Source organism: Diadema antillarum, unplaced genomic scaffold (assembly GCF_040938485.1).
Source record: "Diadema antillarum isolate AM-2024a unplaced genomic scaffold, OU_Dant_1.0 scf00000070, whole genome shotgun sequence".
Lineage (NCBI taxonomy): Eukaryota > Metazoa > Echinodermata > Echinoidea > Diadematoida > Diadematidae > Diadema > Diadema antillarum.
In genome coordinates this window covers 2,378,265-2,450,353 of record NW_027270959.1, presented here as the reverse complement: position 1 = coordinate 2,450,353, position 72,089 = coordinate 2,378,265, and the positions used below count along the sequence as shown (strand labels likewise).

At 37.0% G+C, this 72,089-nt stretch overlaps 3 protein-coding genes across 3 annotated transcripts in view; 2 read left to right on the top strand and 1 right to left on the bottom strand.

Moving 5' to 3' along the window:
• Positions 1-16,022: 16,022 nt before the first annotated feature.
• On the top strand, positions 16,023-35,320 carry LOC139716787 (sodium/glucose cotransporter 4-like). The gene is made up of 14 exons (XM_071628318.1): positions 16,023-16,143; positions 20,238-20,309; positions 22,511-22,615; positions 23,110-23,169; positions 23,822-23,926; positions 25,262-25,448; positions 26,082-26,296; positions 26,924-27,059; positions 30,726-30,833; positions 31,382-31,532; positions 32,635-32,803; positions 33,350-33,565; positions 34,276-34,402; positions 35,039-35,320. The coding sequence occupies exons 1-14, from the start codon at positions 16,054-16,056 to the stop codon at positions 35,260-35,262; spliced, it is 1,965 nt and encodes a 654-aa protein (XP_071484419.1). The 5' UTR covers positions 16,023-16,053; the 3' UTR covers positions 35,263-35,320.
• Positions 35,321-39,862: 4,542 nt separating this feature from the next.
• On the top strand, positions 39,863-56,724 carry LOC139716785 (sodium/glucose cotransporter 4-like). Its single transcript, XM_071628317.1, has 14 exons — positions 39,863-39,949; positions 42,548-42,619; positions 43,061-43,165; positions 43,973-44,032; positions 44,616-44,720; positions 46,723-46,909; positions 47,757-47,968; positions 48,479-48,614; positions 51,435-51,542; positions 52,108-52,258; positions 53,527-53,695; positions 54,447-54,662; positions 55,341-55,467; positions 56,513-56,724. The coding sequence occupies exons 1-14, from the start codon at positions 39,863-39,865 to the stop codon at positions 56,722-56,724; spliced, it is 1,947 nt and encodes a 648-aa protein (XP_071484418.1).
• Positions 56,725-65,567: 8,843 nt separating this feature from the next.
• LOC139716784 (uncharacterized) overlaps positions 65,568-72,089 on the bottom strand; it is a 7,436-nt gene continuing 914 nt past the window's right edge. Inside the window, exons 2-4 of the mRNA XM_071628316.1 lie at positions 69,959-70,115; positions 68,881-69,006; positions 65,568-68,165 (exon numbers count right to left, since the gene is read on the bottom strand). Coding sequence (XP_071484417.1) covers positions 67,333-68,165; positions 68,881-69,006; positions 69,959-70,115 — 1,116 coding nt within the window. The 3' untranslated portion in view covers positions 65,568-67,332. The remainder of the gene's footprint in view (positions 68,166-68,880; positions 69,007-69,958; positions 70,116-72,089) is intronic.

The window sequence follows — 72,089 nt, the reverse complement described above, 5'->3', positions numbered from 1 at the left end:
GAATTCCACAAACTCATAGGCTAATGGACGATTGTAGTCATGATGATAGCCTGATGAGACATGCGGTTTGTGTTTAAGAGCCAATGATCCATCGGCAATACTGTATCCCTGATTTATACAACTACATACCCATGTTACCCTATCTTTGATCTTGTTCTTAACGCATATTATAAGACATATATTTCTTGCAAACTTTGTAATCATCTGTTTGAAAGACCATGCAAGAGGAATATAGACGCCTTGGACAAAATGTGATTTCTGATTTTTGATAGCATTACTAATCCTCGCACAGAAGAAAAAAAAAGTCGTTTGGATACTATAAATATGGAAAAAGAGATGCTCTCATAATGTGCTTTCTGTATTTACTGCAGTGTCATGAACAGGCAAGAATAAAGGATTGCCATACAAAGGCGTCAGTTTGCTGTGAGATATTAGGATTATCAATTCTACCTTGTCGCTGGTTTTAAGTGCGAATTAAATGTTGACTTTGGAGCACAAGGCGCCATTTCAAAATTCGATTATCAGTCAAGACAAGTGGTTTTCAAGCTTTTCTATCTCAGCTTATCGGCATCGGAGTTATGAGCAGACTCGCATTTAGAGGCTCCGACTGGTTCAAGGATTACCAGACACTTTTGAACAAATCCCTTGAGAAAAAGAATGACATGTCACGGAATCCATGCTACGACGACAGCATATCTCTTCAACTTTGATAAAGTCACAGATATTTGTATTCCCTTTTCGGAGATCGAAATCGCAATAAAGCGTTTGTTTCGAAAATGACGCCAAATAGACTTCTACAGAAACATGTTGTAACCGCGAATTGTCCTTTATACAATCAATAATCAATCATTTCATCCGCAAAGTATATATTGATTGACGTGACAATAATGACAGTTGCAGCTGATAACTTCACTTCAAGTGTGCAATTTGAATCCGCGTCGACTTTCTACATCTTAAATATGACCCTATCTGTGGGGTTGAATATTGTAGTTCTAATCATCATTCGCTATCAGAGAGAACTGCAGGATGTTCTTCGCGAAATCCACCAACTTCTGGCCAGTCTAAACCTCCTTCTCAGCATCTGCTGGAACGTGTGGTCTCTATTCTTTTACCTGGACGATCCCTCTTTATGCGCACTAGTAAGCAAAATATTCCCCTTTGCGTACAGAGTCCTGGTGAACTCGACCATGGGTTGTCTATGCGCTGTCAGTTTTTGCATGTACATAACTATCAGTAGGCCCCTTCGCTGCCACTCGATAATGACCGTGTTCAGACTCCGAGTAGTCCTTGGTGTTTATGCTACGATTGTTTTCATCAGCTGCGCAATGTTTCTACCTCTCCCTTTTACACCATTCCAAGAAGTTTTCATCAAAGAATGCCTCCACCAAAGACTCTCCTCGCACGAGCAGACGCTTTATGTCATTAAAACGCTGGCTGTCGCTCTACCTGTAGCATTCACCATTGTTTCCACCACAATCAATAACCTTGTGTTGCTGTCAATCGCCCGTAGACACGCCCGTAGTGTTGCGGACCAAGCGACGATTACGATGGTCGATAGCAACCACCTGTTGATGAGGGATTCGCAACTAGTACAGAGGTTCCCCCAAAACTCCAGGAGATTTCGTGGATTAGTCACGGTTATCCTGCTGACCAGCTCTGTGTTGGTCGGGTGGACTCCTTACCTTATTTTCTTTGCCATTCAAGGTCACCCGTGGGACCATGTTGTCGACAAAGTGGCATCATCGTGTTCGTGGGTAAATCCCCTGGTGTACTTATTGACGAACGCTGAAGCTAGAAACCTTTGTCGCAGTTTGATCTATAGATTGTAAATTCTCATTCTTTGTGCCATTCATATCATAAGTGTGACATTATATTAATAGAATAGTATACAAATATTGACTGCTCATGAGGATGATGGTGTAATTTCCACCACCATCCGAATACAGAGCAGTTAATATTTGTTTTATATACCTCATCGTTTAAAACTTAACCAAGATTTAGGGCTAGGCAAATACGAAGTAAATTCTAACTGTTAGGCCTAAACGTTAGCCTTATTAAAAATCAGGCCACAGCCTGCGCTTGCTTGCATGGTTTTCGTGCATTTCGTAGACTACCCAGTACGCACGGTACATTGTACTCACTCACACGGCCACGGCCTTCGGCGAGCTCCTGCATATATTCTTGGCAGAAGATTACAGTATACATCCAGTTTCCCGTGGCTCGTGTTTTAATTCGATATTTCCAACATGCTGAGATTTGTCTCTGCTTCGGGATCCTAAGAAATTCTGATTGCAAAGTGTACGATCTTTGATCCAGCTCACTTCAAATCATGGAGGAGCGCTCGATCACCATGCCACGTTGAAACATGCCTGTTGTGCGCTAGGGGATAGTGCGATGATTTTGCATGTGTTCATACGATGCGCGTAGTGAACGTCCGTGGGTACCGGGTGGGGGGTTGCGGACACCGCGCGCGAAGTGTACAAAAGTCGCGGAGGGTTTACGAATTCTATCACGAGGGTTTTGCCTTTCTATCACGAGGGTTTTGCCTTTCTATCACTTACATGAAAACCATAAGGCAAGATAGACGGGACTACACCTTGTCACGTGATATGCTTTTGACCAATCAGTGATACGAATCTCACTTATGAGGTATATAATATGTTTTACTGGATATGTATCAAGAAACGTTATAATTGGATTTACGATACCGTGTGTTTTTCTTCCAGATCTATCGAAAATAGTTTTAAAGTCAGTCCTCTTTCATAAAAAAGACGATCCTATGAGTTTAGTAAAGTAATTATAACATTGTCCACTTTCCCTGCTTCCTTTTACAGTGTATATCTACAATCTTAGAAAACGACTTTTTTTTTCTTCTCAAAGAATATCATAAACATACTCATTTCAAATCAATATTGTTTGAGGAAGACTACTCTACTGATTCAACATAAATACAAAATTATGATTAGATTACGATTTCTATTGGTATTAATTCCCAGTTTGTACATATATTCTGTGATTTGAAAAAGAATTTGATACACTCCACCACGCTATGTTACTCTCCAAACTCAGTCATTATGGAATTTGGGGTCAATCATTTTTTGTTTGTATACATGTATATGGTTTTAAAGTTTCACAAGTGTAAGAAGAACACTGTGACCGTGCATCACAATACCAACAAAGTGTCGTGATTTAACGTGAAGGCCCAAAACAAGTGAAATGGGTCAACCTAGGCAATTTGAAGATGTTTAGTACTGTATGAACGAACAATCTGCAAAATTCCAAAGTTTGGGTTTGTAATACGAATGGAAAATCGTGTTTTTACCTGTTTTTCAAGAACAATTTTTGTTGAATAATGTCATCAGGTACTCGTATGTCTTAGAGGCATTTCTTTAACCCTTAACACACTCTTTACCTTCAACTTTATCTGATAATCCCTTTATTGTTGTTGCTATGGAGTTTTACATCCTGTTGTTTTGTTTGTTTGTTTGTTGTTGTTGTTTTGTCCCATTCATTGCACAGAGCACGGCTTGGTGTATTTTAAGCACTAATAGACTCTATATCTTTAGACCTCTTTTCAGGAGTGTGTGCTTTCTTTTCACTCTTTAGATAGGTTTATAGTAGAGTCAGTTTTGACAGATTCATATACAATTTTCAAACTCTTTAAATTCTTAACTTCTAAATCTTCTCTTTTAATAGAATCTGCACTAATGTGAAATTAATCATGTTCTATCAACACATTCTGTCCATGATTAAAGCCACCTTTCGAAGCAGTAGCATAATGTCTTCAAAAGTTATTAGAGTTGAAACTGAATAGTGTGCAAAGGATTTTCAAGAAATGAAAAGGTGCCTCTATAAAAGCATACCTGATCACACTACTATACGCAAAAAGGGTTGTAGAAAAACTGTTGAAAACACACTTTCCTATTCATTTCATGACCACAAACTTAGAAGTTCTGTTGAAAAAGAGAAGCTCTTTCAGAAAATATGCAAAACTTAAGATTGACTTGGTTAACCCATTTCACCTTTTTTGAGTCCTCACTTAGAAGCAAGGGGTGTGACTTTTTGTTCGTTTTGTGATGCACATATATTATAATGTGCACGCAAATATATTCAATAGTCATATTTTTGTCACGCTTGCTTACTAAAAAGAAAAATGAAATGGAGCGTGATCTGCTATAAACAACACGAAACGTCTCTGTATTCATGTTTGATTTCAAAGATATTGGTTTATTGCTGCTGCGGAAAGGCAGTACTTGTGTTTATGTTTGTTTGTTTGACTTGTTTGATTGTGTTTATTCCGGTAGTCATTTTCTAAAAGTGTATTTGGCCGAGACTGAACTATTATTAGTTCATGTTTACCACTTATTCGAATAACGAGTAGCACATATTTTACCCTTAATGAGTCATGTATTACATTTTCTTCCCCATGTTCTCGAAAGGGTGTATTCATAGTCTTAAGTGATCCGTGCACAGCCATCGGATATGAATATTGGTTAATTTTTTTGGGAGTATATTGACTGATTCCATCTAAAGGTTGTCCCGAAGCTTAAAAATCCTGTTTACCGTTTGGGAACAGTGATTTAAAAATGTTCAAGATATCGTTTTTGAAATATATGTGTAGCTCAGTTGCGTCACAAAACATCCTGTAATATGACATTTTTGCAAGAAAGCCTAAAATGATTGTAAGAAGATATGACTATTCTTCTCATTCAACAATATCCAATTAAACCACTTTATATATATATATATATATATATATATATATATATATATATGTGTGTGTGTGTGTGTGTGTGTGTGTGTGTGTGTGTGTGTTATATAACGACACATTTTTACATTTTTTACATTGGTCGCTTTTTTCCCGTGGCCTAACTCAAATTTTAGAACTATTTGTGACACTGCACCTCAAAACAAACAAAAAGTCGCCAAACATGAATTTTTAGTTAAGACCATATTCTGAAAGAGCAGACTTTAAGCTTTAAAATGATGTATAACTCAAATCAAATGGACTCTCCTAACCTATCTAAATATTGGAAAGAAAGCACAAACTCAGGAAAAGTGTGAACTGAGAAAAGAGGCTTTGAAGTACAGTGTCTATTCAAGCGCTTAATCTTTACCAAACCGTGCTGGCTGTGCGATGAATGGGACAAAAAACAGGAAGTAAACCACCAGAGTAACAACAATGAAGGGATTATTAGATTAAACTGAAATTAAGCATGCCTCATAAACACATTCTGTCCATAATTAATGCCAACTTTCAAAGCAGTAGTACTATCCTTTCAAAAGTTATTAGAGTTGAAAGTGAAGAGTGTGGACAAGGTTTTTCAGAAGTGAAAAAGGGATTCTAAAGACACACCTAATCACACTATTCTACCAAAAATGTTCGAGATAAACTGCTAAAAAACACACTTTCCTGCCCATTTTTATGATACCAAATTTTAGCATAATGTAAAATAAGACACGTTCTTTCAGAAAATATGAAAAAGTCAAGTTCGGCTAGGTTGACCCATTTCACTTATTTTCAGTCCTCACGCAAAATCAGTGTGTGCGACTTTATGTTCGTTTTGAGGTGCACTGTCACATTTTGAAGCACTAATGCTGTTTTTTTGTTTCGTCTGCAAATGGTAAATTATGTATTTAAATGTTTGCTGCAGCCAACTACTTCAACATACCCTATTGACTAAAAGGTCAGCTTTTTGAAGTAATGCATTTTATTTTTGAATTATATTTGTTGTGATTAATACTTTGTAATGCGCAGCAGAGTATATTATCGTAGCTGGCAATACAAATGTCCTTTATTATTATCATTATCATTATTGCAGCTATTAAACTAAAGGATTAGTACCTGATCGCGGGCCCATAATATTAGTGGGGAAACTGATTCGCTGGATATGTAAATCGCTTTACTCTGGTTTTGGTATGCAATGTTAGATTCCCTTTCAGAACTAATTTGTTTGGCCGTATGATTGTCATCAGATTGTCTGATTTCGTCGAATATAATTTCATTATTTTGCAAACGCGGTGAAGTGTTCGGTTTTCTATCGATGAGCAGCAATTTAATTTCAATTTCAATTTATTTTCATATTTCTAAATGAAAAAATCCCAAAAAATGTAACAACATTAATCAAAATACATGATATTCAACCAGGAGACATACAAAGGATATTGCAAATACATGTATATAAAACATGACTATGTGACCGTGCACCACAAAACGAACAAAAAGTCGCACACATTTATTTTGTGTGAGCACTGAATATAGGTGAAAAGGGTCAACCGAGCCGAGAATTACTTTTTCATATTTTTGGAAAGAGCAAGTCTTCTTCTACATTATGCTAAAATTTGGGATCATAAAACGGGCAGGAAAGTGCGCTTTTTAGCCGTTTTTCTGGAACATTATTTGGCAAAATAGTGTGATTAAGTGTGTCTTTAGAGTCCTGTTTTCATTTTTTTTTAAACCTTGTACACACTCTTCACTTTCAAGTCCTATAACTTTTGAAGGGATAACGCTACTGCTTTGAAAATTGGAAATTATTAAGGGCAGACTGTGTCAATAAGGCATGGATAAGCGCTTGAATAGACACTGCACTTTAGAGCCTCTTTTCTCAGTTCACACTTTTCCTGAGTGTGTGCATTCTTTTTCAATATTTAGATAGGTTAGGAGAGTCAAATTGGTTTGAGTTATATATCATTTTAAAGCTAAAAGTCTGCTCTTTCAGAATATGCTCTTAACTAAAATTTCATGTCTGGCAACTTTTTGTTTGTTTTGTGGTGCAGGGTCACATAATTTTTATAGTGGTCGATCTGTGCAGTTAGAATCTGAGAATGAATGCTAAAGAAAAATTTAAGATGAAATGTCCTTGCGGCATGATAATGATAGGACTTAATTTGAAAACGAATGCCAGTGCTGCAGATAATCCTCTGTCTATACATCCATTTACTTCATGTATTTTACTGCTGCTCATTATTACAAAAAAAATATTCAATAAAGAATAAAGAGTTGGTAGTTTTGTGGTCTGAATATTTACTTCGTTATAACCGTGTTCGTCCCGCTAACGCGATTGCACTGCACGAAAATGTATGTGATGTAATATAGTGTTTGCGAAGTCAAAAGCATGAAAAGTGGAAGCAAGAAGAGAACCAGTACATGTAAGCAGATGTCCCTGTCAAGATGTATTATGCAATATTTTCACCGTCATAGTTATCATTATTGATTTTACCATGGTAACAACTGCAATGTTCTATACAAACGAAAAACATTGTATCATTATCATTACGTTAAAGCTTCATTTGCCAAAATACAAGACGAGAGGTATGAGTATCAAAAAGGCTTTTCATCATGACCAGCTATCACTTTCATCTGTCTAGATTTAGACATGATTCCATTGAGTGCAAAAAAATACAGTGAGGAAATTATGTTTACTGGGCATCGCTATCCCTGTAATGATTATGTTTGGTTCATTCTGTAATAATCTGTAATAATAAACTGTTTGGGGTGACTCTTTATAGCACAATTTTCGTTACAACGAAGCAAAAATTCAAGGCTCACAATAGTAATTTCTATAATATAGAAATCATCATTTTAAGACCTAAACGTTTATGTTTTATGGGGTTTTATACTTTACCGTTCGGTTATAACCAAATTCGACTTTGTGACAACGGGAGTGCACTGTAAATTATGCATAACTATCGTGTAGATATCTGTGTGTTTGTATGTACATGAGTATAATCCTGACTACCAATTAGGACATCACTTCATATTCTTATAAAGCCACAATTGCTAACAATCTTAACATAGTGTGTGTGTTTGTTTACATTAAGCATGTGTTCAGTGTAAAATGAAAAACAAACGAGTGTTGCAATAAAAGAATTGAGCTAAGATAGATCTGTAGCTGTGGGGTATGATTATGTGATATTACACAATAGATACAATCAAGGATAAACATATCAACGTGATATTGAACATAAAATGCACCTACTGTTTTAAAGAGAAGGTTTTATTATGATAGTAATAATAACGATTAAAATAATACTTATTATTATTGGTATTATCATTATTTTTATTTTACATTACGTCTATAACGGACATTTTGAACAAAAAAAAAAATGTTGAAATCAGAAATGCATGACAAGAAGTCATCCAATAGAAAAAAATCGTAAAAAAATATTATGCGTACACAAAGATCTTCTTCAAAGGTCACCTCCGTATGATTCTTCAGACGTTTGCATATGAATAACAATAAATTGGTTACACCTTACACCGACTTTCAGAATTTAGAGTGATTGGGATGAGGAATAGGAATGTTTTCAAGCCTTATAACAAATTGCAATGAACAAGGATGATGACATGGTAGCCTCACGATAGGCATGCATGAGTGCATGGACCTAATACACATGGACATTCATCGTATCGTTACTTAATTCATGCACCCGTACATCTCAAAAGCGCCACAAAGACATTTTTAGCATGCTTCACTGCTTTGATCCCATGATCGTCACCGCCAACAAGCCGGGAGAAGAACAAGACGGAGATTCGAGAAATCTAAAACTGTATGCGCAAAAGAAAATAAGTCACAAAAATCAAGTAAAGTGAATGTGCAGTTGTGGTGTATGTTAGGAAATCTTACCTCAAACAATTTCGCTTGGGAGAAGTAGGCAGTTTTTAAAAGAAAGCTAACATTTTTGCAGAATGATTGTCATTTGTGATCTCAATATTTCACTTTTCTCCAGCATATTCCAGAGCAAAAGGGGACGGTAAGGGTAGAGAACAGATATATCTTGCCTTTAGGCAAGGTCTTAGACGTGTGTGAAAATGTGCGAATCAGCAATTACCCATCTTTTGACACAAAATTTGTAATGATCTCAGGTTTGCTGCTCCTCATCATCTGTATTTATTCAAAGACATTTCCGTCTGAAAAAGGCACATCAGCGAAACAAGATTGAAATGAGGGAAACGATTCTTTAGTGACTATACATGATTACACAATCGTTATTGTCAAGACACCTGAATGTACTTATTAAGACGCACATAATTATAGCCATGTTCAGACGTATTTCTAGTCGGAGTAAAAAGTTATGGCACGACAATTAAAATTCAAATTAATGCACATCTTACCACGACCCTAGTGGCCACACGACGGTCGTGGAAAGAAACTCCAACCAATTTATTAGCGAGGGTCGGTGTAACTTCCGGAAGTGGTAGCGCCGCATTCGTCGACCATGGGATTGTTTTTTTTTACCAGTGACATTATTTGTCTTCTCCATTCTTGTTGAGAGAAATTTCTGCACGAGCGCTAGCTTCTTCGTCGCAATCGACTAGGTTAGAATTGCACTACACGCGCACTTGAAGTCGCAAAATGTCAACATTGCGATTTGACCCAGGAAGTTTTACCTATAGGTCGTAAGGCATGTAAGTTCATAGATACTCCGAGGGCTTGTCCGCACGGACAATTTACTCCGATCGGCTAGTCGTGGTAGCGAGATACTCCTGAGAAAACTCAGGAGTATCTCGTTCGGAGGAAGAGGTCGTGGTAAGTTCCTCCGATCGGAGGAAGTTACCACGACCTTGTTCAGACGGGCACTACTCCGACCTATCCTCCGAAGTTACTCCGACCGAGCTTCCTCCGACCCTTCCTCCGAAGTTACTCCGACCAAAACTGCCTCCGTCTGAACACAGCTCATGTGTCGGTGACGATCATTACATCAAAGAAAGACTGCCGTGAATAGTCCATTTGTATTAGGTCCTTGATGAGTGGGACTCAAAAGCACAACAAAAGAAGAAAGCATGCATAAATTCGAAGCAGATGAACTTGCTAAGCATGCTCTATTGTAATAGAATTCCATTGCTACGTTTCTGAAATTTTTGAGCATCTATGTCATCATCTTTGTTCAGTGTAATTTGTTTTGGGTTTTGTTTTGGGTTTTTCAAAGTATTGGTTTCTCCGATCTGTAGGACCACAACAATTCCACAAGTCTATACATGTGTGTTTGAATGAGAACCAGTCACACCTTTATATCGTTGACCAATGCTGGATAACAGAGGACAAGGAACAGCCGCTCTTCAGAACCTTTCAGAACCTCGGAAAGGCAAATTGAAGACACAACATTCTTCCTTGAATAAAGAGATTGTAAATAGATTGACATCACGTTGGATGATCGAGTCTTGGCACAGAGTGTTTAACCTTCAATCAAGTATTCGGTGGTCGACCAATCTTAGACAGGTGTTTTGTTTGTTGTGTTTTTAATGCGGACAGGTGCCAAATGAGATGACAGAACGTTGAAAATAAACACACATAATGTCCAACTAAACGACACATGCAGACAGACAGACAGACAGACAGACACACACACACACACACACACACACACACACACACACACACACACACACACACACACGTACACACAAACCAAACACACATTAACATCCTTGCCTTGGGATGTTGCCATTGATGAAATTTCTCACTTTTTGAACATTATGAAATGTGACGTGAATGTGAAGCAAAAGAAACCCCGCCTATTTTGAGACTAACACAAAATGCTACATTATCAATGTTATTGACTACAGTAGAACTGAAAATGCTTGAATATTCATACCGTTAAATTTATCCCCTACTTTTGCTATTTGCACTCCTGCTGATTGGCGCCAGTATCATCAGTTGCCGATTAGCCATTGTTTGAGAAAGATGATAGACCGTCGTGGAAACTGTCACAGTTAAATACAACTTTAGGATGTATCTATAAGAGAACTCTATATCTATATTTATCAACCGTCCTTACGAACTTATTTCGCAGTTCATGTATACTGATATTTGAAAGGGCAAACATGGCGTAAGTAATGGGAACACTCGACGTACTGGGGTTACTTTTTTACCGCCCCCCCCCCCCCTCCCCCGCACTAATCATAGAGTATATTATTATGGCAGTCTCATACCTCGGTTCTCTTTACTCGTAGCAGTAATCCAGTGTACGCGACGAGCCGTAAGAGGGCATGACGCCAGAGAATTGCAGTACACCGACTATGAATACTGCAATATGCACTCGAGGGATAGAAAACAACAACAAAAAAACAAAAAAAAAAAAATATTTATCGCAATCAGAAAATCTGTGCCCTCTCTTGTTTTGTCGCAATGGGTAAAATATCGCACAAAGGAAAAGGCCTGCCTGGAAAGAAACGTTGGGAGCGCAGTGTCATTATAATCGCAATCGGAAAAATTTGCGCCCTCTTTTGATTCATTGCAGTTTGGGAAATATCTCACTAAGGAGAAAGGGACGGAACCACTGACCTCTATAGTGAATGTTCCATATAGAGATCAGTGAGCGAAAACAGACTAAGAGTACGCTACCACACGGGGCTCAATGTGTCGGTCTCGTTGGCCCTGTTTGCTTAGTGTCGAACTCATGGGCTGTATGACTCGTGGGTGTCGGTCTCGTGACGTGCTCCGAAAACAGTTTTCTCGAAGACTTTTTTTTCCCCCCAGAATTCGAGATTGCTAGAAAGAAAGATACAAAAGAAAAGATAACTGAGAAAAACGCAGGTGTAACGATCGTAATAACCTTCCCAAATGTTGGTGCATGGGCACTAATGAGCACGTTGAATTGAAGACAACGTTCAACAGCTGACGTCTACTGCTGGCGAATTCTGCGCCCTCAACGGGCACAGATGGAGATGGTAGATTGCGGGACCCCCTACTCCTCCCCGCTTCCAACCACTCCCCTTAATCTCTGTCCCTCCCCTTCTCCCGCCCCCTCTCTATATCTCCCTCTATCGTCCTTGTACATCACATATACTTACAGGGTACAATGATTTACGAATGTATTGTAAATATACGAATAAGACTATAAAAGAGTAAAGAGTAAAGAGTAAGACTATAAAAGAGTAAAGTAATAAAGAGTATTTCATATACGTGTGCATGTACTATAATATTGTACTTTGTTAATGAAATTACAGAGAAGTAATAGTACTTGAAAAGAAAACGACCAACAGAGAATAAATCGAATCAACTAAAATCGAATCAAATGAAAACAAGACGTCAACTGTTCAACTTTCCATAGACTCCCTCTCTCTCTCTCTCTCAAAAAAAAAAAAAAAAATAGGGGAGAGGAGATGGGGTACACGGCAGAAAATCAAGGGAACAGAGTCTCTTTTTGTCTGTGACCCGGTGCGTAAATGCATGAAGACCAAAATGTGGCTGTACTCTGTGCTTCAAACGAAAGAAGAAATTTGAATTTGTTATCTCGCAACATTGACCACGCCAAAACGATGAGTTCCCTCTTATAACCTGTAACAGTCAATATACTATATTCGTCTTTATGTACAATTTGTACATAATTATTATACATAATCGTAATATACGCATGCACTATATTTCATAACACAGCATATAGATCAAGTTAACATGTTGAATGTTTCAATCATTACTCATGTCTCATCTTTATCTCTGTCTCTCCCTATCCATCTATATCTATAGATTACTTCTAAAACTATTCATTTTCATTATCCTTAGATGTCTACACACACTTTGAGATATATCGTGGTTACAGCGCGGAGTCTTTCGTTATGGATTTTTTTTGAAAAGCACTCTAAAATACAAGAAACGATTAAGCCAACACCTAAATTTTAGAGACATTGTTTCCCATGAGCGACACTATAATTTATATGGACTACCATCTAAAGTGTAAAACCGAAAGGAACTTCCACATGCAATCCAGCATGCAGTATTTAGGAAGGATGAAACATCAAACATTAAAATTAAATCCAAAACATTCACACTTTTAACGTGAGACATACAGAAGATGGTGTCTGAATCTTAGGCTGGCGATTTCGCAACACGATATTTGTTGTTATACAAACGTCTTGAGATTGAACCCCTATGTCCACTAAGGCCCCGCCATGAATATATTATACCGACCCAGTAATATACAGTTAGCAAACATATACCTCCCCTACATCGTTTACCTAAAGACGAAAGTCCATTCTGGAAACTTTGGACCGCGTTTAAAAGCACACCTTCACCGCGTGACAAGATGAGTTCTTATCTGTCTTCTGCAATTACTATCTCCTTCATTTTTTTCTCTTTTTTTTTTCAAAGAGCGGTTGCCTGTGCATGGGAGTTATGAAATATTTGCTTTGGGCGGTTTCTTGTCAACACGGCAGTCTCTGGGTAGTCATTATGCATGCTCAATCGGGACAATACAGGTTTGTGAGGAGTTCAAAGACATGAGGGTGAGAAAAGTAGGGCTGATCAAAACATTGGGCGTGTTGAGACAATTGAAAACAAACGTCGTCCGTGTTTAAAAATGGCGCTCATTATTGAAGTCGATTATGATTAGAGCAAAAGTCTTACTTCTCAAAAGTACGATTAAAACAATATAGCTGATGAATGATCAACGCCTTCTCCTAAGCGGGCATTATGTAACAGGTATTATGAACAGTGCAAAGATATGATACAAAATATCATAGGCCTATATGTATTTCATTTTTCATAATTGCTTTAATCCGTTACGTACAACAACTTGCAACAAGATATATCGGCCAGCAAAATGTCCCTTCCAATATGGTAACATCATAGTTGTTTTGGACGTGTTTTGGTCCAGGAATACTTTATTGCATACTCTTTATTTTTCCTCAGGAAACCAACGCCTTCCTGTACTTTAGACATCGACTGACAATAGCAGAATTACATTGTATTCTGCCCAACCCACCCCCTCCCCCACCACCTCCACCAAAGCTTGCCAGAGTGATCATTGCACCCTGGCTTAATGTAGTTGTTGTGTTTTGCCGTGTTTTGTATTGGTTTGTTTGTTATATATACATGGGGGATGGCAGGGGGTAAGGTATTTATATCTTTAAAAAAAAAAATGGGTGTGCGCGCGCGTGGAAGTTTGTCTAAATGTATTTACTTGGTGATATTTCGACGTTCCAGCTGGCATTAACAGGCTGTTTTTTCGTGGGGGCGGTAACAGGGTTAGTTTATTTACTGCCGGGTAAAACTCAAAATACAATAGTTCTTGTTTACTACCCTACTCTCTAAATATAATATATGCGTGCACTTGAGAGTTAGATCGATTATTTTTTTTAGATTATCGATCAAAAGAATTTCCCAACTGGTATTTTTGAAACCATACCCTACCTCTTCTTTGAAACCAAATCGAAAAAAATACAAAAACAGCCAAAAGTCGATGTGATAACTCCTGTGTCATTAATATATTCTCTAGCATAAGCATAAAAAGGATCTTCGAATAATCACCAATCATCATAGTTACTACCCTGTCTTAAACTTGCTAGCTATCCATACGCAATGCAGATAACATTTTCAAATGCATATATAACTGTTTTTATGTCCTAAACGTACTCGTGAAGAACTATTACTCGAAGATATTGAAACATATCAAAGATTCAAAAACGACACAGAGCTGAGTTTGAGGACCGGGTCATCAAAGGGGTTGTAGAGGTCTTGTAAAGTCTCTGCATCACCACACGTATAATAACCAACTGAAAGAGAGTAGGGTTTGTTTTGAACAGGAATTAAAGGTCATGTTTACCTTTGGGAGCAGTGATTTAAAAAGTGTTCAAGATATCACTTTTGATACTTACATTGTTATGTATCGGTCAGTTGTATCAAAAAAACATTCTACCATATAAAATTTTTGCAATACAGCCTAAAGATAAGGAGACATCACTATTTTTTCTCATTAAGCCAAACTGTAGACGATTTAGTTTGGAACTATTGTTCACATATTGTATTTATTATTTAACAATACTTAACATGAGTTGTACTGGTTTAAATTTTTACATTGGCTGTTTTGAAGGAATAATGATGGGTTTTTGTTTCATCTGCAAACGGTAAATTATGCCTTTAATCACTGACGCATTCGACTTAAGGCACATTTCAAAGCCAATTGGCACTAAAGAGATGTTTGACTACATAAAAGCCAAATAATATATCCTATGAGACACAGAGGGACGGAGAGAAATTAAAGAGAGAAAGAGAGATAAGGTGCATAATAGTAATGCCTTGAAATGTTTTACTTGATATGCAATATTTTCACAGACATTTTCAGTGGCGGACCCAGGAAGGGCGCACCGGGCGCCCAAGGCCTCCCCTTAAATTTCGTTTTATTTTTTAGCAATAGGAACAAAAAGAAAAAAAAAAAAGAAAGGGGGCGCGTTCGCCCGCGCTTTAAATCTCAACTACCGTTTTCACCTAAATTGCGCTGAAGCCTGCTGTAATAGTTTTTATTTTTGTTAGCTTTTTACCAATCTTTTTTTGCGCCCCCCCCCCTGTAAGGAATTCCCGGATCCACCCCTAATTTTTGCATTTTAATACCGTTGGTTAAGGGGAAATTTATTTCCCTTTGTTTTTAAATTGGTAACTTTATTTGCAAAATAAAAACTACAACAAAACAAAATACTTTCTCGTTTCAGTTTCAGAGCGATAGATAGTAAAGAGAAAAGTTGAAAAAAAAATAGTGTGACAAGAGAAACATTTTCATTTGAGATTTTCGACCAAACTGTTTCCAAAACGCAAAACACACGATCTGTTGAAACATAGTCATCTTATATGTCTTATTGATATTTGTACTTCTCCTCAGCAAATCAAACGAACACCGCACAGTATTCCGCTTTAAAGTAAAAGGGGTGGATGCGCTGACCTCGTTATATTTGAAGATTTATCCAGCAAGTGTAATACTGCACATGCGCCAATCTGCTTCTATACTTTCAGGGAAGCTATTTGAATCGTCATTACATCTACTTCCACATGCACAGTGACAGGGTGAGAGATCAAAGCAGGTCGGTAGTGGATTGCTGTGCTTCCTTTCTTCATTTTGAGCTGCAGAGAGTTAAAATCTACAAAGTAATTAAAGCATAGTTCAAATATAGTGGCTATACTGACGAGTGTAGCAACTTTCATTGACAGGTTACTTAGGTTTATGAGTATCACTATAGAGTATTGATATATTTTGTTTTGTACTGTATGTTCGTACACAGGTTAAGTGTTACCCTGTCCTGGTTTTGCGAAGTTTCTGGCTCTTTGACGGATTATCAGCGGGATGGGTAATTCGACGTCGAACAATCTCGAGACGTGGGACATTGTCGTCATCGTCATCCACTTCCTTGCCGTGTTCTCGATCGGAATATGGGTAAGGAACAACCGATCATTCAGTTCTTTTCTAGAGCTTGTAGGGTGCCGATTACAGCCTTGCACACTCCAGACTGTAACTCATAAGGAAACAATTATATATTTCTTTTACAAAGATAAAGAAAAGGACAAATATATAAAAAACCAATCACTATCAAGTATAAGCATAACTCTAATTTTCAAAGCTATAACAGTTTTATAGACTTTACTGCAATTCGTCTTACACGCTGGTATGTGAGTTATGTTTTTTTTTTCTCTTTAGAAACCTCTTCTTAACACATACATTACTCATTGGGACTGGACGGAATGCTCAATTGCTTTGACACAGCCTCCTCCAGCTGCAGCTGAATTTGTGCACAGTATTTATTCTCATTTATCAATGTTTCTGACAATTATACAATGGATAGTTTCCTCTAACATGAGCTATTCAACAGATTTTGAAGGAAATGTGAAATCTTTCATCTCATAAGCACAACGATGATCTAGACTTCAAGGATATGCATTGATAAAGGCATAATTTACCATTTGCAGATGAAACAAAAACCCAGCATTAGTGCTTCAAAATAGTTCTAAAATATGAGTTACGGATAAAAACAACCAATGTAAAAATTTGAACCAGTATAATCGATGTTAAGTATTGTTAAATATATAACATGTGAACAATAGTTATAATAAAAATGTTTTCAGACTAAACCGTCTACAGTTATGGTTTAATGAGAAAAATAGTGATATCTCCTTATATTTTAGGCTTTACCGCAAAAATTTTGTATAGTAGGATGTTTTGTGATACAACTGACCTACACATATGCATCAAAAGTGATATCTTAAACATTTTTAAATCACTGCTCCCAAAGGTAAACACGCAAATGCATGTTAATCGTTTAAATGTTGCAATAGACATGTGGAGAAAGGGCACGTTAAACCAAGGCAAAGGTAGGATGTAGAACGTTACAAAATAATGAGCATAACACGCATGTAAAATAAACAGTACTCACGTATAACCAATAGTTTACTAGAACTGACGTAGAATCCTACCCGCAACGTACGAATGCTTGCAAGCTCTAACAGTGATTCCGTTTGCAATTAATGTATTGAAATGAAATATTCAGTAGAAACGATTAGAATTCTAAACAACTTCTCACACGTTTAAGGACTTTTGAAAAAAGAGCAATCTGTAATGACCTAGTAGTATGTCTTATGACTATTGGAATACTGCATAGGAAACAAAACTCACCTTGTGTATTATACAGAAGATTTGCTACATTTTCGCGTTTTAAACTATATGATAGAAGTTTAGAAGATATACATCATGCCCAGGTAATGTGATAAACTGCTTAAAATGTGTCATGAGTGAGCTACTGAATCCATTATTCAGACATAAAACGATTCATTTTAGCAAGATAAGCGTTCTGTACTTCTTTGATTGGTTCTTAAGTGGTTCTGTGATCTGAAAGAGAAAATTACAGAGACGATTTTGGAAATAAAGTGTTGTTCAAACATCGTAAAAATGTGCACGCCCCATTACGAGCGGGTAAACACGATTTATATCGGCAGAACAACTATTCGAGTCTAGTCCCGAATAGATATGAGCAGCGAGGCTTTCAACATTGAAATCATTTGGCAGTTTAATAGTAAAATGTGCCCTGACAATCGATTCAGTGGGAAGTGAACTGTAGACAAAATCAGTGTTCTAAACATAGGGTCAGTTGTTAAACTATTCATGTCAGTTTTTAAATTTCTATTTGTCAATCGCAATTATCCGTCAAATTTCTGTAAAGAAAGGTGAAACAGAATACAATTATTCTAAAATACAAAACGCACAAAAGTACACATTAAGCGAAACCTTCACCTTAATAAACAACCTTTTTTTTAAAAGAAAATAACGTACAATAAACATAATGGTCGCTTTACAGTTGTACTGGTGATTATAATCTTACAAAGTATACAGGAATATGATGAGACCCATGCTTGTTCAGTCGTAGGTTCCATGATAAAATCGGGTAAAAGAAAATTTATATGTAGCATGGATATCTATTGGCACACTATAACTCAAGGAAAAAAACACAAAGTAATTTTATTACATAAGACTCAGAATTATACTAAGCCCCCCCCCCCCAACTTAAATCTAGAAGCCCTTGGGATGTTGTTGTCGTTGATATTTATAGCTTTAACTGGAAGATAACTTTAGTAAGGTTCTAGCAGCTCAGTGTAAAGCCATTGACACAAAATGTTTTCTCTTACAATGGTATTTGTAGACCTTTAAACCTTTTTCACTGCGAAAATAAATTTGGGAATACACAATGGGGGATTCCTGAGACAAATAACCTTTAATGCTAAATTCCTCAGACATTTTGACTATAATGCAGCAATCTTTGTGAACACGTTGTAAATGATAAATCCCTTTTGTTTCTATATTATTATATCTATTATGTTTTGATGATATCATATTTGTTTCGATATTTTGTCATTATATTGGTGGCATTAAAAACAACTACCCCTATCACAAGATGCAGCTTCCTCTGTAATCTTTTTGTCAATCTCTATTTTTGAATTTCTATTTTCTCCATGTACGTTTCGATAAAATATTCTCCTGTCACTCAAAAATCAGGATAATCAAACGACCGAACTTTTGATTCATCTTGTGATTTGTTTCTTATAGATTTTTCAGGGCCGTGACGAGTTGTATATGTTGTATTCAGTATCTAGAAGAGCTTACATCGGAAAAAAGTAGAAACTGACAGAAGCAGTGTCAAATATACAAATATTTACTGAATCAATATTCACGAAATGATTTTTTTCTACTTTTCAACTCTTTGTGCGCCCTATGTTTGATTATCTCTCTAATGCACTTCGCCACATGTACTTTATCCAGTTTGCATTTTTGAATATAAGTGTGAGAAAAGTTTTCCACGACCTCAAACTTTTATGTCAACAAGATTGTGAGCTTTCGTTATTATGACGAGATATCCTAAACAGAGAATCTCGAGTTTTTGAACCTTGCTCATAGTTAAATTCGTGACGTCCCCGTCTGGTCACGAATTGTAGAATATAAATGCAACAAATAAAGATGTTGGAGAATACGTTCTCTATCCCTCACTCCCTCTCGTCTCCTTGTCTCTCTCTTTCTTTCTTTTCTCTCTACGTCAATATCAAGGCAGGCCACGTGACCTTTAACAACAGAAATGAATACACCTTGTCTACACTAAGTTTTTGTAGATTTTCTAGGCCAAAAAAAAGAAGAAAATAATACGTATGTACGACGCAAAAAAAAAAAAAATCGCCAACCGACATATATCGAAGTATGATTTGATTCCGATACCAAATGATCATGATTTTTTTTTTTGAGCTGATGGAAAATGATTTTTATTTCTAATTCTTCATTACTTGTTTGTTTGTTTGGTTTTTTTTTCAGCAACCATTACCCACATCCATAGAAGTTGACTATCACATCTACCCATAGTTACTTTCATTTATTAATTAATCTGTTAGGGAATCTGCTGAGAAGGCCTACACAGTTGCCCTTTCCTTAGATTCCTTCATATTTGTATCTTCGAATTTTTTTATCTGTTTATATGATTTTTGTGTGTCATCGCGCCACTGAAAGCAAAGAGCGCACGCGCGCACACACACACGCACACACACACACACACACACACATATATATATAAATATATTTATATATTTATATATACATATATATATATACATGTATATATTGACATATATCAAAGATGTTTGTTCAAGTTTGCAATTTCTTGCACTTGCTTGACAATCTTTATTTAAATCTTATTCTTCGTACATGACACATCAAGGAATACAAGAAATATTGAACAAGAACCAATAAGCCTTGAAATTCATAGCTGACAACATGAGGTTTAAAGGAAGGAACTGCAACCTTATCTGAATCAAATCAACAAAGATCTGATTGATGACCAAAATGCCCATTAAAGCAATACGGTTTTTGAAGATTGTTCTTCTTTTCCTGACCCCCTCCTATCCCAAAAGAAAATCAAGAATTGCTTAAAAATGGCAAGTTATCCTTGGTTTTGTCCTTATCCATCTGAAGATGATTGCGGATCTTTCCTTTTCTTCCAGGCCGCCTGGGGTGGAGGTAAAGACAGCACCAGTGGATACTTTCTCGCCGGTCGACAGATGCCATGGTATTTGGTAAGGTTGTTTTTTGGTTTATTTCATTTTCCATCTCAGAAAATGGCTTGATAGCCCATGTTCAGCTGGTCTTCCATGTGGTCTAGTTGGATGTATAAGAGGTCGCACCACTTTACCGGGTTAAACGCCCTGCCAATGAATAAAATAAAGGGACATCCATTTCATGTACTATCCGAGGGGCAGAGTGCTTTATCTCTTTGTGAGGGAGCGGCATGATTACGTTATACACAACATTGTTCAGTGGGACCCGGATATCGAACCGTAGTCCTAGGAAGGCGACCATGGCGACCATGGCGATTTGTGACGATTTAACAAATCGTGGTGCGATCGCCGTCCGTCTCCATTATTTGGCCTCCGAGGCGATTACATTACGGTTTCCCCACGCTCAACCTGCGCTGTAAGCGATAGCGCCAAGATGATAATACGACTCTGCCACGTTGTTGCCGCATTTCAAAGGCCGACAAGACGCGCTGCTTCTGCGATCGAACCGACTATGTTGCGATAGTCGCGATAAGCTTATCAAGACCTCGCTACAACAGTGATACGATCGGAGCAACAATGATACGTTTACGCCGGGCTCATGCGACGATCTCAAGCGATCGGGGTATAAAATAGGTTTCATGATTGAAATTCTTCAGGCAGATGTCAGTGTTAAATCAACATGGATGTGCAGCATATGGTTTTACCCTTATATCTTAGCATTCTAGACCACACCAGATAGAACCTGATGTGAAATTGCACTATTAGTTGAGTCATCCATTCAATTAAAAGGGTAAACTTAGTTTAATATTAAAGAATCGGCTTACGAGCAACCTACAAATCGTATCCTACAATGAGACAATTTTATGAAGATATATTTGAAAATATTACAACTTCATTTTTACTTTCATTGACTTGCAATGGTTTGTGACAAACAAACAATTTGATAAACAAAGTAGATACGTACTGAGTGTACGTAGAAAAATAATTTTATACGTTTTTCTCCATGTCCACCTTCCTGGTCGGTGCATCACTTTCTATCGTTCATGGTTGGTTCCTGTTTCGTAATATTGTAAAAAGTGGTAATTTTCATGGGCGATGGGAGCCGCTTTTGATGCGCTTGAGTTACGCTTTGCGCGATGCTATTATACCCCGTCAAAGCTATGAATGTGGCGCTTTTAATGCGCTCGTGAGGCGATGGTGGTACGCTCTAAAACCACGGCGATCGGTCGCGACCTCGCTACGGAAATGTTGGACATGTTCAAAACTCCCGTAGCGAGGTCGCCGATCATGGCGATGGTGGCGATCCTCCGCGCTTCTGAACCGCTCAAGATACGATGGAGAAGATTTAAAGCGATCAAGCCACGATCCGCCGCGCTTTGTCGATTTTTGATGATCGTAGCGGAATCGCCGTCTAGTGAGATGGGGGTATTAGGATCGTGAGGCAGACGCGCTACCGACAAAGCTATCTCATCGTCATAATTGATGACTCAAAATGAGAAATTAATCACACATAATAAAATGTCATAGATTTGTTATTTTTCCGATGGTGTAAATGTTATCGGAGCGGCTGTAGGCTGATTATTTAATAATTTCATGAGTGTGTATGGAGAGTATGAACGTACCGGTAAGAAATGGACAGTATTAATCGGTATGCACGATATAGAATAAAAACAGATTTAATATTTAATTCATCTGTAAATGCCGGTCAGAGACACTCATGAAATAATTAAACCTTCAGCCTACTTCTTCTTCACTGAAAAAAAAATCTATGAAAAAAAAAACTATTAAAAAAAGCTCATCATATGAAACACGTCACGTACACTAGCACGCACTTGTAATATGATAGTAATGATAGAATTGACTCCTGTAAATTTTCAAAATGGTTTACAATAGTGTCATCAATGAGATGTAATTGCCCCATAAAACATTCTTATCTCTGTTGGTCATAAAATCTTGTGCGTGCGTGTTAAATCCGTCTTGAGCTCCTGACCAATTTGACTAGGTGTTGTAGACACGCTTAATACTACAATGATATAGGCCTACATTTCTGTCATTGCTGTTCTGATTGATAATAAATTGTCATTATTTGATATGATATTATGTATACTGATGTGTAACACGTTAAACCACATTTTGAATCAAAACAAACCTCATGTATTGCCAGTAAATAGGCAGCAAAATTTTTGAAAATAGTACAGTGAGTATTTTTCACCTCAAAGGTTGGACTTTCACTCGTTGTAACAAACATCGGAAGCGCGACCTTCATCGGCGTATCTGGTACAGCGTCCATTTCCGGTTATGGGGTCGTAATCTACGAATTTCAGGTAAACAAAGAAAACAGATATTTGTACAGACTGACACGTTATGATTTTGGTGCCTGTTCAGAAAAGTGCTGGCGTTTTAACAAGAGCAAGTCTGATGAATTATCCTTAACAGCTAAATTTTTGAAGCTTTTTCTACTACGGATAGTCAAAGTGAACACTAGAAAAACGAAACACAACAGTAAATACAACAGGGCAAAAGTGTTATTCGCATGTGTCCCTTATGCATCCGAATTGTGTTTGTATACCAATAATTAAAAAAAAAAAGGAATAGCTAGGAGTTCATCAGAAGAATGGAATGTAGGTTCATGCTACAATCTGTTGTTGTTCAACGTATTGAAAATAAACACAACAAAATGGCAAAGCAGTTAGAGCTTAACGAATCTACAAAGAGCAAATGCATGTGGCATCTTCTGTATCAATAACATTGTTTAATCATCTTCATTTTGAACTACACAAAGTATTATTAATCGATATTTTCGTTTCTTCCTTTGCAGGCTTTAAATTGCCTACTCCTACTTGGCTTCATCTTTGTCCCTGTATACTTTGCATCCGAGGTATTTTCTACAAATCAATTTCCTTTATAAATGAATCAGTTAGATTTGAACGGTTGTAAAAGCGTCATTGCGGGTGGCCGAATCTTGCTAGATTCCATGATTATATACAGCACGGTTTATATGCAAATCGGGCTTAAAGAAAGACGCATTAACCCACGAACATACTTCTAAGTCATAACCGTTATTGAAAGTACATGTAGGTCGATATATTGAAAGCTTTCTATTGAAATTGAGGCTGCCCGAAGTCTTATGTTGCCTGCCTTACATTTCACTTCAAATTTACGTCATTTCTGCAACCTTAGATGATTTTACAGACGGAACATGTTCAGATTGTCCTATGCCTTTGTCAGATGGAAAAAGAGAAAAACTGGATGATCAAAGGAAGTTCTTTGAAAGTTAGGCGGTTAGGGGTTTCAACAATTTTAGTTCGTTGTTTGTTTTTCATGTGCAAATTGCCCAGATCAATATTTCCATAATGGCCAACAATAGAACAAGACCTATACAAATTGTTCTGTCTTGGTAACGTTTCCATAGATGTTTTAAATTTTAGTTAAAAGAACGGTAATCGCGTGCTGTAATTCCAGTTTTGATCAATTCGATTGGAATAATTTTAGTTTTAATTATCATTATATTTTTGTTTTTGTACAAACAGGTTTCAACTGTACCGGAATATCTGAAGCTCCGCTTTGGAGGAGATCGCCTCCAAATATTTATCTCCGTCATCAACCTAATAATGGCTATCGTCATTATGTTGTCGGTATGGCGAACTTTTACATGTTGATCAACATCTGAGCTGTTTGTTCTTTAGCTAAATTTACATCACTTGCCTTACTTTGCCGATTACCATTATAGATCCTATTCTCTCCATACGCTAGGCATTGACTGTTCTGTTCATAGCGCACTGTTTTGCGTTTTGCTTTCTGGGTTTGTCTATGGTGCGTTGTTGTTGATATTATGCGAACATTCGACATAGCACTTTGAACTGAGTTGGGGTATTTCATGTTAAGACAAGATCAGTCTCTTTGCAAAATGCTCTCATTATTTGTCGAGCGATAAATAAAACCAAAGTCCATACAAGCGCTTCGAGGTTTTTTTTTTCCTCTTCATATATCTCTCCCTCATCCGCGCTATCCTTTCTGCCTTCCCCTTTTCACTCCACTCCCATCTTTTCTCTCCCATCCAATCTCTTCTCCTATCTCACACTTCTATCTCTCACTTCTATCTCTTATTCCTATCCGTCACTCTTATCTCGCACATCTTTCGCTCACTCTCTCCCTCTCTCTCACTTCTATCTGTCTCTCATATCTCTCACATCTTGCGCTCACTCCATCTCTCACTTCTACCTCTAATTCCTGTCTCGTCACTCCCATCTCTAACTCCCACATCTAATTCCTATATCTTACTCACCTCATACTCCTGTCTCTCACTCCCATCTATCACTCATATCTCTCCCTCCTATCTTCCACTTCTATCTCTCACTCATATTTCTCTCTCCTATCTGTCTCTTCTATCTCTCCCTTGTATATCTCACTTCTATATTTCACTCCTATTTCTCACTTCTATCTCTCACTCCTATCTGTTCACTTTCATCTCTCACTCATATTTCTCTCTCCTATCTGTCTCTCCTATCTCTCCCTTGTATATCTCACTTCTATATCTCACTCCTATCTCTCACTTCTATCTCGCATTTATATTTCTTACTCCTATCTCTCACTTCTATATCTCACTCCCATTTCTCACTTCTATATCTCACTCCTATTTCTCACTTCTATCTCTCACTCTTATCTGTTCACTCTCATCTCTCATTCATATTTCCCTCTCCTATCTGTCTCTCCTATCTCTCCCTTGTATATCTCACTTCTATATCTCACTCCTATCTCTCACTTCTATCTCTCATTTATATTTCTTACTCCTATCTCTCACTTCTATATCACACTCCTATTTCTCACTTCTATCTCTCACTCCTATTTCTCATTCCTATCTCTCACTTTTCTTTCTCTATCTTCTCTCTCTCTGCCACTCCTCCCTCTCCTATTTTCCACTTCTATCTCCCATTCATATCTTTCACTTCCTTCTCTCTGTAACTTGGCAGGGTGAGATGTATGCCGGTTCAATAGTCATCCAGCAGTCGCTAGGATGGGATGTCTACACGGCCATCATCGTCCTTCTCCTAATGACGGCCGTCTACACCGTGGCCGGAGGACTAAAGGCCGTCATCTACACCGACGCCATCCAGGCAGTCGTCATGGTCATCGGTGCCTTCATCCTCATGGGAATAGGTAGGGGTACTGGCCAATTATCCCTGACTATGAATTGCAATGAAAAGAGAAAGTAACAGAAGAAATACGTCTACATCGACAACTCTTTGATTACTTCTTTACGTCAAGCTAATTATTTTCCAAACTAAGGATTTTCAACTCGACGAGTAAGAACTGAATTGTGTCTACATAATGATCTTAAATGATAAAAAAACAACAGTAACTGAAACCTGAAAGAAAATGTTTTAATTATGCTTTAAGAATACACGTACCTGTTGTAAATATCAATTCTTATGATTGCAACTGATTGACAAATTGCCCTACATCGACGTAAATGATTTTATTGTTATTTACGTCGATGTAGGGCAATTTTTCAATCAGTAGCAATGAAAACACCTCAACGGAAGAATTTCATGAAATTGGAAATCTTTTGATGTTCTCAAAAGTATTCGATAGTATTCTCAATTATCTTTTTTTTTTTTCTTCTCGCTTGATTTGACAGTAAGAAAAGAGCATATCATGCATCCTTATAATGCATAATTATTACGCTTGTGAATAAGAAACATTATTAAATTAACAACATCCGAGATACAATTTTGATCATCTTAACTATAGGATGGATAATGATGTCGTTATAATTGTTATTTACTTAAGCTTTCTCACGGATTGGATGGTCTATGGACACTCTAAGACTGGAATATATGACTGCCATCCCGAATACTACCCAGATCTACGGCAACTCCACGTGCGGAATCCCTACTGAGGAAACGTGGCATATATTTCGAGATGCCAAGACATCAGACCTTCCCTGGCCTGGGTCCATCTTCGGGACAATGGTACTCGGGTGTTATTTCTGGTGTACAAACCAGGTGATTTCTTTCTTTTAAGTTACCTTTATCATCATTTGTGTCACAGCATCCCCCTCCCCGAAGACTTACTTTTAAAAATTCCTCATTGGATTTACAGTGTGCAACAAGTTGTATACCTGATAAAATCAATAGTAAAAGATACAGAAGGGTTGCAGCTTATAGTATTTAATATAGCTTGATCTGCTTTCAACCCTTGAGGGGAGGAGTGACTTGCGTAAAGATAGGATAGCAAGGGAAAATAAAGGACAGGTTTGACTGCTTTAACTAAAAGATTGTACCTTTATTCACACAAAGTTATCTCACCGGGATTTCTGTCCAGAAAATCATAACATTATCATATTTTTTTTTTGTCTCTCAGTATGCAGGTTAGAAGCAAACAGATCACCATTAATAGCACATAAGTATTCAGAGATGGTTTCACATTTCTGAAACGTCACGGGTCCCATCGATATGAAGACTGGGTCGACTTTTCTAAATTATAACATTTTGAAGATAAATGTGTTCAGAAATCATTTCATCTGACATGGTCTTCGGTATATTAATTGACTCTTCATATATATGTAAATAAAAATCAATGTGTCTGCCCGTCTGTCTGTCTATCTGCCTATCTGTCTTATACTAATTCAGGTCATCGTACAGAGGACTCTGGCAGCGAGGAACGTGACCCATGGGAAAGGTGCCTGCATCATGACAGGATACTTCAAAATCCTTCCCATGTTCCTCATGGTTATCCCAGGAATGATCAGCCGGACACTCTTTCCAAGTAGGATTCTTATTCCAATGACAATTCGAAATGGATGATCTCAGGTTCAATGTTGTGAATAGCGCCGGTCAGATCAAACGCAAGCGAGACCTATCCTAACTATAAAACGGTTATAGAATCCAATACATATCAATTATCTTCAGACCAAAGCGAATTGGACGACAACGAAAGATATGACTGCGTTTTCTTCACGTCAAATAAATCGGCATTCAGCCGTATAAAACGAATTCGTCTTTACAAAATAAATGACAAAGAAAATACAATTTAAAATGCCAAAACTTCAAGAGCCAAAAAATACAACGATCTCAATTTTGCTCCTATAGGCACACATGTACAGTTAAGAATGTGCATCTATATCGCTCAAATTAATATTGACATGATTTACGATTGCCATGGGTCCAGCATACACAACATGTCTTCTCTTTGTGAGCCAAATATGAGTTGTACGATATATCGAAAGGTACAAGTCACTAAGATCCTCCCGAACTTAAGGGCTCGATCTCATAATGTATACATGTGTTTTCTTACTATCGTATTTTGCGATTTGTACAGAATCTCTCATTTTGTTTACTCTGTGATCCATATCACCCACAAAACAGCTATGATGAACCCATAAAGTGCTGTGCCGAAGAGGACAAAATTAGGTTATCACAGTGCTTTTACCCATCGCACTTATCGTTTGATGATGTGTACTTTGACGCTAAATTGGTTGCGTGCCAATGTGATTAATGGCTACAAGTTCTGCTGGGAATAATTATGGGAGTGTCAAAGAGTGACATGAACTCAATGACAACGGGTTGTATAACCGCCTGATGACATGCCGATCCGATACCAATTTCGTTCATCCCCTGTTCCTCCCCATCCAGTATAGCCACACGTTGTAAACGTAATGTGGGTCAAACTTGTATTAAAAGGTGATGTCTAACATTGTCTAATAAAGTAGAAAGGGGCTATGGAATGGAAGCTACAAAATGTAAATCAAACTTGTATTGAAATCTGGTTTGTAATGATAAAACATGAGGAAGGTTTGTAGAATGGTAGCTTAAGACATTAATCAGTTGAAAGCTATACTTTAATAGATCATTCCTTTCTTTCTTTAGACAAGCGTACGGGTAACATAAAGCTAAATTTGGTACTGGGTCATTGTCATTCTCTCCATTTCCTCCGCATAGAGAGGCAAAATGTACTATTGTATTTATACAACAATGTATACCCTGCACTTACTATTTCCTCAGATATGTCTTCGGCTTTTCTTTTATGCTTTTCATATATTATTTCTTTCCTGTCTTCAATATGAATATTCAATAAAGTTATGGAAAAATAAAGTAATGTCAAAATAAAATGCGTGACAATAATAAAAAAAAGAATCATAGAAAATACAATTTAAATCAATAATATCATGAAGCGGGAAAATAATTGTAGGAAGTATAATAGTAATAATAATAAACTTAACTATGATCCCTTTTGAAATTCATCCCTATACTATCTTATTCCTCACAACATGTTTCATTATGTGCATTGGAATGTCGAAGGATATATTCATTGTGCAACATTTTATTGGAATTGTTTTCATTGCACAACACTGCCACCTAAATAGATTTTCTGAACGTGCCTTTAGTACGCCATACTATTAAATCAAATCATCATTTTCAGAGCTTAAAAAGGAAAAAAAAAACGGCTACGGCGATCTACTGCTCATCTAATTCCAGAGACTTGGTTAAGCATCCAATGAAATTTCATTTCGTTTCATTTCATTAATTTTCCACATCCTGATAAAAAGCATTTACAAAAAGTACAGGAACGATACATACACAGTAGATCATTGGAACAATACAAGAAAAACAAAATGTTCAACTTTTAACAATTTCACAACAGACAAACACAACATAAAATCAGTTATTTCAGTTTGTGGGGGATTAACATAGACCGTTGGTCTTTCTATGGTCGATCCTAAATATTACAGCAAAAATAGTTACATTAATGCAATACACAAAAGAAAACTATATTACAAAAAGTACACAGTGCATATAAGAAGGCAAGAGTCATCAAAGTGTGGTGATTATACCCTGAATAAAACTTGGAATTTATAGTATATCTTCATGAGCAAGAAAGAATTTGTAACTTCTTTTAAATATTGAAAGTCTATTAGACAACTTTATTACATTCGGCAAATCATTCCACAGAGCAGGTCTCGTACATTTAAAAGTGTATCTTGAAATGCAGTATTTAAAATGTGGGATATACAATGTATTCATCTGTTTAGTATTGTAATTATTCTTATTTTGGATGAAGGAAGTATCAAGAAACCTTGGCAAAATGTCGTTCATAAAATAAACTTATGTGGACATGAAAACAGCGAGAAAAATTTGTTCATATCAAAAATCGTCAATAAGTTATCTTCTTTGAACAAAGGACCTGTGTGGCTAAAAAATGGTCTATTACTGATCATACGGATTGCACACTTTTGAAAAAAAAATAAAAATGCTGTTTAAGAGATGCATTGCACAAATTCCCCATATTATGTTACAGTAAGACAAATGAGGCATAATCAAAATGTGGTATAACTTTACAAGAATTTCAGAAGGTACGATTGCACGTTACTACTGATTGCACCTACTGCTCTAGAGGCTTTACAGCATACTTCATTGACATGATGTCTCCATGTTAAGTGATCATCGATGATAACTCCAAAAAATTTGGTAAAACGAACAACTGGAATTTTAAAATCAGCAATCTTAACATCAAAATCATCAGTACTTACTACTTACTTATGAATATAAACATAGATATAAATAAAAATGTAAAAATAAATATAAATATAAATGTAAATGTAAATATAAATATCATTATAAATATAAATAAAAATATGAATAGTTACTTTTTCACAGAGGGTGAATTGCTTACGACATTAGTAGAATTCGTTATGTTGTGTACTTCTTGGATGACATGGGAAAAAGAAAACATCAAGTACTTTTCTTCATTCAAGACTTTATGACAGATCACACTCAGCATTTCTTAGGTGTTACAGATATGCAAAGGATCTTTAGGTGGTGATATCTAAATTTATATTCAACTTTAAACGTGTTGAATGGAAACACAATCAGTAACCATAAAAGAAGAGCAACCTGGGAAGCTTCAAGCGTTTGAAATAATATGTTTAAAGCACATAGATTTGAGTAAAATTCCTTTCGCTCTCTTGAGTTTATGTGCCTGTTCTTTCTGTTCCTGTGTTAACATTTCTGTTGTGTGTCTCCCCCACTCCCACCCCCACATAAGGGACATATGACATTCCCATGTACTCTGTATCGCTAACATAATAAGGTGAGCGTTAGAGGGTGAAGACCCCGAAGGTGATTATAGCCAGATATGAAAACTGCGTTATTGGTCATGGTTTAAGCATTGCTTATCATACCTGGGCCCTGTTTCATAAAGCTGTTCGTAAAGTTACGAACAACTTACGAGTGACTGGTGATCAGTTCTGATGTTCTATACTTATCAGAATTTCCATAATTCAGCACAAGAACTGATCACCAGTCGCTCGTAAGTCACTCGTAACTTTACGAGCAGCTTTATGAACCCCCCCCCCCCCCCCGGGTGGTTTGCGGACCATTTCAAAAGTTTGTTTACGGCGGATTTTTTCTTCAAATCTTCTTTGGAATATTATAGATGAAATTGCTTGCGTGGATGAAGAGATATGCACCGCAGTGTGTGGGAATCCAGCTGGTTGCTCAGACATTGCCTATCCGAAGCTTGTGGTGGAACTCATGCCAACTGGTATGTCTTCCCTTTTCGAACTTACAAATGATTTGTTGTTCTGCTGTAACGTGAACTTGCTCAGAAATTGTCTATTTTTCTTCCCTTTCAATTTGCGTTTCTTTTGGAAATTTGCATCATTCACTTTCTAATCATGTTAATCTGTACGTGATTAAGTTAGATGATGTTCACACAACTACAACAATAATCATCCTCTTCAAGAACACTAGTAGGAAATTAAATGAGGCAATTTTTAGCTATTAAACCAAATTAATTTTTCTTTGCTGGTATATAATTCTGACGTGCTATTATTTCATAGTATCTTTAAAAAAAAATTATGTTTTTGCGTCGTTTGAAATTAACGTCAAGTAGGATTCAGTGACGCTTTACACACACGTCATATTACAATAACGCTCCTGAAGTATGTGTTGTATTGATTAACGATTAAAGATCATTACTGTTGGTCTTATATTTCAATGAGTAATTTGTCATACCATTCAAACATCCTGAAAGTGCTAATGAGCAAAACGAGGTCGTGTTCCATTACCTCCACCCACTGCTATCACCAGGTCTGCGAGGGCTGATGCTGGCCACCATGTTGGCTGCAATGATTAGTTCGTTGACCTCCATCTTCAACGCTGCTAGTTCAATGTTTGTCATTGATGTCTGGTACAAAATCAGGCCAACCTCTACCGAACTCGAATTGGTTATCGTGGGAAAGTAAGTTTCAGAGTGTTAGTTTCATAATTGTTGAAGTCGTCAATTGCAGATATCCGTAAAGTGTATAATAGTTTATATAACTTTCCATGCGGTAACGGAACCGTCCTTGAATAGCTTTCATTCGATGGATATTTTCCTGTCAACCTTTTTCTTTTCTTTTTTGTTATTACTATTTCTTTAAAAGAGAGCGAAAACATACCAGGTATAACCTTCAAAGTCTTAACAAGCACATGATAGATATAACGTTTGATTTTCTCGAGAGCTTCCTTTTTAGAGTGTTGAGGCTAAATTTTGTTATTCCTGGGACATGTTATACTCTCCAGAGGGACCCACATACTACAAGCTCTGTCTTTTTAGTGGGTCCCTCCATTTTTCGCATTTAAAACAACGGTATACATGTATTTCGCTTTGATCACTTATGTTTCTTTCTTGCAATACAATGTATGATTACTTTAGGTCCTCAATTGTTATACTCTTTTTATTTCACTATGTTCTACTTACCTTATTTTCTGTTACAAAATGAAGTGAAACATATGTTTTTTGTTGAAAAATGAAATAAACTTTGAACTTTGAACTTTGAACTCTACTTTAATATAATAATGTACTGTGTCATCAAAATCTGAAGGTTTGTCAAGCTTCAGATAGAGCTTGTAAAAGAAAGGCGCAGTATTACTTTTCCCAGCATCCTTTCACAGTTGTGAAAACTCAGTTCAAGACTCAATGTGCACTGCAAACCTAGCAAACATAATTATTGTGATCGCATAAAAACAGTGATCAGATGAATTATGATGTAGAGAACTCTCTAGAACATATCTACCATCGCGACAAAAAAAAAAAAAATCATACCAACATGATTTTAATTTCTTTTCATTGTCATTAGCATAGTCACCATTGTCTTTGTCGTAAGAGTTTCAAATTAATAAGGAATTCGATAATGTGAGCGGTGATTTAAATCAGTAAAAATTTTCGGTCCTTTGGGATTGGTCAAGTGTGAATTAATATCATCCACGAACAACTAAGCCGTAATTTCTTCTTTAGATTTTCCTTTTCTTTCAGTGTCTGACTGGTCTGCAAAATTAAATGGTGTATCGTTCTTTTACAGATTATGCACCCTGGTACTTGTGGTGGTTGGCGTGCTTTGGATTCCGGTGATCCAGGCCTACGGGTCAGGGGAATTGTTCGTCTACATGCAGGCGATTCTGTCGTACTTAACACCGGCTGTTTTCGCTGTTTTCGTCGGCGCCATTGCGTGGGAACGTATCAATGAAACGGTTTGTTAAACTGTTTGTGTATCGCTTCGACTGTTATTGTGCATGACAAAATTCTTCATCCTTTCTGAAAAACAAAGTAAATGGAGGCCTAATCACAGTTCATAACGACACTAACGATTCATCCTAAATCTCATGTATATCTGTTTTCTTCTGCATATCTTATGTGATAAAGAAAAGATCGAAAGAATTTCTACCTCGTTGAGTACTGCTAAGGTAATTTGCTTCAACACGCACTATACGTTTCTCATCTTACATGTATATCTTTGATGTTGATAAGATGTAGCCATCGAAGCAAGTCTTGGAATATATTTGATATACAAGTATTCTCTGAAACACTTTTCAGATAGTCCTGTGCCGATATCCACGTCTTCTACTGTATGTCGTTTGCAATTCCTAATTATAACATAGAACAAGTGTAGTCACAATCAAAATAGTTATGCCTGAAAGAAGAACGGGAAAAATTATTCCTTCAACACTATCAAGAAAAAGAATATTATAAAAAAGACCTTGATCCAACTCCATTAAATTTGACATCACGTTGACCAGGGGGCTTTCTGGGGGTTGGTGTGTGGCTTCTTCGTCGGCCTTACTCGCGCCGTTCTCGACTTCGTCTTCGGTGTTCCGTCCTGCGGCCAAGAGGACCGACGACCCAACATCATCAGGGACTTCCACTTCCTGCACTTCGCTGCCTTTCTCTTCGCCTTCTCCTTCATCCTCATCGTCATCTTCAGCCTTCTCTCCGAACCCATCGACAGCAAAAAGGTCAGCATGCACGGAGTGGAAGTACTGCCATTTTATGGGGAGACGTTATTATTATTCTTATTGTCATTATCATTATCGTCATTATTATGATTATGATTATTATGATTATGATGATGATTATTATTATCATCATTATCATTGTGATGATTATCATTATTATGATTGTGATTATTATTATTGTCATTATTATTTATTTCTTCATTTATTTATTTACTTATTTATGTATTTATTCATTCATTTTGCAATTCAACATAATACAAACATAAAATTGTATTACATGAAATAAAGATCGTGGTGATTCTAGGTGATTCTACTTTGAAGGGTAGATCCATGTATAAGACCCCATCAGCCCGGCTCACAGAATCCTTTGACAACAGTGCTGACACTATAAAGGAGGCTATATCCTTGGGACTCTTAAGTCATGTAGGAAAAGGAAGTTATTATAACCTTTTTTTCTTTTTGATCTTCTGAATTCATCTAAGAATCCAATATATCTTGAGTATCTCGAACATTTTGTCAGTTCTTTTCAATAAAATGTTCTTCACTCAGGAAATAATGTGAAGAAATATATTCTTTGTATATCACCGAAAAGGGGGGTGGGGGAGGGGGTACGTTTTTTCCATACAACTTGGGGTTCACTCTATTCCTAATTACATATAGGGATATCATTCTGATGACGAGTAAAACTATCGGCTCTGTTTTATTCCCAGCTGGTACGTCTTACATGGTGGACTCGTTTCTCGACCATACCTCGTGAGGCGATGTCCATTGAAGGCGCGGAAAAGGAGAAGAAAAACGACCTGATCAGAGAGGAGAAAAGACAGGAGGCTGCAAGAAGTATGTCCTAAAAATGGGGCGGAAAAAATGCCTTTCCACTTGTTTTTCTGTTTTGATTCTATACTTGGTAACTTGTTGTGTCGGCCTTCTAACCATACAACCGGAAGCTTAGATTTCAACACACACTGATCCAGAATCTTCGCCCATTTTAAGACTTTCACTTCTTAAAAGAAATTTGAAAGGACATTCCTATCTAGCGGAATGAGTTATGCTATTCTACAAAGTCCTACAATTCGGTTGTTGTTCTTTTTTTTTAATCATAATCAGTTTTTGTTGTTTAATACAATCTCTCCTCTCTTATCTCTCGTATGTGTGTATGTGTTTATATGTATTTCTGATCGTCATTCTTGGCTTAGTTTTCTCAGTTCTGCAATGAGTTATTGAAAAGTCTGCAAATCAGAAGCCCTGCTTTTTTATGGCAGACCTCGAAATCTCCATTTCTATTGATTTTGTCTTAAAAGTACCGTAAATGTGTTTTACTATATTTCCTTATACTGATGTTATACTAATTTTGTGTAATTATGTACATTCAAATGTTTTATTTCAATCGCATTTTCGTTGGAAATGAAACAAACTAAATGGACGATCATCTCCTTTTACCCTTTTTTTAAATGTCGCCCATAATGCACTTTTCAGAGGCGCAATCGCGGACTGGCCTGAAATGGAAAGCGTGGAACATCCTGTGTGGAATCAGCGGCTCCCCGATGGACACCGACGGCGACTTGGAGAAAGAACCGGAGAAATCCTCCGATGACGTCGGAGTGACGGCTGTGGAAAATCCCAAATGGTCACGTGTAGCTTTCGTCAATGGCGCGCTACTTGGATTAGTTTGCATCTTTATCTTGGCATACTACGGCTGAACGAATTAGCAGATGAATGATAAAGAAGTAATCAAATTAATAAGTAATTGATCGTATGCAATGCTTTCAAATAATGCGTTGGTGTTATTGTTTGGTCTACTGGATTATTCATATATCTTGATATATACTTTACGATCCACATTGCGTTAAGTAAGTTTTTTTTTTCTAAATTGATCAAACAATATGATTGTGCATTGCATGTTCTAGTTCCACTCTTTGTTGGCTGGAAATAAAATAAAAATTGAATTTAATTGAATTGAATAAAAAAAAAAAAGAATGAATGAATGGAAGAATGAATTACAAAACTGAATATAGGATGCTGGTATAAGCAAAGTGTTATATGGATTCATGCAAAGGAAACCCAGTTTTAAAATCATGATGTGATGGTGTAAAAAGGAGAATTGTTGCTGATAGCAGTCTTTTGTAAGTCGAAGAACTGTATGTGGAGGTTATCGCTGGCCATCGAATGGAATTCTACAAAGCAGGTCAGATCAGATTTAAAAAAAAGACGAAGTGAACTTCGGTAAAGGAGTGAATGAACTCGGGACATTCTGCAACGACATAAAAGGCTTATATCAGTCTATTCACTACAAAGCGAGCCATAAAAGATTGCGTAATGAATGGTACTCAAAGTCTCTAAGAATGTAGTGGTCATGTGTGTTTTGCAGGGATGATTGGGAGGAAGGTGGCTATGGATGTCCATTGGCTACTTTGACCGTCAGTCATTGCTTTGGTGATGATACAGACTTTAGAACACAATTACTTGTAAATAACAGATATTCGTGTCTGCATAAAAGAAGGCATACTTATGTTCGGTTTGCTTTCCTTTTGCTCTCTTCTCTTATGTATTTACAGTTGACGCATGTAGCGGGAAACATGATTTGTACAAACTTGTGTTTTTATTTTCCACGCATGTATGTTAATAGTATAATATTTACGTTTTTCTTTATTCTTTGTTGTTCTGTTTTACTCTTGAAGTAGATTGGTAGTTTTAGGTAGTTTTATTAGCCCCTTAGAAAAGTATATCATATCATGACGTTGAATTTGGTCAACATTTTACTCTTGAAACTGCTTGCTTTGCCTCTTTCATTGGCGTGCTGCCATTCTTTTTCTTATGATTTCAGTACGGCATCTTTAAAGTTATGTCATAGGGTACATGAAAATTTCATTTTTTTCCTTTTTTTATTTCAATCTTGATAACGTTTAAAATCTCTGCACCTGCATTTCTGGAAAAGGGACACAAACTAGAAAACCGGTTACCCTCTAAACGCTACTAAAACACTACGTTAACAATTATTACGATATTATATAAAATTCAGATAGCTCGGTTCCATTAATCCATTCTTGAAAATATATATCAATTAATCTTTGTACAAGGTGTTAAAAGATGTCAGTCTGAATAAAAGTTTTGCTTCTTCAGAGCCACTGGCATTGAGTGCTGATAATTTATGCTTCTCGATTTCTGTTTCTGTCTCACATTTGTTGTCAAGTGTTCGTGTCTGCATTTTGGGATATCAGTGCGTACCTAGTTTTAGTATAGTGATACTACTAGTGTCAGAATGCGTTCAGTTGTTGTATGTCAAGTAATTCACGTGTAGGTTAGAAGTTTATTAGTAAAGACAGTCCTTTCGCTTCAAATATGTTGATCCAGTTCTTGCAAATTCGTATCCCTCCAGCTGATCGTTAGATATAAATACAGGTTTGTTTGGGTTTTGTTTTTTATTATCTTGCATAGTGTTCCAGTCTTTGTAGTGATCTTAATACAGAATGCAAACTGCACTAGAGACACACATCTTCCAGGGAAGAACAATTATTGATTAGATTAAAAACTACATGTATATCACTGGATATCAAACCGGGGTTTCGCATGTAGTATTTTTGTCTGGTAATCATTTGCAAAAAAAAAAAAAAAAAAAAAAGGAGGGATTTTCAATACCATGTCCATGAAGAACGGTGTGCATAGTATAAGTGACCCTGCGTCACAAAACCACCAAAACGTCGGCAGACATTGACTTTAGGTTAAGGGCAGATTCCAAACGAGCAAACTCTTTAAGCTTAATTGTGTGTAATTCAAAACACAGTGTGTTTATAATCAATATTTTGATGTAATCGATTATAATGTGATATATAATCATGCATAATATAAAATATAACTTTTAACTTACCCCCATTATGGGAAGAATGTACACACTCTGGAAAAGTCTTTCCTGAGAAAGGAGACTTTGACCTCTAGGGTTTATTCAAGAGCTTAATCAGACTGGGCCGTTCTCTGCGCAATGAAAGGGACAAACAAAAATGAAGTAGAAATCTCTGACAACCACACTGAAAGAATTGTCGGATTAAACTGACAATTTTTACACTTACTAAGAATTCTTCGTTCTTGATTGATACTAATTTTGAAAGCAGTAGCATTGTCTATCTGTTAAACAATAATTATCATACACTGTTAAAAGTGCGGAGTGTGTAAAGGGTAAAGAAATCAGAAGAGGCCTCAGACATACCTAATCAAGCTATTCTTCCTAGAGAAATGTGCAAGAAAACCACAAAAACGCAATTTCCCATTTGGTAACTTGATGCCTAACTTTGGATTGCTTTTTCAGAAAATTTGAGAAACTGGAGATTGGTGGCTATTATAATGACTCACTCCACCTATTTTCCGTCCTCACGTAAAAGTCAGGGAGAACGACATTTTGTTGCCTTTGTGATGCGCTGTCACATATCTTGTACTCCTGTTTTGCATTAAACAAAACAATGGGATTGTCAAAACTGGACATCATCAGTCGATAGCAGTTGAACATGCAGAAGTACATGCATTCAGTCAATCATAATATGATAAAAGGTTTACAACCAGACGCACCATTAAGCCATCTCGTATTTGGCTCACATGCTCGTTTCCAAAACGACGTTCCATTTTTTTTCTCACTTGGTTTAGTTAGTATGCACTAAATGGAATAACAATATATGTGGAATATACATAATTTCATTTTCAAACAAAGAATGCACATGCGTAAACCCTGTGATGAGAGGGCCCGTCAAATAACTTTTTGTTAAGCATCCATCTCATTGTTTAACACTGAATCCATGAACAACCTTTCTACATCAGTATTACCAGATACTAATTGGCTTTGAATGAGCAATTCTGGCTACCAGGTGGATGCTCCGACAAGCAACATTTGAAAGGATTACATGAATTCTCATTACATCACAGGTACTTGTCGCACTATAAAATACCGCTGTAATTTTAGAACAAAAATACCTGTTATCACAAACAAATTAATGATCATTTTCTTCTTATGCGCAATATGGAACTTTATACGAAATGTCTTCTTCTCTTGACCAAGTTATCTAGACGTCTGCATGCAAAGATGCACTGTATCAACAGGATTTTCAACAAGCGTTGCTTCAAGTGAGTCTGCGTTTTTCAAAAATAATCTTATCAAAAGGGCAGATCAGGGCAAGAGACTTTATGTGTTTTGCTCCACTTTGTGGTCCCTTGTTTGATAAGTATGGTGAATTGGAGTTCATATCGGGAAATAACGGCATCTCATTGGTGAATTTTTGCTTCGTTGCGGCCTACGTTATCATTTGTGGTAAAATACCTCAGCTGCTCTGATATTAGACTAATTTTTTCATAGCGTCCAAAAGAAAAAAAACAACAACAAAACACGCCATGAACGATTCTTTGACGCTGGTTAAGAAAATGTGTGATATCAAACACATTAATGACCATCATACGAGCAAAACATGCGTGACAAGCGTGATACCATTATAAGAGGTGACAGAGAAATAGGAAGGATACTATGAACATTGGCACCATTAATACACACAAATTTTGAATAAATGGGGTTTCGTAATAATAATTACTGCATGTAATGGCATTGCACGCCGTGGTACGCGTGCTTTTTATTGATCTTGTCTTAACTCGGATTGGGTCAACGTCGTAAAGTGTTTTGGAATAAAGCAAAGATACCCAATAATGAGTAGCCGTTTTCAAGTGAGATGAACCTAGATAATCGCTTGGATAGAAACGGTCTCTTAATCTTTATGAGTGTAATCAGACGGCATTTAAACGCTTTACATAAAAGGTAACTTGAGTGCTTCGGTTTGATAGGGACCCTAGAACTTTGGATGTTGACCCATCTTCACCAGTCCCGCCTAGATGAGAGAGGAGCGTAAGAAAGAGAGAGAGAGAGAGACAGAGAGAGAGGAAGAATTTCTTATTATCTGCATCACATGGGCAGCGTTCTGCTTTCTGTCCTTCTTATCTTAGCCGACAATTAGAAGAGACCAAATTGTCAGGTTAAGAGTCAAGAACCAACGAGTATGACTTAAAACAATTTTAAGACGTCGAGGAAGGCGGCACACCACAGAATGTAGCGGACGCCAATTGGATCAAGCACTGTTAGATGCATCATACGGCTCAGTTGTGTTCTTAACAAAGAAAGCACTTCGTATATGTTTGGTCAGATAGACTATTTATTGAGTTTTGGATTTTACCTGGTTATCTGGAATTTGATTGTTTTAAGCAGTCCCAGCGGATACTAATCAAAGAAAAAGTGGTGACGATCAAGGAGGGGAAAATACGTGAATAGTGTGAAAAATGGGTAATACAAGCTCGAATTTGGAGGCTTGGGATGTTGTTGTCATAGTGATCCACTTCTTGGTCGTCTTTTCTCTCGGACTATGGGTGAGTGGTGGTGAAATTAAACCACATTATTTGGTACTTGTTTGTTAATATTTCATATTCGATTTGTTGGTGTGATTGTTTGCTTTTTTTAAGATTCTATACAAAGATATCGTTAAATTAATTCATTAAAAAATTCGCACAATGCCACTCTGAATCATGCACTGAACTTGACTGAACTCACAGTTTGATTCCATTAAAATGAGTTCATTTTCCTCGACGAAAGAACTATAGTAACCAGATTATCATGGTGAGACCGCCTGAATAGTATCAATTAGATACAAATATGAATGATCCTTCTTTCAATATTGATATTGATATTACAGATATTACTCTCTTTTCTATCACGTATGACTTTAATATTTTAAGTATGTTTATACGGTTTAGGTATCATGCTGGGTATCACAACATAGTTGCAACACCTCCTCTGTTTTTGGTAGTTTGGGATTCTAGCATTTTTTTTTTGTCCTTTGTCATCCGCTCACTACAAGCATTGTTTTCTTCCCTTCTTTGTTTTTTTTTCATGGCTTTTTTTCTTAGTATTTCCCGCAAATTAATATAAACTCAATGATATCTAAAATCTCTATTACACAAAACTGGTGTATGGCCCCTCAAATTTTTCTTTTAAAACGAGTATTTTTTTATGTATCTCCTATTCTCTATTATTCTGTTATACTCTTTCTCTGCGTATCTATGGGAGGGGGCGGGTTATAGATATTTAGAATGCTTCTACTTTCTGTAAGGTGAAACATTGCAGAGGAACAGGTAGAATCACAATTTTGTTTGTGTGTTTGCTTGTTTCTTTCTTTCTTTCGTTCTTACTTTGTTTTTAGCTCTAAATCCCTCAAGGCCGGATCAAATATAACTTCTTGTGACCGAATTTGAGCTAATCGATAGCGCTATCAAGTTTGTTTTGTTTTTGTTTTTGTTTTATTTTTTATTGTTCCATATTCCACATTTCAAAACAATACATAAAACATAAACATCACAATACAAAGGCATGGATGAGTTGTCAAGTACAGCTTATGAGACAATAAAACATGTTAAATATGAGGAATCTACATAGAACCATTGCTTGTAGGGTGTAGATTCCAAAATCTAATTCCTGAATCTAAAAACAGTCGTAGGCTCTTCCTATATTGTTAAGTATTATGCAGACATGATTATCGAGATAGAGAATATAGGATTTATATGGAAAAGCAGTGCGTATCAATTTTAATCAATGAACTAGAATGACAAGATTCATCTATATAATGGTCTGGTTCACTTTAACTGACTGACTGCATTCAAACGTCAGCACACTACCTTAAATCTTTCGTTTTCTTTTAGAGCTGTTACTCTTTACTCCTTACATTTCTTATTTTTAGTGGGTTTAAATGAAAGTGTCAGTTGTGTTACATCAGACGCATGTTTCCGTTTATCATTACGTGCCGAATTGTATGTCATGCGTATTTCTTTGAGCTATATAACGCACTCAAAAATGAGCTAAAGTTGTTAGAGATCATTCTGGAGAACGGAGGTAATAAATCTTGTTAATCTGTCTTCAAATGAGTCGAGCATTGTAAGTGACATCAACTGTAAATCTCTATTTTCTTTTTTTGACAATGAACCTTCAGTTCATGAATTGTGTGTCTTTGTATGTGTCTTTCTAGAGAATAAAAACTGTGTCAGCTTATTTTGATAAAAAGCTGGTGATAAGCAGCTGAATAATCTCTAGGCAAATAAGCTCGTTAATAACTAATAGAGAGTGCTTCATAACGATGGCATTGCGTGAATAATTATAAACGTGGAACAATTCCAACCAGTAAGTGCTACGAGACATTGTTCTAGTGGGTGTAAAACATTTGGACTTCCAATCTATTATGATAAGACATGTATAGCTCTCGTAATGAATTATAAAGATATAATTGTTTTCTTGTATGCGTTATATCATTACACTTTTGTATCTCGTCTGGGAGAAGAATAGTTACGGATAACGCGTTTAACGATTACAATCTCACAAGCACAGGGAAATTCCCCTCTGTGAAAAAAAGGTGTTTGTCCCACAAGAGAAAATGCAGTCACAAATTCTCAATGTCAATGAGTGACTTAATCATGACTTTTTAATGTAATATTAAGTTTCTAGTTTCACATATATTACACAGAAAGATGTGTGATCTCATCAAAATAATTAAAACCATGCTATATACACGTAGGTTTTATCTCTTAATATTTATTAATGGTGGCTACATATCCTGTATATTAAATGCAATCTGATCGATCATAACATGGGCTGTGTGAAAAGGCAGATGGTCCCATAAGAGGCATCGGGTAGTTTTCTTCTTGTTGTTTTATTTGTTTTTGATCTGTTTCCTTCGGAATCGTTTGTATTTCTTTGTACTACTTCTGTTAAGAGACAGAAAATTTTATGAGAGAGAGATAGAGGGAGAGCATGAAAGATCCATATTACGCCTTACAACTTCATAATTTTTAACAGTTTCGCTGCAACACAGAGTTGTTTCTTTCCTTTTATAATGTTCTGAAGTTAGAAATTTCCAGATGATAACGTTATTCAACCTGAGAGTTTGTCTAACCTACCGTTCAATGGATTACTATTCACAGGCGGCATGGGGAGGAGGAAAGGACTCGACGAGTGGCTACTTTCTGGCGGGAAGAGAAATGTCATGGTGGTTGGTGAGTTCTTCAAGCAACTGCTCTGTAGTTTTAATGGCATGAGCTATAATCAAGTAAACTTGACTAAAAATGTATAATTACTGCTTATACGAAGATTATTGCATCTAATGTTTACTCTACATCAAACATCGTGCAGCTTACAGCCTAGTTACCTGAGGTGGCACTCGATTAACGGAGTGATTCCATTTCTGAGTATCCTTCCAACTATGTATGAACGACAAATTAAACACGATGTACATTAAAAAGAAAACCGAAGTAAACGTCTTATTTTGACGACCACACGCGAAGTAGTATAATTAAGACACTTGGCTACACAAGTATCAATTCTAGAGGAAGAACTTTGAATATCGATGTCTCCAGATCCCGCTTGATGGTTTGAATGTCAATGTTTCTATATTCGTTAGTTTATTTCTTTTTTTTCTTTTTATCCCTCATCATCAGGTTGGACTGTCTCTAACTGTGACGAATATCGGCAGTTCGACGTTCATTGGCGTGGCGGGTACAGCATCGATCTCCGGTTATGCGGTCGTCTCCTATGAATATTACGTAAGAGACTCGTCCAAGGAATCCAATCTTAAAACGATGATTAACCCCATATATTTATTATCCTATTATTATTGGAACGTCAAGCGAAAGCAGATTTTATGTTAGAAAAATATCGTAAATATCAGAAAAAGTTCATCTTACTTTAGACTCGTCTGAACGTTACCATGGCGAAATCGCGTCGTATAAATGTCAAAAACAAAATGGTATCTTTAAAGGGGATGGGTAGTAACTGATCAGTGTAATGCGGGGGATGATTGTTCCAATCCTTGTGGGATTCATTTTAGAGTACATTATACATCTATTGTGTGAAAATAATTTGCTTCAGAATGGTCTCATATTCACGTAATGTGCAGTTAGTGTTTCCAGGTTAGCATGCCTGTACAGTGACGGGGAATAAACTGCACATTACTTGAATATGACACCGTTCTGAAGCAAATACTTTTCACTCAACAATAAAATATAATGTACTCTTAAATTAATCCGCAAGGATTGGAACAATCATCCCCCAGCATTCCCTCTGATTCCCACTGATTAGGTACTAGCCATCCCCTATAAAAGGATATAGTGCATAATTATTGTTAAAAAAGTTACAAATACTTTGGGGAAAAAAAATCAGGAAATCGATTTTTCACATTGTTGCTGATAGAAACAAACCGTGCAAAGTGTTTGCTTTAAAAAAAAAACGCTTTTGTTTTGATATGCATATTCCAGCGTAGGTTAGGCAATGACACTTTCTTCTTCCTTAGATATACAAGGAGACATAAAATTGACTATCGTTGTCTATGTCCCTTGTCGTTCTCCTTTCAGGCTCTGATGGCATTGTTAACACTGGGATTTTTATTTGCACCGGTATATTTTGCTGCTGAAGTAAGTAGCTAAACTCACCTGAACACGAATGAAACAAACAATATTATGAAGAGGCCTTTATTGGGCCTATCTTTTAATGTTCATTGGTATCTTTGACATGATAATGACAAGAGTAGTGATGAGGATAATACAAATTTGAAATTGATACATTGTATATGAAAAAAAAAAGAGATCAACTCATCATTTTAATAAATCACGAAAGTTGATCTACTGGCCATACAAGAAACTGACGTAAATCAATTGATTCAATTATTACGCCAACTAACACTATAATTATCATAATAACTTACTATACAGACTACTACTATTATCTGGCTCAACGTGTTTTTACTAACTTCTTTAGATTTATATATATATATATATATATATATATACATATATATATATATGTATATATATATATATGTATATATATATATATGTATATATATATATATATATATATATATATAATGTATCATTAAGTGACATGAATTCGAGGTGTATATATGTCAGAAACCCATACGATAAACTTATCAATATCAACTTAAAATCAATAAGTTATCAAAACCTGCCCATTTCATGTTGTATCCTTTATTGTTAGATATCAACTGTGCCTGAATACCTGAAGCTGCGATTTGGAGGAAATAGACTCCAAACGTTTATTTCTATCATCAACCTTATCGTGGCAATCATCATCATGCTATCGGTAAGTGCCAACTTTTCAAGTTTTCAAGTTTCAGGTTTATTTCTTTTTCGCCGTCTCAACATAATCAATAAGGTAATATACGCAAAATGTACATCAAAGCGAATTTTTAATAGGGATTGCAGGGATAGGCATTTTGGTGATGAATGGATTGGAAGACGGATAAGGGGGACTCACTAAAAAGCAAAGCTTGTAGATTGTGGGTCACAGCGGTTATAACGTACAATGTAGGCCTACACATACCCCCCCCCCCCCCCCCAATAAAAATAATAATAATAAATAAAATAAATAAATAAATAAATAAATAAAATAAAAATAAAAATAAAAATAAAAGAAATGCGTGGTCACCAAACCCAGACCCAGACTATTAACCAAATTAAAAATGAATATATACATAAATTTAATGCAGAGGGGTTGATAAAAGTGATAAAGTGTGTAAATCCAGCAGAGACGAGAGTATTGAAAAAAAACAAAAAAACAAAAAACTGGCATATAATAACGCAACAATACAACGAAAATCGGTACGGGTGTTGAGAGAAGAGGATGGGATGAAGAACGGGAGAGAGGAAAGACATCTGGCAGGTTCTTCCAAATGCACGGAACAGGAAGTGGCTAATGATATAAAATCATTAATACCAAATATACTAATCCATAATATTACTCATACATGTTTTATTTATATTATTGCAACGATTTCCACTTTAGGTTTCTTTGAATTTCTCTTCCTGTCTATTCTTCTTCATCGATGTAGCGTTGACTTCATTGCTTTGCCGTTCAACAGTAAATAACTTTTTTTTTGCTTTCAATTCACAGTGGCAGAAATTACATCAGCAAAGCTTACTGTTATTTGCATTATTCTATTTACGGACAAAAATGTGTGCCTCACTCACTTTAGCGAGCTTTAGATCCATGTTTCCTCCCTGGTTGGACAATAGAAACAGCAGGCTCGTGCGAGTGTATGACACATGCTTCTTGTGTTTGTTTCTTGCCATTGTTGTGTTGTTGTTATTTTTTGTTTTTGTTTGTTTTGTTTTCAGTTGATATAGACGCGTCGTATAGGATCAGCGTCACATATCTAAAGTTCGCTATTAGCTGTATGATATTAGATTTAAAATAATGGTCAGTATGATATTTTGCTGTCGTGTAGACTCGAAGAATGCCTTTTCTCCGAAAGAAAGAAAGCGTGCCTTCGATTGGACCTGCGTGTTTCATGCCAGCTGTTATTTCATGTGTAGGTGTCGTTGCGACATAATTTATGTCTAGTATGAGAAATATTATGATAATACAACAGTCAAACTCAGAGGTAATTGTTCTAACGAAAAAAAAAATACAGCTAGTATGTTCTTAGCTGAGATCATCAAATGTAATGGTTGTAATAAGTATAAGTGTGAACTAGATTGAGACCAAGAATAATAGCAGGTTTACTATCTTCAGCGATGTGTTAAAAACTGTCTTTATCTTATCGTTAACGATATAATCAGATCCATAGTAATTACAATCAAAGTAATTACGATATTAAGAATGTTTATGGCACAATGACTACTGTGGTCCTTGGAGACTTCATAACCACGATGACACACATGAAAGGGATGGTATAGTATTGGTTGAGGCGAGGATTCACCTTTAAACTTTCTGCAAGGTACTTAGAAACCATTAAATTAAATGCTTAGGAGCATACAATTCTAAAATCGTTTTGAAATGGCTGATATATCCAGAAACAAAATAAAACAAAGCGATCCTAATAATAAGTGGATCCCACCTTTTATTAGGATTACTTTGGTAATGTTTGGTTTGGATATCATGGCCATTTCAAAACCGATTTTCATCAAATAAACTTTGAATTCCTCTGAGAATTACATGCTCTTTTATGTTTAATCAACGTTTCTCATCATCTAAAAAAAAAAGTCATCATTAAAAAAGTTGAAAACCCGAAGCCCCATCTCAATCGAAACTGTAACACCCCAGGCCTTTGATATATCATGTTGCCTGCCATCTGTCACCATAGGGAGAGATGTACGCCGGGTCCATCGTGATTCAGCAAGCCCTGGGCTGGAACATCTACACCTCAGTCATCGTTCTCCTCGTCCTCACGGCAATCTACACCGTGGCCGGTGGCCTCAAGGCCGTCATCTTCACCGATGCTCTCCAGGCCGTCGTCGTCATGATCGGCGCCTTCGTGCTCATGGGACTCGGTGGGTTTGTAGTCCACGTTAACGTTTGTTTTTTTTTTTTGTAATTTTTTTTAGTAATAGTCTTTTAATGATAATCTATGGATAAAAATCTTTTTTTCTTGTATACGGTATTCTGGAATTGATAAGTCCTTTGCATGACATGTTTTGTAGTTAGTTGTGTGCCTATATTTTTCTGTGTGTGTGTGTGTGGGTGTGTGTGTGTGTGTGTGTCTGTATGCAGCTGTTGCTTCATTATTATTGATCATTCCTTGTCAATAATGATATACTCTGTCTTGTAAAAGATACCTAGATGTACTATATCGTGCATTTTGTAAACGGGAATGATTAGTCTTCGAACTTTTCACCCGTCTGTCTATTTTGATGGCAATAAACCTGATCTACGACATCGATCTATTCCATTCTATTCTATATGTCATGACAGTAATGTTGAACTTCATTTTCTGTCAATAATTTGATTATAATTGTAATGATATAGTATAATGATAATGATTAGTTCTTATAAACGCATGCGTGTCCTTTCATTTTGAAAACGGATTTGGAAAAGATATGAAATTAGATTATGTTATAACTTGTTATAACTTCATTCAAATCAACAAACCATGGTATCATTCTAGGGAGTGTAGTGATTTCAAGTTAGAGATAAATGAGGAGAACACTAAACTTAAACTCGACAAACGTAGTTGTGAAACTATTAAAATTAAAAAGGACGCTCTAAAAGATTATAGACGTGTCGAAACAATAACGCTATACAATGCCATTAATAGTCAACTTTATTTATCATTCTCTCGGTACTTTGATACCATAACAGAATCACATTAAGGTTTTCTTCGTTGTCTTTTCTTTATAGCCATAAGCGAAATTGGTGGTATTGGAAACCTGCGGCTAAATTACATGACGGCCATTCCGAATACTACCCAGATCTGGGGTAACACCACGTGTGGCATTCCCACTGAGGAGACCTGGCACATATTTCGTAACGCCCAGACCTCCGACATGCCGTGGCCTGGAGTGGTCTTCGGTGTCTTCATTCTGGGACTCTACTACTGGTGCACAAACCAGGTTCGATTTTTGGTCCTTTTTAATTGATTTTCATTGCGAATATACGTTGTCGGTGTTCATGGCAAATGAAATTCTTCTGCGTCAAGAGCTTCTCAGAGAAATACCTTTTCAAACAGATCATACAGATTTAACGCTTGATTTGTTGTCTTTATTTTTTCAGGCACAGAGTAGGGCCTATGCATAAAAACATTTAATTGCACACTTTAATTTGACAGTGGCTCTTTTGGGCTTGGTCTGAGACAAAAATGGGCTCTTCGTCCAAAGATAGTACTCAAATTGTATATACATATTCATTTCATTTAAACTAGTTTGATATACTGTGATTATCAACTTTAATGCATTTGTGTATGTTGTTATAATTAAGGCTGTTTGAAATCTAAAGTTATATATCTCTTATTGTTTCTGTGATTAAAACTATTATCAACATTGTTTCAAGCAAAGAACAGAGGTGTATCAATTATCTTCTTCTCGCTTTAACTCTTCTCGACGACACATTAATGTCTCACTCAGGTTATCGTCCAAAGGACACTTGCAGCTAAGAGCATAAATCACAGCAAGGGGGCGTGTGTCATGACGGGGTACTTCAAGGTGCTTCCCATGTTCCTCATGGTCTGGCCAGGAATGATCAGTCGCACTCTCTGGCCAGGTACAGGATCATATCGTTGACGAGGGTGATCGTGGTGCACGTCACGAGTTCGACACCCACGAGTCATGAATCACACCCCTACCATGAGTCATACACCAACGAGTCTTACAGCCCATAGGTTCGACACGAAGAGAACAAGAACCACGAGACCGACACATCAAGCCCCGTGTTGCAATATCAAACTCGTGGGGTCTTTTTACCCACGCCGATGAAAATCGGCAGGGGGTTATGTAAAGGGTTCCGTATGTTTGTTTGTTTGTTTGTTTGTTTGTTTGTTTGTTTGTTTTTTTTTGTTTTTTTGTTTGTTTGTTTGTTTGTTTGTTTGTGTACAAGATAACAAGAGAACGGGTAAACGGATTTGCACGAAATGTTCAGGGAATGTTTGGATAATGACAGGAAAGAATCGATTAGATTTTGGTGATAATCGGTTGACCCTTGCAAATTCTGTGTGACCTTGAAGTTTTGACCCCATGGTATAGTGACCATTCCGAAAATTTCCCGTTTCTCACTTTGCGATTTTCCGCTACCATACGAAGACATAAACTCCCCAACGATCCGACTTCGCTGCTCAAATGTTCGTAAGAATTCCGAAATTTACGTTTAGGCCTATTTGAGGGACTATGTCCTTCTAGATTTATGAAAGTTCGTTCTCCGTCATCACAAACTGGCCCGTATTTTGATGATTTTTCAAATTAACATTGATTGTTTTTTTCGTTGGAGGAGCATTTTGCTCGGTCGCAGTCACACTGCACGATATGCGTGCTCAATGTCAATGCGTGTGCAAGGCCGCTGAAAATGCATCGCGCTCTACACTGTTGGTGCAAAATTGCACCGGGGACGTTGCGGCGCTCGTTGGTGGCCGAATACTGGTGCAGTAGACATTTGCATTCAACCCTTGCATTGAATAATTCCCGTAGACACTAATCATAGGGGTAATTGCCTAGGGGGTACGTAAATTTTGTTTTTCTTTTTTGCTTTTGTGGATACCATCAAAGATCGTACACTCATACGACCTTTGATATTTGATGATTTTTCAAATTAACATTGATTGTTTTTTTCGTTGGAGGAGCATTTTGCTCGGTCGCAGTCACACTGCACGATATGCGTGCTCAATGTCAATGCGTGTGCAAGGCCGCTGAAAATGCATCGCGCTCTACACTGTTGGTGCAAAATTGCACCGGGGACGTTGCGGCGCTCGTTGGTGGCCGAACACTGGTGCAGTAGACATTTGCATTCAACCCTTCCATTGAATAATTCCCGTAGACACTAATCATAGGGGTAATTGCCTAGGGGGTACGTAAATTTTGTTTTTCTTTTTTGCTTTTGTGGATACCATCAAAGATCGTACACTCATACGACCTTTGATATCATCACACTCTCGGCTTGCTATAATCAAAATATCCCGCAAGAAAACGGCGTATTTCTCGATTTTTAGCGCTTTTTCCGCGACCCGTCGCGTAGACAATACTCTTAAAACTGGACTTAATTCGCGCGCGCTTGGAAAAGTTCCGATTCTGCACTTTTGACGGTGGAATTTGGGATTTTCGATGGATTTTTGGAGGAGACTTAAGGACTTTCCTGTACGTGAATGAGTGTTAATACCGTATGTGTAATTATGTGATTTGCGTGTGATGTGACTGTAGAACCAAAGATCGTACACTTCAGTGTACGATCTTTGGTAGAACTCACTGGCTGGTGATAAAGCACACTGGCAATTAAGTGGCCGAATTCTGGTAGATGACCGAATGCACATTATGTTTACCCCGACTTTGTACTTAGGCGTGGGTCTGCCGCCTTTGACGGCCCCTCTCTAGTTTACATAGTGTCGAACTCACGGGCTGTATGAGTCGTGGGCTGTATAACTCGTGGGCTGTAAGACTCGTGAACTGTATGACTCGTGGTTGCATGAGTCATGGGTGTCGATCTCATGGGATGACGCCGTAGTGATAGGGATGATGATGACGATGACATTCTAACAATTTTCATATCAATGATAGAATTTATAAGATTCATTACTGCTGTGAATATTAGGACCGACTTTCTTCTGAGCAATTCCTTTTCAAATCAATTCAATTCAATTCAGTTCAGTTCAATTCAGTTAAATTTTTTTTTTCCATCCAGCAAGGAATGAAACGAGATATTAGAACATTAAATAAATATACGTAAAACAATCACATTGTTTGACTAGTTTCAATCAAAGAAACAAGAGATACAAAACGAAAAGTGAATCGCAAAATTGTCAACATTCCTCAGTCTGTACATAGAAGTTTCAGAACGTAATCATTCACGTACTGTTCCTTTTCTATGGCATTGTCATTTAATATGAAATGCTTGCTCAACAGCAAGTCTAACGGAATATGTCATGTTGTAGTTTGTATTGCACCGAATGATTTGGAATTCTAAAAAGAGGTATTTCGTTATGATAGAAGAAGAAGAAGAAGAAGAAACGTCTTCATAGCAGTAACAACATTTACTTCGTGATGGCATTTGTCCCCCCCCCCCTTAATTTCATTTCAAATCAAAAAATATTTGCAACCAAAATAACATTGCGTCTGCAGAATCTATTTTCAATTATCACCATTGTTCCTCATCAAAACAATAACAGCATCTTTTCACTATCAAAGTAGCAAGCAGATATTGGCAACTTTCACTGCAATTTAATTCTTTAACTTAATGTAAAATTTTGAACGCGATGCGGTTTTTTTTTCTCGCTGATGATGTGCATGACATTGATGAGTGTTACTGATGTGTGTGGAAGCCTAATTCTGCTAATTTCTGCCACTCGAAACCGAATGTCTTGTCAACAAATTAATCACCCAGATGAGATAGCATGCGTGGTGCCTGAAATATGCGACCGAGCCTGTGGGAACCCAGCGGGCTGTTCGGACATCGCCTACCCGAAGCTTGTGGTCGAATTGATGCCTACCGGTAGGTTGGACTCGCCTGACAAACGCAGTATTATTCGACTATAGTTATAATCGTCATTAGTTGCCATGGTAGTGTTGAAGCGTAAAAGGTATGCGTGTATTTGTAGTGTCAGATAGAAGTACGTGATGATGGGAATCAAATTAATGTAAGTGTGCGTATTAAAGGTGCTGTATGTAATGTCGTTGATATGACATAATTTAAATGACATGAATATTTTGTGATGTTTATACTTTCTTTACAATGGGATTTTCATTTGCGAGTTTAAAGGTTCCATGAAGGAGAAGCTGAAATGCAGTCGTACAAGATCGGAATCCATGCAGTTGAGAACCATGGAGTTGAGGCTTTTTGTTGTTGTTGTTGTTGTTGTTATATTTCAAATGATGATAACAGACACAGAGATAATTGCTTCGATTTTTGTTAAGGGAGAAAGATGGGTGTGACTATTCATTCTGCACAAGTTTGCATGTTTTTCAATCAATTATAAGCTTGGCGTAATCTTTCTCATTCCACTTTTTTTTTCATTTAAATCTCGATCGTCTACAATCAAACCAACAAACAACAACAGGCGTAAAGGGTCTGATGTTGGCCGCCATGTTGGCCGCCATGATCAGTTCACTGACCTCCATCTTCAATGCATCCAGTTCTATGTTCGTCATCGACATCTGGTACAAGCTGAGGCCGATGTCTACCGAACTCGAGCTTGTTATTGTTGGAAAGTAAGTAATGTAATTTCAGTGCGTTACAGAGAGGCAGATACAGACCTGCTGCACTGTAAAAACACCGGTGTTAGATTTAACACCATGGGTGTTAAATCTAACACCGATCAAGCTTCAATAGAGGACCACACCCACAGGTGTAGAAAATGTATTGTGACGGTGTTAAAAAGTGTTCATCTGACACTTCGTGGTGACACTGTGGCTGGTGATATTTTTGACACTGCGCTAGATTTAACTCAATAATGACACCGCATGGTGTTGATTTGATATTGGTGGTATTAATTTCAATGGTATAACACCCGTCCAGCTTCAATAGGAGACCACACCAACTGGTGTAGTGTGGTGTACATGTGTTTACGCATTTTTTTCAAAAATCAAGTTCTTTATCGGAAAATTCTTTATCTTCTTGTTGAAGTTCAAAATTAACAAGTTGTGCAGTAACTAAGAAACTATTCAAAAAACAATTTTATATTTTGAAATGACACCCGAAGGTGTTAATCTAACACCATGAATGAGCACCGGAAATTTAACACCAGCTCGGTGTTTCATATTTAACACCGGACTTTTTGCAGTGTGGCTATAGTAAAGTTCTAATTGATATAATTTCAGAGTGGAATGTCTTCTGGTTGGTTATGCACTGAGTACAGTAAGTGAATGAGATATTTCAAACTTTTTTTCATTGTCATGTATTCTCCCCTTAACTTTTTCTTTGCCAAAGGCCCAGGGGCCAATGTGCACACATTTCACACATAAATACATTATGTACAAGAAGTAAATATGGCACGCAGAGAGTTAAATGTTTCATTCTTCGCTATCCGCTTTGTATGTGTGTGTGTGTGTGTGTGTGTGTGTGAGGGAGAGAGAGAGAGTTTGAGAGAGAGTTTGATGATGTGTATGGTAATGATTATCACGGATATGTGAATTATTCATTTCCTTTCATTTCCTTTCGTTCTATTTCAAAAGAAATACAAATATAGCTTCCTTTTTTTTTTTGGGGGGGGGGGGGGGGGGGTCGGGGGGAGGGAGGGGCAACAGTAATCCATTGAAATTGCTTCGTTAACCCGATGAGGACTAGATGATTTTGTCTCCAAAAGGCTCATAAGCCTATCCAAGTATTCTCCGTGTGAGTGGACTTCAACGGGTTAAAAGCAACATTATTAAAGAAAATCAGTACTCATTGGCTCTGTCATTAATTGACAATTTGTTGTAGATTAGAATTATTAAATAGTTCAAGAAACACAAAGCTTGAATTCTCCGTCTTGACACAGATTTTGTACACTGGTGCTGGTTGTGGTCGGTGTGCTGTGGATTCCGGTCATCCAGGCGTACGGGTCCGGGGAACTCTTTGTGTACGTTCAGTCCATTCTCTCCTATCTCTCACCGGCTGTCTTCGCCGTATTCACGATGGGCATCTTCTGGGAGAGAACTAACGAATTTGTAAGAATCTTTTTTTCTTTCATTTTTGTTCACAATCAAACGAAAAGTAATGGTATCAACAGTAAAGTCGATATTTTTGGCAATCTTTTTTTATTATTATTTGTGAACGTTACTATTTTGCAAGCAATTGGAATTTAGAGTACGAAAATTATTATGATCTTTATGATTGGCAAAGTGGAAAAGTGGGAAAGAATGTGCGATTATACTGTATGAAAGAGTCAATTCTGGCATCCTGTTGAGATGCTTCAGTAACACATGGGATAAAGTAAGAATATGGATAGATTGCGCACTTGTTGAATGTTGGACACTGTTGCATTCTGTTTCCTCGGTAATTAATAAGAAAGGCATTTCAAAGGCTTACAGCCAGATAATTTCTAGTTCAGCTTTCACGTAAGGATACGTCTCTAATACCAAGGAGTTCAATTTCATCTGATGATGCTGTATATAGTTAGCACAGCCGTCACAGTCAGAATAACAGGTAGTATGACAGCGATCTAGTTTTTTTTTTTCATTGTCATCAATGGTTCATTGAATCAGTCTTCAATCAACATGTTGTCGTAGCACACATTGTTTGATCCCTCTATTAGCACAATCATGATAGCATACATGCGAAAGACATCATCATTGAGTGGATATGATTATAAGTAGACCTGTAATATTAATCAAAAAGATACCCCTGTCAACATGTTAATCAATGGACTTGTTTAAAAAGGATTTCAGCGTCTTATTACGTAATCTCTACTCTCCTTAGGGCGCTTTCTGGGGTCTGGTCATAGGATTCCTTGTTGGTCTCACCCGTTCCATCTTGGATTTCGTCTATGGGGTGCCCTCTTGTGGCCAGGAAGACAACAGGCCAAACATTGTCCGGAATTTCCACTTTTTGCATTTCGCAGCGTTCCTCTACGGATTTTCACTCATTTTAGTCGGCGTAATAAGCATGATACGTGAGCCCATCCCGCCAGAGAAGGTGGGTGATGCACGTTAGAATCACTCTTTTCTTTACTGTTTAATTCTTTCCATTTTCACTCTCTTTGTCATTATTATTCACCCTCCACGTATACCAGTCGTTAACTGTATTTTGCTTTTTTTTTGTTTATGGATATGGAAATAATCTAAATGAATGATGAAATGAAGTAATTGCCTGTCTGTATTTATTGCTGGAGTCGTTATCCCGCACGGCAAAGAAAAATTATAGCTTTGTCTTTGATAAAGGATAGGAATGAAAAATATATTACTTCGCTGTCATTGTAAAGAATTTCCATATAAAAATAAAGATTTAATTGATTTTGATTCGCGTCACTACACAGAGTGTAGTGAACTATTTCTGAGGCTTCTTCATAGGGCATTTGAATAGCGTTCAGTTCTTCTGCCTATACTTCACTCACAAGCTGTAAGAAATTACCAACTCTCCATGTATTAAAATCAAAGTTGTCTGATAATCGTGTTTACAATATTGCTGACGATCCGTGTCAACCATCCTCACCACGACAGCACTTTTTTTGAGAGAGAGAGAGAGAGAAAGAGAGAGAGAAAGAGCTTCATAGCTCTATCATGAAGCAGCCGAATTACACGTTGTTCAGAGTTTACCATAATTTCGTTTCACACCTTATTTCTGAGCGACATTTTGCGTCTTCGTATTTTGCAGCTGATCCGTCTTACATGGTGGACAAGACACTCCAAGCTACAACGCGTGCCCATGTCAGAAGAGGTGGAGGAGAAAAAGAAAAAGAACGAAATCTTGAGGGAGGAGCGCGCCAAGCAAAATGCCATCAGTAAGGACTGCGATATTTCTTACCAGTAACAAAGTTTTGACAATAAAGATTACTAGTATGCAATTCATTTACTGCTAGCAGGTATCGTATCTAATGGGACATGTACAAAAACTTCGAAATCCCATATCATGTACCAATAAATATTCTAAAGGTTCAATCTAAGCACGGTTTTAGGCATTTCTCTTTTGTTTCCGTTTTTTGCTTTCGGGGTCAGAGGTCTTGTGTTTTTTATGATCTTTTTGTATAAATCACTTAGTTTACTGTCTAGAAAACGTTGATGTTAACATTTGGATCAAAACAAACTATAGGGACGAAAGAGAAAATATACAATACAACAGCAATACCATTATCATTGTTCCATTAGTATTAAGAGATCGAGGGAAACCTTTATCAACTGATGTCTGCATTATACTGTTGCAGGCAATTTGACTTATGGAAATGAATATCAATCTTCATTCCGGGCGACAATAATATTATCACAGATATTTCTTAACTACAGGTTAAATTACAGGTGAACTGTTGGATTGGCTGTCCAGTTGATGCGTAGTTTGGCTGTTTGTTTGTTTGTTTGTTTGTTTGTTTGCTTCTTTGTTTTTTCCTCCTGCTGATTGTATCTATAAATGTTTTATGCACCATATTCACGACAATGGTTGGAGTTAGAGATACCCCTCCCCCTCGAGTAGGTCTGTTTTTTGAACGGTACGGGACAAATCAAGAATCCCCTTCAACTATCTGTTTGCTCATAACTGCGCAATCAAAGTGTCATAGAGTCAGGTAAGACGGTAGAGGGCGTACAGAAACTCTGGGAAAAAAAAGAAAAAAACCCGCAGATGATGATAAAGTAAATTAATAAATTCGATGTTTCTGACAACCAGTTATTTCCTTCTTCTCCTCCTCCTTCTTTTTTTTCTTCTTCATCATCATCATCATCTTCTTCGTCTTCTTCTTCTTCTTCTTTTTCTTTCTTTCTTTCTTTCTTTCTTTCTTTCTTTCTTTCTTTCTTTCTCTCTTTCTTTCCTTCTTTCTTTGTTATCATCTTCAACAGAGGCCCAGGCTCGAACTGGCTGGAAGTGGAAGGCATGGAACATCATGTGTGGTATCAGTGGCTCACCAATGGACCCAGATGAACAGGAGGAGGAGGAGAAGCGCTCCCGTAAGATGCCGGCTGATGAGGATCCCAGGGTGTCCACCTTCGCCGCTGTGAATGGTATCCTCCTGGCAGGAGTATGCGTATTCCTCTTCGGCTACTTTGCCTAGTGAGAGCTGAAACATCGTAACTATGACGTCATGGTTTGCCCTGATCGAAAGAGGGTCTATCCCCTTTAAAAACAAGAAGCTGCAACAATAAACAAAAACCACACAATATGAATAATCGGACGAAACCAAGAGAGTACGACTCGCTATGACTAATGAAGAGTTATATAGTTTATAGTCCAAAAAGGCATACTCCCTCCTGAAATCAACCTGCTGGATGAGTGATGTTATTAGGAGATCAGTCGAAACAGACCGGAATTGACATAGGAAGTATGGGGATGTCTTGAAGATGAAAACCAAAGATTACTCAGTAGTGGTGTTCATTGGGATAAAACGGAAGAAAAACAGTAAATAGAACGTTTTAGTCACAATTCAGAATTAGTTTGTGGCTGATTCCCTACCTACCGTCCATGAAAAGGAAATGGCCACAAAAAGAAACTTTAATTTTTAGTTTGTTTGACGAATTCTGTGCACCCATGTCCTAAGTGAGATCGAAAATGCCTTAACAACATTTTATCATGTCATATAATTACCTTGGGCAAGACGGGACATTATTTTTTTGTTGTACCTCGTACATTTTTCACCAATTTGGTCACAAATTCTTGTTATTTTGTAACAATGAGCCGCTTCTACTTTCATGTTTTAATCTCGTCGTTCACGTGGATTGTTTTTTTTTTTTCGTCTTTCTTTCATGATTTTACATGATATTTCCACATACCTGGTTGAGTGTATTTTATAGCCTTGTTCACATATCGATTGTTCAGGAATATCTCATCAATCCCTTAAAAGATCTGATATAATTAACATAATCACTTTGAAGTAACGTTTCTGGCGTAGCCTCCTTGCATAGAAGATCAGGCTTTTTATTCTTACAATAAAAGGAACATTCTAAGGACATTATGAAGCCAACTAATACCTCAGATGTACATTATTGTTATCATGATGGACTACTTCAAGGACAGTGTTATTTGTGTTTGGGGCTATAAATTAACGAATCGGTATTATAAGTGACTGGTAAAAATAGTGTCATGTGCGTGTTTTCTCATGTCTATCACATAACCGTTTGCGCGATTACTGCACACGGAGTTGAAAAAGGACCGTGTGGTCAATTCTGAGCTCGGTGTGCAATGCACTAACGCCCTCTTTCGTTAGATGTGACTTGCAACAGAGCATGCAAGAAGCAGACTATTTTGCAGCTTGGTGTATCCCACAAAGGCTCTAAAAGCAAACAAACAGTCAAACACATCATGTGCTTACTACTCGTAGTTTGTTTCATCGTATCCAATTGAAGACCTGAATATAAGAACGACCCAAGTCCAATTTTTGGCCAAATTCAGTTTGACATGGAAAATTGTAGCTTATGCATGGACTCATCTTGTGTATAAATGATAAATCCTAATTACCCCCGGAAGTGCCTGAAATGAATAGTTTAATTTTCTATTAATGTAAGAATGAAGGACTTGGGTCTTTCTTACATTCATATAATAGCGCCCTCTCTCATCCTTCTCTCATCTCTATAGCACAATATCAAGTATACCGCGATGAATCAAGGAACGACCCAAGTCCATATGAATCAAAGAACGACCCAAGTCCACCACACAAAATGGCCTCTCCACAATTAATGTAAATGTTAATTGTCATTATGATATATGTTCTAATTTGTATATACAATGCTGCCTTCCCATCACAGTTAAATAGAATATTATTGGACAAATAGAAAAGATGTTAAGGTTTTTTTTTAGTTTACTCGAAATGGTCTTCCCTGGACTTGGGTCGTTCTTATATTCATATACTCAATTCAGTTCTATACATCTTCAGTGCGTTTGCTATCAAAGCATGAAACTGATGTGTAAACAAACGGTAAACAGTCATGACAAGTTAACCAAATAAAGTGTCCATCACTTTCTCAAAGATATTCAGCATAATATAGGAGCGAAATGGAAATACTATGATTTCAAAATCTTATTAAAGCAATGCAGATATCAATGTCTATTATCACCTCCCGTAAAACACCTTCTTATAAGTTTCTCACCAACCAAGTAAGTTCAACTTTTTCTTTCTATTTTGACTAAATGCGACTTCTTAATTTCTCCTTTTAGTTGTTTTCATAGTTCTCGTAGATGAGTAGGAAGCACTTTTCTTTGAAACTGTATTGATGAAACAAATCAATGTCTAATGAAAAGAGACATCTGCAGTATTTCAACTGAACGATAGTCGCCGGCTGTTTTTTGCTCATCAAACGATTGCTTTTCAATAGCTAGGCGTATTCGTCAGGTAAATGTGCATTGTGCAAGAAAACGGGTCGTGACTGCTGGGACATAATAAGAAGTCTGCACACAGATTATATTTTATAAATCTCTTAGAAAAGAGTAAGTGGAAGCTATTGAGAAATGCCGTTAAGGTGATGTATTCAGCATCCTTACGTTTTACTAGGTCGAATTGCTACAAATATACGTGATTAACGCGAAATAAACTACCTTGAATGTTACTTTTTATTATTTCATTGGCACAAAACAAAATGTGTATTTTATCAGAGTCTAACAGATAATGTTCAATTAATCTTGTTATGTGCATATTATATATATATGTACATATTGTTAACAATGCATATACATTTCCTATATATGACTGGACACAGATTAGGTATACTTTTGGAGTCTCTTTCACCTGTTCTACCACAACCGCATTTGCAACTTTTGTGACATTTTTAGAACTACAACTTACAATATGAAAAATGTTACGTCATTTGAAATTGATAAATTTGTACATAATGTGAAATTGATTAATTTAGGATTTGTAACTCAATCTAAACTCATGTGAAAGTTGTGATTGATTTAAAATCGGTGTCGTCACTCATTCTATTCGGATCATTGGTTCGCTTTTGTGTTTGTAGTATTGATGACCATCATAATTTCAAGGTTAAATCATAATGAGATTGTTGAACAAGATATGTATCTGTATATAGAAAAGTTCTGTATAATGCATGTAATGTGTGAATGGAATAAATCTTATGACTCATAGACTACACTGACAAGACTGAGATATGGCTTTAAGCCATACCGTTTGATCTCTTTGGAAATACCTCCTTTATTTTCTTAGATGTGGAGCATGCAGTCTGTTTACCATTTAGAAATTACCATACTCAAATTCTGGTGACATTGTTTATTCCATAGAAATCCTATAGTGACTGAAAGAATAATAAGTAAAACACTGGCTGTTTGACGACTTATCTAACAACGAAGAGTGAAGAGAGAACGAAAAGAAGAAGCAGTAAACGAAATAATAGGCAGAGAGGCAGAAGGGAAGGAAGAAAGAAAAATTAAACATAAAGGATGGGGCGCTGTAACATACTATTAGTGGATAAGACTCCCGACTCCCAATCTGGGAACCCAAGTTCGATTCCCGCCCCAGTGCTTACGTCCGTGGACAAGATGTTTTTTGAACTCACCATTTCCCACTCTACCCAGGTGTATAAATGGTTACCTGGCAATGCTAGGGTAATAGTAATGGCACGGACCTCTGGTAGAGAAGTGGCAACACTGAAGAGGCTACCCTTGATAACTGAGACGTTATGAATGATAACGATAATAATGATAATAATGATAATAGTAATAACAATAATGATAAGTATTATTATCATTGTTATTATTATTATTATTATTATTATTATTATTATTAGTATTAGTATTATGTTATTAATATTACGGACTTCTACTTGTGTTCTGAAAACTTAGCAGTTCAGAAAATTTTATAAGCAACACGTGTCTCTATATACAAAAATGTCCCGCAATGAAACGAGGGATAACGGTACAAGGCTCTCTGACTGCATCAAAATAGAAAAGGCAATAGAGAGAGAGAGAGAGAGCGAGAGAGAGAGAGAGAGAGGGGAGAGAGAGAATGGGAGGGAGAGAGGGGCATATTATCAATGAAATGAGCTGCAACAATTACAATCAAATTGGCATTAACATTACAAAATTAAATTTTTGTTTAGTTTTGTTTGGTTGTACAAACATTGGCTTTTGTTGTGTTTCCCACGTGGCTGAACGGTTTTCTAATTTTTTTGCAAATGCTGCGGAGCAAAGGCGGATTACGCAAAAATTAACAAACGTGTTATAAGCACACAAATTAGTACCTATTGCTAGTTTGTGTGAGCGCACGCAAATACATTTCTTTTTTACTTTAAAGGCCCAAAAACCACAATTCCAGGCGATGTGAGGTACAATCCATACTATGATTAAACAAAAAGTGAAACAAAAACTACCCACCTCGGTTTTCACATTATGTCATGAATCACAGAGAAAAAAAAAATCTACCGTAAGATAGAATACGGATGCCTGTAGTAGTAACCATGATTAGTATAATTCCCCATGAAATTAAAAAAAGACTGCATTCATGGTGTCAAAGGGAAAACACACAATCGCAGCAAGAAAACCACGTGTGGATAAAATACATGAGCAGAATGATGTTATCCTTAATCTTCTATTTTTGACGATTTTATGTCACTCTTAGATATCCCAAATATGCTTGAATATTTCGAAACGCCGCCGAAATATTAAACAATTAAGCCTTTTTCTCTAACGCCAATGCAATGATACCATAAGATTAACTTCAAACGGAAATTGGGGTAGTTGTAAAACATGTTATGTTAACTTATGTCTAACAAAACAGAATGAACCAAAGAAGGACAAAATGATTGGAATGCTCAGCGAAGGCGAATCGTATAACAATTAACCAGTTTTTTTTTCTGAAACTAATGCCATTATATACGATGGAATTAGCTTCGAACGAAAATTGAGATAGGTGTCAAAACGTTTATGATAACTTTAATATCTAATAAAACCGGAAAAATGAAAAAAAAAACTCTGCGAGAATGCCTTCCTAACGGGTGTTCAATAAACAACGCCCACACCTGTTTCCCACGTTAACACCATTTATAGCTAATCATTCGTTTGCAGTGATTACTTCCCTATTTCTCATATTATATCAAAGGAATAACAAAAGGAAGGGTCATAAAGAAATAAGGAGTAGGAAATACTGACTTGGCTTTGGCACTGGTTCAAATTGATAGCATCCTGTTATATTGTAAAAGATCTATATAATAACTTTTATCACAATTTTTTTCCTTTTTTCTTCTTTGCGGGCGGTGTACTGGCTCTCTTCATCTCCTTGCTGGCTGTTTATGTAGGATTTTTTCGTCAATCTTTTTCAATGGAGGAATGTACATATTCCAGTGTAGTGGTCTCAGTCTATTGATTACTCATTGCCATTTATTCAAAAAAAAAATGAATGAGTGATCGTTCGAAGAAATCAAATGGCTGCATTGCCAAGCATTCTCTATTTTGCATAACATGTGCATACCACTTAGTTTGTATCTTGACCTCTCATTCAAATTGTAATGAGCAGGAAAAAAAAAAACCATTTCTACCTACTACTACAGCAGCTTTAAAGGGATGGTACAGTATTGGTGGAGATGAAAATTGGGCTTTTAACTTTTTGCGAAATACCAAGAAAACACTTTTGATATAATACAGAGCACAACATTTGAAGAGGAATTCAAACTTTATTTGATGAAAATCGTTTTTGGAATGACTGAAGCATCCAAAAAATAAGTAAAGCAAAGCGTTCGCAATAAAGTGTGGGTCCCACACTTTTAGAATTGCTCTTTTCTGGATATCTCAGCCATTTCAAAACCAATTTTCATCAAATAAACGTTGAATTCCTCATACAATTACATGCTCTTTCATATTTCATAAGAGGTTTCTCATTATCTCACCAAAAAGTGTTAGAAACCTGCATTTAGGTCTCAACCAAAACTATAGATCCCTTTAAGAATTTTCTTTCATGTTAGTATGTTTCTGTTCTCGAAGTTCCACGATTCACTTAATATCTCTATAAATTACATCATTTGTCGCTCAAGTATCAAAATTATTCCGATTGTATATGTTTCTTTTTATTATCGAATATAATATTTATTAAAGTTTTTACTTGTAGTAGACAATCGTAATAATCGTGCTCTTCGCGGTCATAATGATCTTGATCTTTTGTTGTCGTTTCTTATCGACAGATAACCGACGGTGATTAGCATTTATCTAAAAATCTAACAATGGCGAACTCACTCGTACGTGTTTATGATCAACAAATTATTACTCGGCTCGCACTTTGATCGCTTCGGTAAGAGATTCAGACCTGAGAAGATCAAGAGGTTATATACAGGACTTCTTGTCTCTTCACAATGAATACATTTATCTCTCTTTGACTGATAACAGCTCGAGGGAGCAAAGTTCTCGATGAGACCTCCTACCTGGAGGTATCGGATGATCATATTTTTGTACTGAGGGGAGTTTTGTCAAGTTAGACCAATGACAATCGGCACCAGGCTTATCTTATCTCTCAAGGTTGTGCACAATGTGACTGTGAATTCATATAATTAATATATCTCTTACACGTCAGACTTGCCACGTCAGGCGAAGAAGAAATCTTTGTGGAAAAAGAGCAACCCATAAAAAAGTGTCCACAATGGCACGTCTATTGACCCTCATTTCACATCACTCAATGCTCTTGGTGCTCATTGCTCAATAACAATGATATTATATATATATATATATATATATATATATATATATATATATATATATATATATATATATATATAATATATATATACACACACGTATATATATTATATATATATATACTTCATATACAGAGATATATATTCTTTCTATATATTCAATCAATTGTACATGATATCAAATATATGGTTTATACATTGTCATCATTAACATATCAGGAGCTGCTCTTGCAGCGCAGAAGAAATCATATTCAAGTATGCCGACATAAGCTTAATAAATGATACTTTTCGTATATGCGTAATATATTCCATAGTGTTCAATTCGATCCCCCTGTAGTGTCTGCCGTGGAAATATGTCTCTTTCATGTCTATAACTCACTCAACAACCAGTCTCAGCTTGCATGTCCAACTGTCGTTTAACTTGTGTAAATACCCAACTGAAATCTCGTTATCTTCAAATCGTGACATCGAATTCAGATACAATGTATATGGCAATACGAAATCAAGCAGGTCACACTACTCCAGCTCTAGGGGTGGAACATTTTCCTTTATCTTCTTCCAGAAGTGGTATCTCAACTAATCTTGTAATCTTATGTGTATTGCCCAATTTCCGTGCATAATGTAAATGATTTTCCAATACGATAACATTTAATTATCAACGTATTCTATTCATATCTTCAACAGATAAATGCAGCGATAAGTTTTTTTATTTTAGTTGGTTATCGAACGGATTTTTCCCCTTTTTTATTCTCTCGAATCATTGAAGCCTGAAGCTAATGAACCAAAACAAAAAAGAGAGAAAGAAATGAAATAAATAAGCTGCGTTGTTTCGTACAAAATCGAGATTGGCCCGACATCAACAATGTCGAAATGCTTGGAGCGAAAATTCCCCAAACGCTGCTGTAAGAAAAAAAAAAACGCGATATTTTTTCCTCGATATTTATGAAGCCCGTAAACTTTCTTGTCACATGAAAACCGCGCCGAATGGCACGTACGTTAAAGCCTCCGAGGCCACGGACATACACGACGATTGGTTGTTTGTTGGTTTTGTTTTTGTTTTGCTTTTGTTGTTGTCGTTGTTGTGTTTTTTTTTTTATTTGCGGTATCTTGGAGAAGATAATACTTGTGGGCGTTGCACCGTTTGTGGTTGACCCTTGATCATTTTTTTTTTTTGATGTTGTCGGTTATGAGGTACTTGTTCTCATGACATTATCATACCAAGACTTTGCATCAACGCATGGATTGGATGTCTTTGTTTACTGCTATTTTATAGGCATTACAGAAAACACGAGAGTTGATTTTGAAAGTAAAACTTGTGATAAAAAGTCAAGATAACACTTGTTGATCATGTGTTCAGAGATCATGACGCCGCTATTTCCTTAATGATTGTGCGGTTATCAGCCGTTTGACTTCACATACTTCTCTCACACGCATTGAGTAGTTTCAGACTTTAAACTTCAAACAGACAACATCCTGCAATATTATAAAGTACAGAAGTACGAGCCCATTAGGCCTTCCCCATATTTGAGGAATAGTGAACACACATACATACACACACTCGGACATACACACGTATTAATACAATCACGAAATCATTACAAAAGAGCATCGTATTCGATTGGATCAGTTGTCATGTTCATGAATGGTTGCTAGGAATCCGTCGTACCATAGTCATTCCAAGTGATCAAACATTGGCAAGATATTGAATAATAAAGAGAATGCAAATTACTACTTCCTGAAAGACGCAAAAGTAATTCTATGTTGCTCTAGTTTCCGTAAACTGACTGAATTAAACCTTATTTTATACAGTAGCTCACATTAACAGAAAAGAAATGATTGTATGATTAGATATTGTCGTGCACACTTTCGGTGTTAAATAAGCTTACAGGTCTGAGGGATAGTATGGAGTTGATTTTTCTCTTTAAACTTGGAAAAGGGATACTGCTGTGAAGCAGAACTTCGTTCGCATTTCGTACATAAGAATTTAGAATCCTACACGAACGACTCGCAATACACAAATTATATGTACATTGCTTAAAAACTCAATTGCCGAAAGGGGAAAAGAGGTATTTAATCTATGTCGTAAGGATATGATCATACAACGTCAACGGCAGCATGAAAGCAGCGCTTGTACGCAACTTGAACGCTAAAAGGCATTCGGAAAGGTAATAGTTTATCCCGGTTCCATGTCACTCCAATACCAGGCAACTGAAAGAAAATAACAGACCAATGCTTCTTAATCCATTGAAAATGTAAAGGGAAACAAATCCTCCTTTTGAGGCATGCACACAATTCTAATATTCTCCCATTTTTGGTATTCTGCTGTCGGGATCGACAAGTCATCGAGAATCCATTATCATTGTCATTAGAATGTGTCAAGTGACAAAGACTGAAACTACTTTTCATATCACATTATGCAATCGACACCCACTTTCACTATATACCCACCTTCGCTACATCTGTCTATTACTTTTGATATTACTTTTCCTTTCCGACTTTTCATGTTGGTTTCTTACGTCAGTTACTTCGATATCAAATTCGTTTCATAGATTCTCTAGAGTGTCAATCTTGTTCTTGCAGACTATCTAGTTATCAGTCCATTTGAGGAGTGGCCACAAGCTTTTGCATCAAGACTATATCAGTACACATGTACATTATGAAAAATACAAAATATACGACGGGAAGTATGAAGCGCAATTGTATCTACTCATGTATCGTATTCTGTAAGGTTACATTCAAAATTACCGCGCATTTGGAAATGTCACATGAAATGGATAGAAAATCAAATTAAATGACGAAAACAATTTCCTGTATAAAGTGACGCGTGAATATATAAGGTGATGTCAAATGGGTGGACGGCATTTTCATTCATTTTCATTTTTCATGTGGAAGACATAGACCCACTAAATAAGTCAGTGAATCATTGATTTGTTGGAGCTTGATTTGGAAATTACCTGTATACTGTCAAGCAAGGATTCAAATCTCGTATAATATTCGTAGAGCAAATCCAACCATATTATGGGTCATGCGTACATATTAGTATCAACTGTAAGTTTAAATATCACAGCAATTGTGTTGAAGCATCTATCCTCCATACTGATTTGTTTAATTTTTCTTTTCTCAACCGAAAGGTTTACATTTTCGTTTTGTGTGGCCAATATGCTTAGGAAAGCATTCGAAATAGTACTGGAAAATGTATTAGATCAGGCACTTCTTTGGCGATATATTCACACGTAAATTACACATTAAAATAAAACAAGTAGTACTTCTTACATATCCTTAATCTCACACGAATGTGTAATATCATGATGTCCCCTTAAAGCATTAATTAACAAACATCTGGCAACAAACAAATTATTAAAATCAATATTCAAGTCTCAATATTTACATTTCATACATCATAATTTAAACACTCATATACAAGCCATAAAAAATGAAGTAGCAGTCGCAAATATCACAATTGTCGCAACAACTGTTATGATAAAAAAGAATACAAATATGTACCCTTGTCACCAATGATTTAAAAGTGGTTGAAACATTTTAGAAGTAAAGTTATAGCAGTTCTGTTGTGTCCATTTGTGTTACCGTTGGTGGTAATCATTGTTGTAGTTGTAGCAACAGTTGAAGCATCGTAGATGGTGATTTTTTTTTCTCCATCCTGAAAGTGGCAGCGGTGAGTAGCAATACGACTACTCGAAGATGTAGCCGTATTGCTTTGCTATGGTTTGTGAAATGTTTCAGTTGAAAAGATCAGGAAACATCCCACAGTTATGTTTACTATCCTTGTCATCTAAAGATCTTCCTTGGACCTCATTGCAATAGAGGACAAAGTTACGACTGACCGTAACTCCTTACGACACAAGGTTGCAGTCTGTTCATTGACCCCCTATGTTTGCACAAAGTTCATTCGAAGAGGAATCAAGAAACGTCCATAGCTGCATGTATGATTCCAGTTTTCTACCAAAACAGGCTTAGTCCATAACCATGATTGCCTGTTTCTGGATACTTACAATTATTACTAAAATGCATTAGACAGTATATCATACACAGGTGACTTTTCTTTTTTGCTGTGGTGTTTCAACAAGGCTGATTTCTTCAGTGGCGTTTGGCATCAAGTCTTGGTAATGCCAAGCTTTCGCTGGTTTTTGCGTCTTCACGCTGTTGACCTTGGGGCCAACAAATTTTCCCCTCTTCATCAGGCAGCAGCAGACAAAAGTTGTTACCAAGAAAGAAACCAGACCCGACACGACGGCAATGATAGCTATCATCCATTTCAACTGCGCAGGCGTAAAGGTGCCGTAGAGGAGCGGACTTTGTTGCCCTGCTGTTTTTGGATGCTCCCCTGTTTTCAGATGTTCTCCTGTTTTCGAATGCTCCCCGGCTTCCGGATGCTCTCCAACATCAATCGATATGTAAGGGCCTCCTTCCGGAAGTAAGGACGCAGGAGAGGAATGCAAGACCTCACGTTTTGTAAAAGTCGTCGTGGCAGTGGATAAAGATTTCGTCGGTCCAACATCGTGACCGAGTTCATTGACGATATCGTCGTCTACTCTACCATGGCGTGGTCCACCGCGCCTGTTCTCGCGATCACTGGCCATCTGCCCGCGGTCCCGGTTTCCCATCTCGACTCGCAAATGCGGACGACTGCCTCGGTGAGGTGGTTGACGCATCAGGCGGCGATCGTTGACGGCTACCATGGCGGGCGGCGACCACGAGTTGGAAGCCTGCGAGGACGGGAGGGGTGAGCACTGGTAGTCGGTGGGAAGAGATTGTTTAAGACAGTCTTCCACACGGACGGTCTGGGCATTTATGTTGTCTGGGAAGCAGTAGGAACATTGCGTACACTTGTCCGTCTCTGGATCGTAGTAGAAACCTGTGAGGATGAACGGGTGACGTCATATTCATGAAAATCAAAACCCAAACCTTTATGCTTCAACATAGAAATTCAATCATACACGTGTCATATTTTGGACAAAAAATCAATACGTTCAACGGCTTGACAAGGAACAAACCTAACAGGGGAAGACTTTGAGCTCTCATCGGGTGTACTTTAACAGCAAAACATCAATGCAACATACATGTATGTCCCTACCTATATAGGATAGCGTGCTTTCGACCTTGGTTAACCTTTCGATAATCCTCATTTAATGTTAGTGTTAAGAAAATAAAGGATATCAATCTCACCCCCTAAACGTGATATACTGATAGGAAAAAGTATCCACGCGCTTTTCGAATATTACACTATGTTACGATAATGTTGTTACCACTGACATGTATGCCTATTCAATTTTGTGTTCAGCACGTGTGACATATCAGTGAGTCACTACAAATATTTGAGGTTGGACAGCTTTCTTCTCTGTCCTTGAATATGAAGATAGCAAACAATTGCTCTCAATGCATCACTGAATTAAAACATTCTCCATGTATGGACAGAGATTGCGTGGTATCTTTTTTCTTTTCTTTTCTTTTCTTTCAAACTGCTCTTGTTTTAGCTCAGGTACAGACTTTCCATTCAGTAATCTAATCATCTGCAAATAGTAAAAAATGTCTTTAGACTTTTGTTGAATTTCGTGTTAGGAATCTCTCACCTTGATCGCATTGTTTCTTGCATCTGGTGTCTGATGTCGGGTTGCACTCTTCAAGGGTGTCCTCGGTGGGGCACTGGCGACAGGGTTTGCATGACTCCACACGGCTTCCAGTGGAAGAGAACGTACCTGGGTGTGAGATAGGAGACGAGGCAGATTGTAGGAATATATTCCATGTTGATGGTACATTACACATTGCAAAAGCATAAATTGTCATAGTGTAGAGTGCACTTTGTGTATCCACCAGTGTTGCTATGGTGTGTAAATTGTCGTTGTCGGTGTTGATGCCGGCCATGTGTATGTCGGATAGGGGTAATGTTAAGCTTATCTTTATTACGGGTAAATAAGCAAGTGAAAATATTGTGTGTTTTTGACCACCTCTACACGGTGCCACACTGTAGGCCTACGTTTCCCCAAAATAGCACGACAGTTTGGATAACGCTATCTGATCGCAGAATTGATGCGATCGTAAGAATCGGTGCTAGACTGCGCTTAACTACAATGTATAACTGTGTTAAGTTAATTCGGAACGCATTATTTGGGAACTATTAAATACACGTACAAATGTACATGTAATTTCCCTTAATTTGCCATACCTAGCATCCGTCATATAAAACGACATGTCCCCGTACACTCGCTTGTCTGTCTTGTTTGGTTGTATATTATGTGGGAATGATTTGACAGTGACATGGTCATTATAAATGTGCGGAATGTTGTTCATTAAAATTGATAAAGCGCAAGACACTCGATTTTTTATTGTCTTACTTAGATGAGAGGAGGTCGTTTGCCAAGAATCGATTGAAACATCGCATTCGAAAGAAAAACAAAACAAAACAAAGTACCCCATTGCAGGATTCGGATCGCGATCGTGTTGCAGTATATCGCGCGATATTTGGTGCTACACGGCAAACTAACTAAACGTGATAACAACTGCCGCGATATTGTGTGCAGTGTCCATAATTATCGCCTATGATGTAGTTTTTCATATCCGACTTGGGCATTTGTGTGTGTAGTTGTTACATGGCAGAGTGGGACAAACGCTGGGAGAGTTTCTCTTAACACTGAGGCAAACACCCCTTACCTATATCGCACACCTCGCACACGGTGTTCTCTGTCGCTGTACAGTTTCGCACAACACCGAGGCCAGGCGGGCAACTCCGACACCGATGGCATGCAAGCACTTCGTTGCCATTGGCGTTCAGGGTGGCGTAGTGACCAAGTGGACATGATGTTCTCACCTGCATAATCATGAACAAATAAACAAAAACAAACGTTCGTACTCGATTTGCTGCGTAGGGGGCTCTTCATCATTATCAGGACGTTTTGAAAATCTGAGTATAATTGATTTAAATGACACTTGTCTCCTTAAAGGGATGGTCCAGTTTTGGTGGAGATGAAAATTGGGCTTTTAACTTTTTGCGAGAAACCAAGAAAACACTTATGATAAAGTACAGAGCATACCATTTTAAGAGGAATTCAAAGTTTATTTGATGAAAATTGGGTTTGGAATGACTGAAACATCCAAAAACAAAGTAAAAAAAAAAACGATCGTAATAAAGTGTGGGTCCCACACTTTATTAGATTTGCTCTTTTTTTTTTTGGATATCTCAGCCATTTCAAAACCAATTTTCATCAAATAAACATTGAATTCCTCACAGAATTACATGGTCTTTCATATTTCATAAGAGGTTTCTCATTATCTCACCAAAAAGTGTTAGAAACCTGAAATTAGGTCTCAACCAAAACTGTACAATCCCTTTAAATACCTACAATTAAACGACGGCCTTGGAACATACCGTATACGTGTGTATGTACATTGTACACTGAAAGCATAGCTTATATTGGCTATCCTATACAATACAGGATACGATATTCAACAAGTACTTGAGAGTCATGTTTTCCCAGGGGAAACCATGATCTTTTAATAGATCTCGTTAACATGTATCTAAGCTCGCAGTTTTTGTATCCCGGTGTAAACGGTTTTGTCTAAGTGTAGCGCACTCCAGCAAAGAAGTCAGAATCTTACAAAGCACCAAGGAATTACAATGCCATGTACTTTGCTTGCGTGTGTGTGTAGGTTCGTTTGTCTGTTTGCTTGTCTGTTTATTGTTTTCTTGTCATAGAGAATAAATACATGACCAGGGTAAAGAGTGATGTAGTATTATTGCACCGCAAGTTACATGGTAGATTTTCACTTAAAAGTCAAGGAACAACAAATAACAAGAATAATAGGGGAAAATGATTAGCGTGGAACAGGCGAACATACACCTGCTGACAGTATGAAGCATTCCTAAATTTGAATAGGCCTGTCTAAAGAGACATCTGTATGTTATGCATGTAATTTTCAAATCTATAGAAAAACAAATACTACACAGTGGGCATTCAGAGACAACGCAAGTTATCTCAACTAGAAGAAGCTCGTCTTTGGTGTCGAAGATTACGTAATCAATTCTTTAGGTTAACATTATTCACTCCGCGAGTGAATCCAATTCCCATACACACTGCTTTTTGCCGTTGTATGCGTGTTATAATATGAGAAAGGAACACTTCATTTGTCTCTTTGATTTTAAGGTCCACAGATGAATTCCCTTTCTTTCTCCTGTACGCTAAAGGAAAGTCTGGGACAAGTGCAGCAGAAAAAAAAAATCAGATTGAGAATCCAAGGGTTTGTGGTAGAAGAATAACCGGATACCAAAAAGGCCTAGTAATTTAAATCGCTGTACATTGCGTAATTACAGGCATTGTCTTACAGGCATCGTGTGGTTACCACATAGTCTATATACACGTAACTGAGACCATGGAGTATGCAGAGACACAGTCAAAAGTCTTTCAACTGTAACTTGACCCTTGAAAGATGGTTAATCTTGTGACGGGGTTTCGCAATCAAGAAAAATCACTTCAGTATTATTTCGGACAAAGTTTTGATGGTACTGTACATTATGTAGTTTTTCAGCGTGGTGCAAGCCTGTCGAATTACGTTGTATATTGTTTTCTACGAAAAAAAGTACGAAAAAAGATGCAGCCGATCCTTTGCAACGCAACTTGGATCATCTATGATAATGGTGACGAACCACGATATCAAGTGCAAAAAATGTCATTACAATCTCTGCAATGTATTGTAGTTGGGAAGTCCAGTGTGGACCATACGTGTATATCCATGCCCCTATTCAAATTTTCTATTTTACCCTTTACCTTAAGTTATCGCGAGGCAA

Excerpts from the sequence above, each read along its gene's own strand:
- LOC139716787 (XM_071628318.1), top strand. The coding sequence starts at position 16,054 with ATGGGTAATTCGACGTCGAACAATCTCGAGACGTGGGACATTGTCGTC. Across the intron at positions 26,297-26,923 it reads ATTTCTGGTGTACAAACCAG|GTCATCGTACAGAGGACTCT; the intron begins GTGATTTCTTTC and ends ATACTAATTCAG. Across the intron at positions 30,834-31,381 it reads GGTGGAACTCATGCCAACTG|GTCTGCGAGGGCTGATGCTG; the intron begins GTATGTCTTCCC and ends TGCTATCACCAG.
- LOC139716785 (XM_071628317.1), top strand. The coding sequence starts at position 39,863 with ATGGGTAATACAAGCTCGAATTTGGAGGCTTGGGATGTTGTTGTCATA. Across the intron at positions 42,620-43,060 it reads GAGAAATGTCATGGTGGTTG|GTTGGACTGTCTCTAACTGT; the intron begins GTGAGTTCTTCA and ends CCTCATCATCAG. Across the intron at positions 47,969-48,478 it reads ACTACTGGTGCACAAACCAG|GTTATCGTCCAAAGGACACT; the intron begins GTTCGATTTTTG and ends TGTCTCACTCAG.